At 57.4% G+C, this 60,948-nt stretch overlaps 1 protein-coding gene across 1 annotated transcript; it reads right to left on the bottom strand.

Annotated features, from left to right (window-relative positions):
• Positions 1–2,874: 2,874 nt before the first annotated feature.
• On the bottom strand, positions 2,875–40,526 carry LOC136793739 (collagen alpha-1(I) chain-like). Its single transcript, XM_067027592.1, has 9 exons — positions 40,446–40,526; positions 37,701–37,829; positions 37,014–37,298; positions 36,480–36,533; positions 35,775–35,987; positions 19,531–19,807; positions 17,332–17,427; positions 4,936–5,091; positions 2,875–4,199 (listed from the first exon to the last, which is right to left on the bottom strand). Exons 1-9 carry the CDS (start codon positions 40,524–40,526, stop codon positions 2,875–2,877), a joined length of 2,616 nt encoding a protein of 871 aa, XP_066883693.1.
• Between the last annotated feature and the right edge of the window lie 20,422 nt (positions 40,527–60,948).

The following is a 60,948-nucleotide window of genomic DNA, read 5'->3' as shown; positions in this document are numbered from 1 at the left end:
CAGGCCCCTGTTTATACATTTACTGCTGTGTGGATTTTCTCTTTTGCGAAGCGCCTGCTGGAGTCTTTCCACCGTTTTCAGACTTGCGCCGTCTCTCTTTCTCTTGCGGACGTTCCTCATGCATCCTCGGTAAGAGGCGCGAGCTTCTCTTCCCCCGTTGCGTGGGGTGTCTTCACTCTCATTACAGGGGCCTTCTCGAACCAAAGGTCTTAAGGTTAATGTGGTTGAATTTATTAATCTTTCTTGTTGGTTAAAGCTTTTCGTGTCTGATTTAAAAATCCTTTTCCTGCTCAGGGGTCATGATGCCATGATCCTGTATTATCTTCCCAGAGCTTGGTATTTTGTCCTTTCCGCTTGGGTCTGTAAATCTACTTGGAGTTGATTTTGTGCATAGTGTAAGGAGAGCTCCAAATTCTCTTTCCCCCTATCCTTGCAAAGACTGTCTGTTCTCCAAGCTCTGGGGTCCAACCTTAGTACAATCAAGCGACCATCAACTCCCGGGTCTGTATTTGGGGTCTCTGTCTGCTTCTCTGTCCCGGCATCAATATCCCACGTCTCGGTGGCTCTGGGGTGAGTCTGGGTGTCTGGTAGAGCAAGTCTGGATGGTAGAGCAAGTTCCTCGCCACTTTCCTTCTCCTCAAGGGGCTCTGGGCTGGTCCAGGCTCTTTATAATCCCATATGGACCTTTCAGAGTCAGCTTGTCAAGCTCCCCCAGAGACACAGAAACAGGCTCTGTTGGGATTTTGGCTGGAATCTTACGGAGTCAAAACTATTTGGGAAGAACCAGCATCTTCACTCATTGTGTCTTCCAGCACGTGAACATGGCTTATGTCTATTTATTTGGTGTTCCTTAATTTCTTGTCATAGAATTTTTTTTTTTTTTTTTTTCGGTATGCGGGCCTCTCACTGTTGTGGCCTCTCCCGTTGCGGAGCACAGGCTCTGGACGCACAGGCTCAGCGGCCACAGCTCACGGGCTTAGTTGCTCAGCGGCACGTGGGATCTTCCCAGACCGGGGCACGAACCCGCGTCCCCTGCATCGGCAGGCGGACCCTCAACCGCTGCGCCACCAGGGAAGCCCATTGTCATAGAATTTTTAGTCTTCTCTACTGAAGCCTTGTGTAACCTTGTTACGTATATCCCTAGACAGCCAGCCTCATCTCACGCTTTTACATCACATTCCTACTTGTTTGGTGATGTCACCGTGGTGCATTCCCAGCGGTATCTGCAGATACACATTCTCTCCTCCGCTGTGTAAAATCTGCTGTCAAACCTGTCCATCCGGTTCTCCTTTGTGATAATTTTTCAGATTTACACGTTTTTCTTTGGTTCTTTTTCAAATCTGCTCTGATGTGTTTTACAGTTTTCAGTCTCTGCAGAATTTGTTGTTTTTTTTTTTGTATCCTTTAAAGGATGATTATTCCATATTTGGTGCTTATAACTCCAGAACCTAGACTTTCTGTGTGTGTGTTTCTGTTGTCTGTGTCTCTGCTGGCTCCTGATCACGGAGTTTGGTTTACAGTGCGTGGGTTTGTCCTTGTTCGCTAGAGACCGCATTGGAAAAAGCCCTCACGGTAGTCATTGGTGCCCTAGCAAGGAAGGGCTTTAGAGATGGTGTGGGCGTGCTTTTTCCGGGCGCCGGGGGGGACACTCCACCTGGAACTCTTTTAGGCAAAATCAAGCCCCGACGTTCCCTGGGTCAGGACGTTTATCACAAAGTGTGAGCCCAGGCAGGGCTGACCTGCCTCTGGTCCCCCTTGCCCTGATCCGTGCCTTTGGGCTGAAAGGGCCAGGGCGTTGTCAGACCCTGTCTCTTACCAGCTCTGGGGTCCACTGTGCCAGTAAATCTTTAACAACCGGTTCTCCAGAAACACAAGCCCTGATTTATAGCCTCTGCTGATTCCTGTGGTGCAAATACTCCCGCTGTGGCTGATGTGAAGCCACAGGCAGAGCATCGCACGGAGTGCCAACGCCCACGGCCACAGCTCCCGCGAACCAGAGCAGCGACCCCAGCCGCCACTGGGCACATCCCTCGCCGGCTGCTTCCGGGGGTCAGTCAGTGGCCTTTTAAGCAAAAGCAGATTTGACTTCCGGGCTTACCTTGCTGGCCTCTTGCCTCCTCTGAGGCTGGGCCTGGCGATTCATTCCTCATTGTCTGATGTGTTCTTTTATGCGTTAAAGAAGATTAAAACCGTTTGCGTCCAGCTTTTCTACTTGTGTTCAGTGGAAGGGCTGGTCCCGATCGCCTTACCTGTTCTTCCCGGAAGTGGATCTCCCCTATTTCTGTTTTCAGGTTAATATCGGGTCATGGTGGGAGAAAGAGGAAAAAGAAGAAGGATATAAAGCGACCAGCAGTGAGGACACTATGGATATTTTGGGGGCTTTTCCTCTCAGCCCAGGGCCTGCGCTGTGCATGGAGAGGGGCAGCTTTGTACAGGGCAGGGCAAGGCCAGGACATAAACGGGGGTGACCACGGCTCCCGGCCTCGGCGGACCTCCAGGCTCTCTGAGCCTCTGTCCCCTCAGCTGTCAAAGGGACCATCTCCTGCTTTCCTCGGGCTGCGGAGATGAGCCCACCCTCGGTCTGGCCGCTTGCTGCTCAGGGGACGTCAGGGGCCGCAAGGATCCCCGCGGGCAAAGCAGATGCGAGCGTGCGGCTTGTGAACAGCCACAGGGACCAGGCCTTGCAGCCCGGATTCCAGGGATCAGGCCAGCTGTCAGGCTGTTTGCAGTCCTGTGTTTATGGGGAGCCCGAGCCTCGTAAGCGCCCAAGAATGCATTCTTGGCGGCCCGGGAATCGGAAAATGTGTCTCTGAGGGCAGCATTCCTTCCACGGAACACAGCTGCCCGGCTCGTATTTTCATCCCTGAGCCGTAATTAGTCCTTGCCCCCGACCCCAAACTCCTGCCCAGGCCCAGAACACGGCGACGCTGCTCCTCGTGGCACCGTGTCCCTCCTGCTCTCCTGTGGGCCGCGGCAGGTGGGAGAGGGGCCCGGCCGACACAAGGGAGGCCCTGGGTAGGGGTCCCGCAGGGGTAGACACCGTGGGGGCCGGGGGGCTGCCCGGCTGTGGGCGGCGGCCGGCGCCCTCGGTGCTGGGATGGAGCGGGTTACCCTCCCCGAGGGAGGGGGTGTGGCCAGCTCCTGCCCCCAGCCCTGAGTGGGAGGTGAGCAGACCACCCGCTGGGGCGGCTGGGCTCCCACGTCCTCGTCCCCCTGCTCAGGATGGCTGCTGGGGCCTGGGACGGAGGCGGCCGCTGGAAACGCCCACCCTGCCCCAGACACACCCATGGACACACCACCCGGCCGGCCGGTCGTCTTCCTCGTGACCTGGGGCAGCCGGGACGGAGCAGGGGCTGCGGCGGGCAGGTGAGGGCTCCCTCCTGGGGGTGTTTGCACGGTGCTTGGCAAGCGCCGGGCTCTGCTGGCTCCCCGCTGCCCGCACTGACCCGCCTCCCTCCCCTCGGTGGGCAGCGCCAGAAGGACGGAGAAATCGCCCCGTCCGCAGAGAGAATGTGGACACAGTGCAAGAGCAGCTGTGCACCCGCAGCCTCCGCCCTTCCCGGCCTGGCCGGGCTCTGTCCCCAGCACCTCCCGCCGCTGTCCCAGCGGCCCGTCGCAGAGTCCCCGTCGCCTCTGCTCTCCGAAGAGGCGGCCGGGCCCGCAGGGTTGAGCGCCTTGGCCCAGCCACGGGCCTCTAAGACAGTGGGCACACGGCGTTCGCCGAGTGGCTGGCTTGTGGTCCGAGCCAGCCTCGCCTTGGGCCAGAGCCCCTGCCCCGGGCCCGGCCCGCGGGCGTTCAGTGTCCAGTGGCGTGAGCGCCCGGGTTCCTGGCACCGGACCCGCCGCGTGGCGGGCACTGACCGCTGAAGGAGTGACCGGAGGAAAGGAAAAGCCCGTTTCCAGGGGGAGACCAAGTCTCTGGGAGTCGGTGAGCTGGGTCTTCGGGCTCCCGGCTGTGCCCTCGGCCCAGAGCCCCTGCGGCCACTCGTCACACGGAGCAGCAGGCCACCAGGAGAGGCCCAGCCGCGCCCCCTTTCCTCGTGTCAGCCTCACCGTCGAGGGTGGGGGGCCCTTGTCCTGCTGGGAGGCGCCGCTGACGAGAGCAGACCCGTCAACGCCGTGGCGGCCCCGACAGGCAGCCCGTGCAGGGTTGACACGCGGTTCACGCACATGGGGCCTTCGCGGGGGCCGCAGGGACCCTCGTGGAAAGCGAGAGAAGATTGTTTAATGCGTCGGCACGGAGTGTCAACACACCCAGCAGGACAGCTGCAGCCCATCCCAGGGCCCAGGGGGTGGAGACACAGAGGTGGGCGCTTTCCTGACTACGTGGCCGCCGGCCTGGGCTGCTGCTAGGACCTCAGCCGTGTCCTAATGCAGAGACAGCCCTGGTCACGGCCCCGTGTTGGCTCAGGGGCCGCAGGCGCCGGCACAGGAGACAGACAGAATGGCGAGGATGGGAGAATGCTGAATACTGTCCCCTCCGTCCAGGGGACCCCAGCCTCCTGCTTTCCTGGGTCTTCTCCTGATCGGGGCTCCAGGGACACCCAGACCGGTCCTACAGTGTGCGGGATGTCGTCGGGGCCTGGGGGCCTCAGAGGGCTGGCCTGGCGGGAACCAGGAGGCTGGCACCTTGCAGTGCTCCTGCTGTGTGTGGGTGTGTGTGTGTGTGGGTGTGTGTGTGTGTGTTGGGGGGGGGGGTGTGTGACCCGGGAGGGGACAGGCGTCGAGGGTTCGTTCTGCTCTGGGGCCGCGCCTAGCGTGAATTTCGAGTGTAGCCTCCTGGAGCTGTGGCCCCAAGAGCGAGCAGAGCCTCAGGGCCACCGGAGGGTCTCCCTGTCACGGGGCCCCTGGTGTGGCCACCGTCTCTTCTCTTCAGCAGAGCCAGGCCCGGGCCCGGGGCTGTGTGCTCAGAGAGCTCTCAGCTCCCACCCATACCGCCTGCCCGGCCGGACACCCAGTCCTGTGCTGGGCCCCCCGCGTGGACAGGGCGTGGCCCTGCACGGCCTCGGGGGAAGCTCTGTGCTCCAGGCTGTGGGCTGCTCAGGGCCCCGCAGTCACCGCGAAGAAGGACTGGGGCTCCGGGACCCCGAGCTGAGGGCGGAGAGCAGGAGGCCTTTGAGGTGCTGATCGGGGGGCGCCCGTCCTGGGACGCTTAGGTGAGAGGGGCCAGTGGTCCGCTGTGGCTGGGGATGGACCTGCCAACGGGTCCCTCTGCAGAGGCTGCTGGGCGGGGTGGCAGAATTTTCTGGGAGCTTCTGTGTCCTTCTCTGGGCTCCTCTCGGGGGCCTACGGCCACACTTCCCCAGGGGTCTTCCTGGCCGGGCAGCTGGGTGGGGCGGCGGACCAGGCCGGGCGGCAGGCTCTGCTCTGCGCCCTGCGGGGGCTGGTTTCTCCTGGGCTCTGGCTGCCGCACCAGGACGCTTTGGAGCCGCCACGCGGCCCTCCCAGCTCTCCTAACAAGGGTTTGAAGGGAGAATAAATCTCAGCAGCCTGATTTGCACGTAATTTGTTCCTTTGTGGAAGTGCTATAGCTCTTAAAAGCCTTGGTAAATGCCTTTAAGGGAATATGACAGCGTTAGACAGGGAAAATCAATAGCCCCGATTCTCTTCTCGGGTTTGCATTAGTGGAAGCTCCTCTCTGCGCCAGGCAATTTGGACGTCATCGAAATCTGCCCCTCAGACGGCGGCTGGACACGACTTCGCCCACGGGCTGGGGGGGTCGGGCCCACGGAGCGCACCCGAGGTCCAGAGCCGAGCGGGTACGGGGCTGGGGGTGGGCGTGAGGTGCCTCCCGCAGTCCCTCCCTCCGGCCCCACGATGCGGGAGACCGGGGGGCGCCCAGCCCTTTGCCCACTTAGGCTTCCTCTCCCTTACAATCCCCCACAGCCCTGGAGGTGGAGGTCGCTGGCCTGCCCCCCACCCCCGCCACCGGTGAGAAAACCGGCTCTACTGGGACAGAATCCTGCCCGCAGCGACCAGCCAGAGGGGAGCTCAGAACCCCAGGCTTGGCCCGAGGCTTCCGTGGGGACGCCAGCCATCGTCTCGAAGCTTGGGTGAGGCTGGACCCCTCGGCCCGCGCGGGGTGAGCGTGAGAGCGGAGCTGCTCTGGCCCCCCCGCCGGGCGCCCCGCCTGCCAGGGGACGTGTGCCTGGCTGGCCCACCCGCAGTCTCGCCGGCGGAGGAGCACCGAGGAGATGCAGTTAATGACTTAAACTGCCTTCTCGTCACCCTCCAAGGGATAATCAGACCAAATGGCGATCTGAAGTTTGTAGAAGCCAATGAAATATACATAAAAGAATACTTGGGTGATTTACAGTTGTTGAAGCAGAAACGAAGCAGTTACCTGCTCAGGGCTGTTTCACGGGATTTGTGCTGCGGGACCCTCCCCAAGCCGGGCGGAAGGAGCTGGGAGGGTGAGAGAGGAGAGGAGCACCTCCCGCTCGTCTCCTGAGCTCAGGGGTCCCGTGTCTGGGGCTGGGCATTGTGGGGGGCTGTTCTGTCTGCCCTCTGGACAGCTGCGCCTGCTGACAGCAGAGAATGTCCTGCCGTCTGGGGGCTCCTGTCCCCGACTTCAGGATGCTTCGGGAGTGATGGAGAGCTGCAGGGTAGCAGGGTGCCTGGGGGAGAGGTGAGTGTACTTTTTCCTGCAGTGCTGATGCTGCAGCCGCCAGGCAGAGGCCACGGGCCCCAAACATCTGGGAGAACCCTTGTGCCAACCCGCGGTGGTGGCGTTGTTGCCTGCACATTTCAGCGGGGAGACCGAGGCTCAGAGGTGGGAGGGGACCTGCCCCCCCGGGGACCAGCAGGATGGAAACAGGGCCAGGACTGGCCCCCCACCCCCTGCCAGCCTAAAAGCCCAGCCTCTGTCCTTGCACCTCTGGTGCAAGGGAGGGTGCTTGGGGGCCGTCAGGAGGGCCTCATGGGTTTAGGGGGCACTTGCCCGGGGGCCGGGTGAGCAAGGCATGGGGAGAGCGGGGTGTGGGGTGCCTGGAGCCTGTTGGTGGGGGGGAGGCCTGGGGGGAGAGGCCTGGGGGGGGAGGCCTGGGGGAGAGGCCTGGTGGGGGAGGCCTGGCGGGGGAGGCCTGGGGGGGGAGGCCTGTGGGGAGAGGCCTGTGGGGGGAGGCCTGGGGGGGGAGGCCTGGGGGGGGAGGCCTGGGGGAGAGGCCTGGGGGGAGAGGCCTTGGGGGAGAGGCCTGGGGGGGGAGGCCTGCGGGGGGAGGCCTGTGGGGAGAGGCCTGGGGGGGGAGGCCTGTGGGGAGAGGCCTGTGGGGAGAGGCCTGGGGGGGGGAGGCCTGGCAGGCGTCACGGGGTGCGGTCGGTGAGGGTGGGAGCATGAAGTGCTGGCCCTGGAGTGGGCATGGGTTCCCTACGTGGGCAGCGGGTCCTGTGTGGTCCTATGTGTAGTGGCCTGGCTGACCCAGGAGACCAGAGGACTGGGCCGACCCGAGGGCTTGTCTGGTAGGGGCGGCTGAGGGTAACTGGGGCCACGGCGCAGTTGAGAGGGGCCAGAGGGGAGCCTCGTGGGGCAGATGAGGAGGTGAGAGCACTGGGAAAGGTGGGGGGTGTGGGAACGGAGGAGGGGGGCAAGGGAGACGGACTGGAGGAGGAGGAGGGAGGCTATGCAGAAGTCCCCAGTGACAGGGCAGAGGGGACCCCGCTCTGGGTGAAGCATTAGACTGTGTGTCCCGAGGGCCCTGCTGGCTTTCACTCTCACTTGGTAAGGCAGCGCATCCATCCATCCATCCATCCATCCCTTCCTTCCTTCTCCATGTCCACTAGAGCCTCAGCGAAGGTGCCCCCAGTCTCTGATGAGGAAAGGGGGTCTGTAGCTGAGAAGCCCCCTCCTCGTGCCTCATCTCAGCCCCCAGAACAGTTGCCCTGGGGCCCTGCAGGCTCAGGCCTGCCGCCCCCTGTCCCCGAGGGCGCTGGGTGGAGGGCGGCAGGGGCTCCCTCAGCCCCCTTGAGGTTGCGCCTGAGCACAGCGGGGGCCCTTTGTTGGCAGACATTCCCAGCTGTTCCCCAGCTGCGGCCCAGCGCCTTTCCTCCCTAGCCGGTCTCTCCTTCCCCATTAACGCCCAGCCCTCCGCCCCAGACACCTTAAAGCGGGGCCCGATGATCCCAGCCCGCCGCAGGCCAGCTCAGTTTGCCCTGAATCTGCAGGCAGCCCTTTGTCCGGCACCCTGTCCGGCCCTGACGGCCCCCTGGGCTGCTGGGGCCGGCCTGGTGGCTAACGTCAGGGGGCTGAGATACAGCTAAGGCGCCGCGTGGGCTCTAGTGAAACCCCACTGACGAGCGCGGCCCTGCTTGGCGGCTCAGCTGGCGGGCGGGCGGGCGGGTGGGTGGCGGGACCGGCCTCCCCAGCACCCCCTCCACGACCCTGCGCGCCCTGGTCTCTGAGCTCAAGGGTGGCAGGGACACGAGCGCCGTGGACACTTCAGGATTCCAGTTCTCAGGAGCCCGCCTAGGCCCAGAAGTGCTTTTTAGGCCAGATCCCCGGCCCAGGCGGTCCTCAAGCCTCTGTCAGGCCCCACGGTTGGTAGCGCTGGCCCCCTGGCCGGACCCAGTGGTCCTGAGGAGGGCCCGCTGGAGACCGCAGGTCCCGCCAAGTGTTTCTCAGCAGAGAAGGGAGCCTGGCAGGGCTGAGCAAATCGATGTGAGCCCTGGGTGGGGACGGGCTCCCTCCCTGGCCCCCCACCCCTTCCCCCGACTCCAGGCTGCCAGGCCTGGAGGGGCTGGGGGGCGTCAACCCTCGGCGGTCGAAAGGAGGTGTTCAGGGGTCGCTCCACCAGCTGCTAGCTGGGAGAACTTGGCAAAATGGATCACTTCTTTGAGCCTCAGTTTCTCCACTCATAAAATGGGCACGATTAGGTTACTGGGAGGAGGAAGCCTGACTCTCTGGAACGGTCTGGCCTGGAGCCCCCGCGGGCCGTGTCCTCGCCTCCCGCACAGCCGGGGCCCTGAAGCTCACTGCCTCTGCGGACCCTGCCGCTCCGCTGCCTCGGCTGGCCCGTCGCCCGCTCAGACGGGCACTGTCGACCAGGCCAAGCCCTCAGCTGCTGGTGTGGCTGCCGGGCGCCCCCGCCTCTCACCGGACCTGGCTGCAGCGGGTGCCCTGGGGTCCCGGCTCTCTCTGATCAAGGGCAGCAGAGCAGGCTGCCCAGCCGGCCTCCACCCTGGTCTCCGTGCTGGGGCTGCAGACTCAGAGTCTGCGGGGCTGGGTGAGGCCGAGAGAGAGAGTGGTACCTCGCAGAGGGTGCCGCAGCCTTCGCTGGGTGCCGGCCCAGGGCTCCAGGATGGCCCGTGCGGCTGGAGCTTCTGGGCTTTGATCTGAAATCCGCTTATGAATGTCAGCAACGAGTGAATGTGTTTAAACACAGGGCAGTGGAGAGGGATACGCAAGGAAACAGGAGGGGTTAACAGTGTTCCCTGGGGGTGGGGGTGGGCTCCAGGATGGGGGGGGAGGGGAGGGGGAGGCAAGCAGACCTAAGGGGCTGAGTTGAGACAGAAGGGCGCCCGGCATCTTGCCCCTAGCGCAGAGCTGTGAGTGTGCGTCCCTGTGTGTGCGGCGTGTCTGAATCTTCATTAACACCCTGCCCTGCCCGTCTGACTCCACGTGGCTCAGGGGACCTGGAGGAATCAGCCCTGCCCCATCCGTGGAGCGGCCAGCGTGCAGGGGGGAAGTAGGGCGCCCTCAAGGACACCGGGACAGGCCGGGTGGCTCGGGGGCTCCCAGGAGAAGGTCCTCAGCATCGCTGGGCTCGCTGAGCCTGGGCAGGGGCTGCAGACGCCAGCTCCGCGCACGCAATTTCAGACTTAATCCCGGCAACCCCCTGGGGCCGGGGGAACGTGTCCGTCAGCTTCGGGGAGCGTGCGGCAGCCCCTGCTGTGTGTCTGCCCACCGCGCTGGGGGCTTATAGGGTCGGGACCCTGCGGGACTCCGAATAGCCCCCAAAGGAGGCTGCAGAGATGGAGGCACACATGCTGTTTCTTTCTGCAAGGTGCATTTGGATGCCCGGGTTTGCTGGTGGGTGTGTGTGTGTCTGCGTGTGTTTCTGAAAGTGTGTCCGTGTCTGTTTCTGTGTGGATGCTTGTGGGTGTGTGTCCGTGTGAGCTGATGCCTCCGCAGAGTGGTGGGCAGCGGGCCGGGTGCCTGGAGGCCGGCCCCAGGTCTCGGCAACTTCAGCAGGACACAGGGAAGAGGGGAGGTTGGCCTGGGAGGTGTGGGAGAGGGGCCGGGAGGGTCAGAACCGGGGGGCCCCCAAGGCACAAGTTGAGGCAGAGTCAGAGGCCGGGAGACAGGAGACGCGGGCGAGTGATGAGAGCCAGGCCGAGTGGAGGAAATGTCTGGGCCTGGCTTATCTTTTTGTAAAAAGCCCTAAAACCTGCCAAGGCCAATTGTAGAGGAGAGGGTGCTGGGCTGGGCCCTCTCCCGCTGCCACCACCCCCGCAGCCAGAGAGCCGCCCCTCCTCTAAAATATGAGCGCTCAGGACGCTATTAGCCCCAGGCAGCTGCCGTTTTCCAGTCAATCTGCTAAATCTATGCTTCTGAGAAGACGCACGTCCTTAGCCAGGGCTGAGTGGGTTCATATAAAGGTGGGAGAAACCCCGCTTCCCTCATGTCAAGATGTCAGAGGCTGAGAACATCAGCTTCACCCTCTCTGACAGCTCCGTCCCCGGACACCCAGTCTTGCTGTACCTGAGACTCCACACAGCCAGAGATCACCTGGCCTCGCCTAGAGGCACCTCCAGCCTTTAAAATATTGTGGTGAAATATACATAACCTCAGAGCCATCATCTTAAGTGTACGATTATTCAGTGGCCACCTAAGGCCACCCACAGTGCTGTGTACCCGTCACCACCATCTGCGTCCAAACCCCTTCATCATCTCTAACAACTCTGCCCCATTAAACACTACCCCCCTCCCCCTCCCCCAGCCCCTGGCACCCACCTTCTACTTTCCACCTCCGTGAAATGACTCCTCTAGGTACCTCATATGAGTGGAATCATACGGTATCTGTCCTTCTGTGACTGGCCTGTTTTACTTAGCATGATGTCCCCAAGTTTCGTCCATGTTGGAGCAGGTGTCAGAACTTCATTCCTTATTACGGCTGAATCCTCTTCCATTGTATAGATGGACCACATTTTGTTTATCCATTTATCCATCCACGGACACTTGGCTTGCTTCCACCTTTTGGCTGTTGTGAATAATGCTGCTGTGAACATGGGTGTGTAAATATTGGTGCGAGTCCCTGCTTTCAGTTCTTTTGAGTAGTTACCCGGGAGTGGAAATGCTGAGTCATATGATAATTCTATGTTTAACCTTTTGAGGAAATGCCAAAGTATTTTCCATAGTGGCTGCACCATTTCATATGCCCTCCAGCAGTGCACAAGGGTTCCAATTTCTCTGCAGTCTTTGCCAACACTTGTTATTGTCTGTTTTCCTGCTATTGGCCATCCTAGTGGGTGTGAAGCGGTGTCTCACTGTGGTTTCGATGCGCATCTCCCTGATGGCTAACAACGCTGAGCGTCTTTTCATGTGCTTGTTGGCCATTTGTAGATCATCACTGGAGAAACGTCCACTCAAGTCCTTTGCCCGTGTTTGAATTGGGACCTCCAGCCTTTTTGAGGCCTGTCTTCCTAAGTCACAGAGGACATGAACACTGCCAGGCTGGGTCTCGGCGCTCTGGGTTTAAACTGCAGGAGCCCGGGATCCCATCATGCTGAGGGATGCTGGGGTGGGGGCTCTGAGAAGCTGGGGGTCATTAGGACAGGAATGACCTCTCGGGGGGACAGTGACAGGAGATGGGGTGCTGAATGATGGCAGAGCCTCCCTGGCTGCAGGTGCTGGGGATGCCCAGGACCAGCAGGGGATTTCCCTGATGGATGAGGGTGAGCCATGAGGACCCCAGGGTGCCCGTGCTGAGTGGGGGTCTTTGGGGAAAGTCTTCCTGGTGGTCTCTGTCTTCCCTCCAGGCCTGGGGCTTATGCTCATCACATTTGTCCTGCCAACTGTTCACTCAGCAAACACTCCTGGGCACCCTGGCTGTGCCAGTGCCCGTGGTGCCCACAGGGAACCAGGCCAACTGGACTCCTGTCCCCACGTGGCCCACAGTTTTGAGCTGCGCTGCCCAATTTAGTTGGTACTGGCCACTCCTAACTATTACAATTTAATACAATGAAATAAAATGGGGCTTTTTCTAGCCAAGACGGAGTACCATGGACCCGATCACCGTCCCACCTGACATAAGCAAGAAGTGGACAAAAATATATAGAAAGTCCATTCTCAAGGTGCAGGACATTGGGTAGTGGAGTATGATGAGAGACTGGAAATCATACAACCACCTCAGCTTACTGCCCTGGAGCTGGAAGGAGGGATGCAGGGGGCTCCCTGGAATGGGAGATGGAGCTGAGGGGGGGACCAAGGAGGTGAGGATATGAGGCTAGCAAACTGGAGAGGAGAGAGCAGCACAAGAAAGCCCTGGGGTCACAGAGGGTCCCTTTCAGGGTTCAGTTGATTCCGTTGAGGAATGATCAGCTCAGGTGGGTCACGGAACTACCAGAGGTGGGGAAAGGATTAGGAGTGATAGGCTCAGTGCTCAGGGACAGTGCATGTTCCACAGTCAGCCTGGAAAAGGTCAGGACTCCTGGACCTTGGGCAGAGTCCTCCCAAAGGCCTTGCTTCACCAGTGGGGTGACCAGACTTAGAGCACTGCTCCACTTCTGCCTAGAAAGTCTTTAAAGCAGTGCCCCAAAGGATCAAATTATTTCCAAGTGACTTGGCTACTTCCGAGGAAAAGATCAAGAATCCAGAATCTGATAAGATAAAATTCATAGTGTCTGGAATCCAATAAAAAATTCACAAGCATCTAAAGAAGCTGGAAAATACAATGCATAATGAGGAGATAAATCACCAACACCAAACCAGTACTGACACAGATGTTAGGATTAGCACACAAAAGCATTAAAACAGTTATTACAATTGGATTGTTTTTGGATATGTTCAAAAAGTTAAGCAGAGACATGGAAGACCCCAGTTAGACTTCTAGAGATGAAAACTCCAATGCCTGAAATGAAAAACATAGCATATATAATTAGTGGTGGATTGGACCTTGTGGAAGAAATGATTAGCAAACTTGAGGATGTAGCGTTAGAAATGATCTGAATACAAACACAGAAAAACATTAATTTAAAAATAAACAGAGTATCAATGAGCTTTGGGAAAACTCCAAGTGGTCTAATATGTTTAATTGGAAACAGAAAAAATACTGGAAGAAATAATGACCAAATGTTTTCCACATATGATGAGAGGTATAAACTCACATCCAAGAAGCTCAAGGAATCCCCAGCATGAGAAATATGAGAAAGAAAAAAAAAAGACAGCAAAACTCATCTAAATCAAATTTCTCAAAACCAGTGATAAAGGCAAAATCCTAAAAGAAGCCAGAAAATAGAAGAGAAGAATCATGCTGTGGAGCCAAAGTAAAGATGACAGCAGGTTTGTTGAAAATGCAGGACAGATGGTAGAACAACATTGTCAAAGTCCTCAAAGAAAAAGAAAAACTAACAATGTAGACTTCTATACCCAGTAAAAATATCTTTCCAAAACAAATACAAAATAAAGAGTTCTGCAAACATACCAAAGCTGAAAGAACTTCTCACCAGAAGACCTGCACTACAAGAAATGTTAAAAGGAGTCCTTCAGGGAGAAGGAAGATGATACCAGCTGGGCATTTGGAGCTACATAAAGGAATGTGGAAAGTACAGCAACTAGCACTTTTATAGGTAAATACCTCAGATGTATTATTATTATTATTATTCAAACACATTTAACAGGTAATTGTTTAAACATAGATGATAATAATGCAGTGTGGAGTTTATGACATACATACAAGTAAAATGCATGCAAACAGCAGCATAAAGTTTTGGGGGGAAATAAGTGAAAATATTATATTTTTAAGTTATTATATTGTACATGAAGTGCTATAATATCACTTGAATAGGACTGTGATAAATTAAATGTTTCCTATAAACCTTAAAATAATAAATAAATTACAAATCAAAGAGCCATAGCTAATAAGCCAACAAAAAGATAAAATAAAATTGTAAAAACGCATTGAATTAATCCAAATGAAGGCAGAAATAGAGGAAAAGGAGAAAAACAGTTGGGACAAATAGGAAATAAATAACAAGAAAATGGACTTGAACCTACCAAAATACATTAAATGTAAATGGTCTAAATATCTAAAATGAGAGACAGGTGGACAAATCAGGTAGAAAAGCAAGATCCTAATATATGCTATCTATAAGAAACACATTTTAAATATAAAGATACAAATAAGTTAAAAGTAAAAGAACTGGAAAAGATATCCTATGATAACACTAATCAAAAGACCTCTGGAGCGGCTATATTAATACCAGACAAAACATATTTCAGAGCACAGAGTATTGCCAGGGAGAAAGAAAATTGCTTCATGATGATAAAAGTGTCAATTCATGAAGAGGACATAATAATCCTAAATGTTTATGCACCAAATAACAGAGCTTTAAAATATATGAACCAAAACCTAATAGAACTATGAGGAGAATTAGAGAAAATCCACAATTAAAGCCAGGATTTTAATACCTCTCTTTGAATAATTGTCACAACAAGTCGACAGAAAATCAGTAAGGCTAGTAAAGACTTCAGATTCAACTGACATTCATGAAACACTCACCCAACAACAGAACGGTCATTATTTTCAAGCACACATGGAGCATTTACTAAGATCGACCATATTCTGGGCCATAACACAAGTCCAAAAAATAAAAAAGTATCCAAGTCATAAAAAGTATGTTATCTGACTACAGTGGACTTAAATTAGAAATGGAAGAGTTCTGGAAAATCCCTCAGATTTGGAAACTAACACATTTCTTAATAACCCATGGGTCAAAGAAGAAATCAAAAGGGAAATTGGAAAGTGTATTTTGAACTGAATCCAAATGAAAATATAGCAAATCCCACAGATAATGTGTGGACTTAGCTCAGTCACTCCTTAGGGGGACATTTATAGCATCAAATGTCTATAATAGAAAGGAAAAAAGATTTCAAATCAATGACCTCAGTGTCCACCTTCAGAAACTAGAAAAGGGGAAGCAAATGAAACCCAAAGTAAGAAGAAGAAAGGCAGTAATAAAGATCAGAGTGAAAATCAATGAAATAGTAAACAGAAAAATGATAGAGAAAATCAATAAAACCCAAGCTGGCTCTTTGAGACGATCAATAACAACAATAAACCTTTAGGTAGGCTGATCAAGAGAAAACGGGAGAAAACAAATTACCAATATCAGGAATGAAAGAAGTGACATCAGAAGTGATTCCACTGACATTAAAAGGACAAGAAGTGTTAGGGACAACTTTATACCAATAAATTCAACTACTGAAAGGAAATGGATAACTTCCTTGGAAGACACAAATAACCAAAGCAGGATGAGATATATAGCCTGCTAGTCTTAGATCTATCTATTAAAGAAATAAAATGTGTACTTAAAAACCTTTCTACAAGACTTCCCTGGTGGTGCAGTGGTTAAGAATCCGCCTGTCCATGCAGGGGACACAGGTTCGAGCCCTGGTCCGGGAAGATCCCACATGCTGCAGAGCAACTAAGCCCATGCACCCCAACTACTGAGCCTGGGCTCTAGAGCCCTCAAGCCACAACTACTGATCCCGTGTGCCACAACTACTGAAGCCCTAGCGCCTAGAGCCTGTGTTCTGCAACAAAGAGAAGCCACCGCAATGAGATACCTGCACATTGCATTGAAGAGTAGCCCCTGCTCGCCTCAACTAGAGAAAGCCCGCGCAGCAACAAAGATCCAACACAGCCAAAAATTTAAAAAACCAAAACCAAAACCAAAACCTTTCTACAATGAATACTCCAGACTTGGGTTGCTGATGAATTTTACCGAATGCTAAAGGAAAAAACACCACCAACAACCAATAATGATGAACAGACAGTAAATCAGCACAGGAAAGGATGCTCAACCGTGTTAGTCCTTATGGAAATGCAAGTTCAAACCACAGTGAGGCGCTCCCACACGTATCAGAATATGGTAACACTAAAAACACTGGCCACACCCAGTGTTTGAGAGGCTGTGGAAGGGGCTGCGAGTCTCAGACCTGCTGTGCGGGGGGATGTAACGTTGTACAACCATCTCGGGGAACAATCTGGCAGCTTCTTAAACCATTAAACTTCCCTGGTGGTGCAGTGGTTAAGAATCTGCCTGCCAATGCAGGGGACGCGAGTTTGATCCCTGGTCCGGGAAGATCCCACATGCCGTGGAGCAACTAAGCCCGTGCGCCACAACTACTGAAGACCGTGCGCTTAGAGCCCGTGCTCCGCAACAATAGAAGCCACCGCAACGAAGAGCAGCCCCTGCTCACCGCAACTAGATAAAAGCCTGCGCGCAGCAATGAAGACCCGACGCAGCCAAAAAGAAAGAGAGAGAGAGAGAGAGAGAGAGAGAGAGAGAGAGAGAGAGAGAGAGAGAGAGGGAAAGAAAGAAAAATAATGTGAAACGCTTGTGTTTAAAAAAAAAAAAAGAAAACCCCCCAAAAAACAAACAAAAAAACGTATACCTGACGTGTGATCCAGCCGTTCCTCTGCATGAGAAAGAACCCACGCACACAGAGCTGTGCGTGGCAGTGCAGAGCAGCCTTATTTGTAACAGCGCCAAACCGGACACAGCCCGGATGTCCATCAACACCCGAATGGACAAGTAAATTGTGGTATGTCTAAGCGTGGACGCTTGTCAGCAAGAAACAGCACACCAGGGATGAATGTCCATATGCCGAGTGAAAGAAGCTGGACAAAAGATAAAATCTAAGTTACTAGCCTGTAAAGAATGTATAGAAAATTCTAGAAAATGCAAACTAGTCCAGAATGACAGACTATGGATCGGAGCTGCCCAGGCGCTGGGGCCGGGAGCAGAGGGTGAGAGGGCTGGTGACAAAGGGGCACCAAGGTGTCATTCGCACTGGGTCTGGATGGCTGTACCTCTCAAACTGTTTACTGTAAAGACATACAGTTTGCTCTGTATCAGCTGTACTGCAATAAAACGACTAACTCAAATAAAATTTTAAAAATCCAATCCTGCAGTTGGATTGGCCTCCTGTCCAGTGCTCAGTGGCCCCCACCCCCAGACGGGGCAGGTAAAGAGCATCTTTGCCTTGAGGAGAGTGTCCCTTAGAGGGAATGGTGCACACGGGTTGGACCGTGGCCAGTGGTGCCATCCGTACCGTGGGTGTGTACCACCTGGGGGACAGCAAGGAGGAGGGTGACCAGGTCTTGGGGGTACCCTCCGTGGGGGAGGGCCCTTTCCCCATCCCGGTGAGGACAGAGGTGTGGTGGCTTCCATGCAGGGTGACGCCAAAGTCCAGTGGTGGTGAGGGGCCTAAGGCCAGAGGGGAGGGCGGTACCCCTGGGGGTAGGGGCGCAGATGCTGCGGTCTTGGTCAGTTCAGGTCGGGGGTGGGGTCAGTGTTGAGCCTTTGGGGAAGAGAAGAGGACACAGCGGGGCGGGGGCGGGGCAGGTGGACCCACCCCTGCAAGTGTGATGCTTGGGGTTACAATCAGTGGGGGCAGGTCTCAGAACCTCCCTGTCCCTGGCCCGAGGGGAGCTTCCCTGGGACAGACGAGGGTCCCAGGCAGGTTAAGGCTTTGGGGAGCCCCCCGTTCTGAGCTCCTGCCTCTCCCTCTGTCTTGGGGACCCCGCCACTCCGGGGGAGAGTGACCCCCGGCCGGGACTCCGGGCGCCTGGCTTACTGCACCCTGCCACTGTCTCCCTGGGGGGCAGGTGCCAGCTCAGGGCAGCACAGCTTAGCCGCTCAGCCCTCACATGGGGGCAGTGAGGCTGAGGAACCAGCCTGAAGATGGAGGCACACCCCAGCCTGGCAGGGGAGCTGCGCTGGCCGTGGCTGGGGTGATGCTGTCCCCCAGGACGTGGCGCTGGGCGCAGGCGACAGACCCTTGTGCATGGCTGGGCGGGCCGGGGCTGGTGGCACCCACGCTGGGGCTGGCACTTGGCCTTCGCTCGTCCTGTGCTCGGTAGGCTGGGTGGCCCTCTCCTTGCTCTGTCCCATCTGTCCCTTGGTTGAAATTGAGCAAACCCATAAAAGCCAAATGACTCTGATTGCAGAGGACGGTCCACGGCCCAGGTACGCGTCGGGACTTGTGAGGCCGAGTTGATAAAAACGTAATAAGTTCCAACAGAAGATATATTTTATGACAGGTGTGGCGTGGCCGTGTGTAACTATGCTTACGATTAATTAACTTTTCGCGCCGTTCATTAAGCTTCGTTATTTATGAGGCGGGGCACCACACGGTCAGGCAAAGTCACGGGAGGGAAGACCCGATTAAAAGCAGAGCAGGTTGTCGGGGGGGGGGTCCCCCGGGCCGGTTCCCAGCTCTGGCGTCTGCAGGGGCCTCGCTCGCATCTGGGCCCGTGTAGGCTGAGGCCAGGGTCGGGCCATGGGGCAGCTGCAGTTACTCTCGGCTCATTCCTTGTGTGATTGGAAATAATTGTATTTGTGGTTTGCGCAGAAACTCTGCAACATATTGATTTTTCAATTACACCGGGAGGAAAACGAGAATGAGATGGAGGGAGAGGGCCCGGAGCGGGCGGCTGCGGGGTTACAGACGGAGACCCCAGGTGGCCGACTGGGCACGGCTTCGGTGGGGGGGCCTGACGGGCCAGGGACCTCAAGCTGGTCAGCACCTTGGGGCCTCTGAGCTACAAGTGCCTTCAGATGTCCGGCTTTTGTCCGACTGGGGAAACTGAGGCCTAGGTGGGGGGAGAACGACCTCACCTGCGGTCTGAGGCCGGGGTGGACCGGGTCCCCCACCCCAGGAGTCCTCGGGCCGAGGCCACCACCTGGGAGAGCAGCCCTGTGCCGCCCGGGCATGCTCGGCTCCAGTGAGGGGGTCAGGCTGTGCTCTGCCCTGGTGTGAACACGTCAGGTCAGGACAAGCCAGAACCTTCCAGGAGGGGCCCATGGAGCCCCGTGGCAACTGTGCAGCCGGGGTAAGGACGCTGGGGCTTGGCATCCTCTGCAAACTCTTCCCAGCATCACCTGCCCTCAGGTGACCGACATCACGGGCCTCTTCTCACTACTCCCTCTTTAAAATTTCAGTCCTGGCCAGAGTACCCCCTCCTCTGTGTCCTCCCAGGGCAGCCCCAGTCCTGTCTGCCCCTTCCCAGCTTTGGCTTCTTGTTTCCGGTCTGGCCGGCACCACAGGGCCCCTTTGGGGACGGCGGAGGTTTGTGGTGGGGGCGGAGCCAGCTCTCTCTGCGTCCTTGGCCCCAGGGGGGTGAGGACACTTGGGCAGTAGGGGAACATCAAAGTGAGGCTCGCGGCTTGAGCCCCTGGCAGCCCTGGCGAAGGGGCAAGGGGAGAGGGGCCCTGGCAGGCGGGTCGTGTGGGTACCTGGCCCGGGCAGGGGTGCTGAGGTCGGAGTCGGGGGTCACGGTCAGAGGGGTGGCTGCAGGTGTCAGTCACCCTCTCCGCTCTGCCTCCTTCTCTCGTCCCCGAGCTTGGCGCCCTGGGCCCTGGGCTTGGGCGGGGATGACGGTGCTGTGATGGAGGAACTGGGTGCTGGCAGCAAATCGAGGGCCCCAGGGCCCCCCAGCTCAGGGGAGGCTGGGCAAATGAGGGCTCTGAGCCACAGGAGCCGAGCTGGGGGCAGTGCAGCCCAGGGGGCTTCCTGGAGGGGGAGGCGCCGCAGCTGGACCCGGAAGCAGGGTGGGGCCGGCTCTCCCAGTGCTTCCGCTGCAGCCTGGAACGTGAGGAGGAGATTTCGCAGCACCAGACTGCGTGGCTGGGGTGGGAGTGGCGGGCGGCCATGGTGTCCACGAGCTGTTTGCAAACAAGGGCCCTGTCGGAGGCTGGGGCACAGTCTATCCTGGGTTTTAATTGAAAAATCAAATTCTTATTTTCTCCAAAAGCACCCCGCTCACTTCTAAGCCCCCATAAAGCTCTATGGGCAATTGCATTTCCCCGTGTTTTCCTTTTTTAAAGAAGTGGAAACCACACAAAACAGAACACATAGGACCCGGCTGGCAGCAGCCTCCGTTATCAGGAATCTCTTGGTGTCCCCTGAGGCGAAGGGGACACCTCCCTGGGATCAGAGCTGTCCTGGATCTGACAGGTGCATGTCCTGCGGAGGTGAGGTATCAGGTGGGGGGAGTGGACCCGGAGGCAGGACTTCGGGGACCCGATGGGCCCATCCCAGGTGTTGGACACCTGGCTTCCCAGTGGGGAAGCTTCCGCAGGGCCTGTCCGGGGACCTGCACCCACCCATCCCCCCAGGGGTCCACAGTTCCTCACCTCCTCCTGAGTGGGAGACAGGACGCAGGGGCCCGGGCCGGCCTGGCACGCAGGCGTGAACACCAGTGTGAATGCGTGTGTGCGTGCGCGGCGGGCGGGTGTGTGTGCACACGGGCCCGGCTGGGGGTGACCGCCCGGGGTGGGCCCCGCCCCGCCCGCCCCGCCCCTCGACGACCACCTGTAGCCTCTTCTGGACACTGTCTCGGGGACGGGAAGTGGCGGGTGTCTCTCGAGTCGAGGTCACACCGTTTCTCCAGCTCCTTCTCCGGCCACCATCCAGGGGACTGGATGGTGACTCCTTCCCGTGTGCCGGTGGTCCCGTGGGTGCCGGCGGCCTCAAGCCCCGGATGGGGGTCTGCCTGGCAGCACGGTGGGCTCGCCGCTGTTCAGCCCCCACGGGCACCGGCCGTTCTGGGCTCCCGACCCACGGTCCAAGCCTGGGGTCTGGGGGCTGTGACCCTCCTACAGCCCAGGATCCCTGGTGCCTGAAAGGAGGGTGCTGGGTGCCACGTGGCCTTGGGGAATTCTCTGGTAGCTCTGCTCGCTAAGTGTGTCTCTGTGCAGGTCTTTCGAGCCCAGGGTGGGCCGTCGGGAAGTGGAGCCGAGCGTGACTGTCCCTGTCCGTGGGGAGGACCCCTCTTTTGGGCCGAGGGAGCCCAAGGGGGAGCCGAGGGGGGTTCCTCTGGCTGCAGGGAGAGCCCACAGGCTTGGGATCCTGTTTCCTGGCAAGGCCACTGCTTCTGAGTGCCCAGCCCTGTTTCCTGTTTCCGTTTGGGGTTCAGTCTCAGCCCAGAGAGGCCCAGGGCAGTGAGTGTTGGGTGTCTGGACTCTAGCTGGGCGGGGGGGGGGGCGGGCAGCGGCGGGGCTGGGTGTAAGCACCCTGGCTTGTCCATTCCAGAGGGACAGGGGCCCTGAGAGACTCAGCCCACACAAGGAAGGGCAGGGGCCCAGGGAGACCTCACTTCAGGGCGCGACCCTCCCGCTTGGGCCTGAGCCCTGACCCTCGGGGGCTGCGACACCCACACACCTAGCCTGGCTGGGCGCACAGGAATAAGGGTGGAGCCACCTGCCGGCCCCCGAGCCCGCCCTGGCTGAGCTAGGCCTGGGGGAGGCCAGGGGGGCCTGGCTCCAGCTGTGGCAGCCCCTCGTAGACTCCAGCCAGGCCCCCTGTGCCTGAAGATGGCCCCAGGCTCCTGCCTGCCCCGGGGCTGGGCCCCTTCTCGGAGCAGTTTGGGTGGACAAGGCCCAGATGCTGGTCTTGTCTTTCAAGGAGGCGGGGGACGTCCCAGGCGGCTGTCCTGGGCCCCTCCTCATCCAGGGCACTTTTCACGCCGGGCCAAGGCCTCGGCCCACTGACACCCCCCCCTCCGCTCCGCCAGGGCTGTGGCCACCGTGGCTCGAGGGTTTCTCGTGGACTGGCGGCCTCCCCTGACCCAGGAGGAGCCTGGACTCCCGACCGCGCGCGGGTACTTCCTCTTGACCTCCTCCCTCTTCTGGGGCTTTCCAGCAAGGCCTGAGGAAGTCTGACCCAGCCCCTTCCTCTGCGTCTCAGGAGAGGCTGGTCAGCCACCTGGACTCCCACCCTCCAGCCCCCTCTATGGTGAACAGTGGGAGACAGAGGAGTGTCCCCCGTAAAGGGCAGGACGGGGCACTGGGCCATCCTCCGGCCCAGGATGCGGCGTCTGGCCCAGCCCAGCAGCAGAGGGCGTGGCCTGCACACAAGGGCCACGGGGCGGCCAGGCTGGGGCGTGGGGCTGGGGGAGCCCTGTCTTGCTGCATGACTAGCACGTTCCCTAGAGCCCATCTGTCCACTCCCCTCTTTGGTACAGAAGGGTAAACTGAGGCACAGAGAGGGCAGGGGTATGCCCAAGGTCACACAGCAGGCGGGAGGCAGCCCCCAAGTCTCATGGCAGGCTGGTCCCACCACAGCCCACAGCTGGCGGGGGTGGAGGAGGGCTGCCCCTGGCGGGAGGGCGGTGTCTGAGGGCCGAGGTCGGGGTCCACGTCCACCCGGGTGGTGGCGCGAGTCAGCCCAGCTCGTAAATAACCACGCAGGCAAAGGATTTAATTTCCCCTCGTTCGCTCCTGTGTTCTTGCTGCGTCGTAAATCTCTGCCGTTTATGACTCTCTCTTCGGTACTTTTGCGATGGCTGATAATAGCTGAGTAAGTGGCAGAGAGGATGAATTCGGCAGCAGATTTTAAACAAACACGCACGTCGGAGCCATAAATAACTCTAAGCAGAGGCGGCAGTGGGTGCCACCTCGCAGCTACCCTGGGGGCGGGGGACCCGCCACCGCCAGAGGGAAGGGCTCTGGGCTCCCCACCCCGAGGGGGGCAGGGGCCGGGGCGGGGGGAGGGGGCTCGTGGCCAGGAGTTCTCAGTCTCCCGGAGCAGGGACCCACCTGGGCGAGGGCACACACGTGTGCAGTGTGTCTCTTCAGGCTCCCGGCCCGTCTGAGATGCATGGTCGCATCCGGGGGCTCTGTGCGCCCTCCGTCGGATGAGTGGCTGCCAGAGCCCTTGTTCAGTGGCTGAGGGGGCGGGGCTGGAGCCCAGCCCGCTCCGCCCCCGGGCCCTGCACCCCGAGGGCTCCCTTCTGCTGCCCTTAGCCTGGAGACCCCAGGCCAGCCACCTGCTGCCAAAGGTGTCCCTGGCTCTGATGTCCATGCTCCTACCGGCCAGCTGGGGAGACCAGACCAGGCTGGAGGGGCAGATCCTACAGAGATCTGGGGCCAGAGGGGAGCCAGAGGGGGGGTGTCCACGCGAGAGGGGGGTGGAGGCTGGGCCGGAGGACTTTGGGAGCCCCTTGGTCAGGCTTGTGGCCGGGGGACAGGGTGGTGAGGCTGGATCCCAGAGCAGAGCTGCTCTCTGCCCTGGGTGCGGGGCGGGTAGGGGCTCCTCTCCCCTAAGGCCGTCCTCTCCTCAAACAATGAAGGATGAGGGGCACACGCACACCTTCATTTACACGCGTGCACGCGTGCACGCTCACCCACACGTAAAGTCCCCCGAACGGCAGCCGTCGGTTTGTCTGACGTCCGCTGAACCCTCAGACACAGTCCGGGACCTCGGCGCCCACTGGGCGCCCGTGACCCACGCCCACCATTGTTTATTTTCTGCTAAAATTTGCTTTGCCCTGCATGGTGCCGGAGCATCTCCTCATAAAAAAGCCATAAACGTAATTGATATTCTCAGCATTTCGAGAAAAAATACGAGCATTAAAGATATACAGTACACCCCATAAAATCCTCTCATATTTCTTCTTTATGGTGGGTTCTAAAAACAAATTCCCTAAGACGCATTACACTTAGCACAGAGTGTGTTTGGGAGGTGGGGGGTTGGGGGCTGGGGAGGCTCTTCGGATGGCTGTGAGCTTCTCTCCAGTCCCGTCTCGTCTCAGTCCCCGCCTGGCCATGGGCCGTTTTCCTAGAAACCCGGTTAAACTGGAAAAGGTGATTGCCTTGTTACAGGCTCTGACCACAGCCGAATGCTGGGCACGTCGTTTCATCTCAGTGCTGCGCGGGTTTCTGTCTTCCTCCAAGAAAATAAAATGCCTCACGGTGTACCCCCATGCTGATTCGCCCACATTTGTGATTCCATGGGGACCGGCTCTCCTTGGGTGGGAGGGTTGGTTTCAGAGTCAGCTGTCCCGAAGCTCTGTACTGCCTCCTTTGGGCCAAGTCAATGAACTGCCTGCCTCAGTTTCCCTGCTGGTCCCTATGGGTTTAACTCAGAGGGGCGGTCACAACCTGCGATGTAAATGCATGCTTTTCTGCTACACTATCTTCCTCCTTTTTTTTTGGTTTTTAACATCTTTATTGGAGTATAATTGCTTTACAATGTTGTGTTAGTTTCTGCTTCATAACAAAGTGAATCAGCTATACATATACATATGTCCCCATATCCCCTCCCTCTTGCGTCTCCCTCCCTCCCAGCCTCCCTATCCCACCCCTCTAGGTGGTCACAAAGCACCGAGCTGATCTCCCTGTGCTATGCAGCTGCTGTATCTTCCTCCTTCACAAGACTAAAGCTCCAAAGAGCAGGGACCACATTTTGCTTTAAACTTTTTTAAAAAGTTTTTATTGGAGTCTAGTTGATTTACAATGTTGCGTTAGTTTCAAGTGTACAACAAAGTGACTCAGTTATACATATCCACATATCCACTCTTTTTTAGATTCTTTTCCCACATAGGCCATTACAGAGTATTGAGTAGAGCTCCCTGTGCTATATAGGAGGTTCTTATTAGTTATCTATTTTATATATAGTAGTGTGATTATGTCCATCCCAATCTCCCAATTTATCCCCCATCCCCTCGTAACCATAAGTTTGTTTTCTACTTCTGTTTTGTAAATAAGTTCATTTGTACCCTTTTCTTTAGATTCCACATATAAGCAATATCATATGATATTTGTCTTTCTGTGTCTGACTTACTTCACTCAGTGTGACAATCTCTAGGTCCATCCCGTTTTAAACTTTTTTATTTTTAAAATAAATTTATTTATTTTTGGCTGCATCGGGTCTTCGTTGCTGCTTGCGGGCTTTCTCTAGTTACGGCTAGCAGGGGCTACTGCTCTTTGCGGTGGGCGGGCTTCTCACTGCGGCGGCTTCACTTGCTGCGGAGCACGGGCTCTAGGCGCACGGGCTTCAGTAATTGTAGCACACGGGCTCAGCAGTTGCGGCTCACGGTCCAGAGCACAGGCTCATCAGCTGTGGTGCACGGGCTTAATTGCTCCCCGGCATGTGGGATCTTCCCGGACCAGGGCTTGAACCCACGTCCCCTGCGCTGGCAGGCGGGCTCTCAACCACTGCGCCACCAGGGAAGCCCGTGTTTTAAACTTTAAAATCAAATTTACTGAGATGAAATTCACATGCAATGAAATGCATGCCCTTTTTAAAACAGTAAACTTTATTTTTTAGAACAGGATTAGATTTACAGAAAAATTGTGACGCTCGTACAGAGAGTTCTCATATACCCCAGCCCGGTTCCCCTCTTATTAACCTCTCATGTTGGGATGGTATATTTCACACAGTTCATGAACTAATAGTGATACATTATTACTAAGTAGAGTCTGTACATCATTCAGGTTTCCTCAGTTGTTTCTTAGTGTCCTTTTTCTATTCCAGGACACTGACTGACTCATCACCTCTCCTTAGGCTACTCTTCTTGGTCCTGACGGTTCCTCGGACTTTCCTTGTTTTTGATGACATTGACAGTTTTGAGGTGAACAGGTTGGGTGTCCTATAGGGTGTCTCAATCGGGATTTGTCGGACGTTTTTCTCCTGATTACACTGGGGCTCAGGAGGACGATGCAGAGGTAAGTCCTACTTCCCGCCCATCATTTCAGCGGCTCCTACTCGCGACAGGACGTATCACAGTTGATGCTGACTTTGACCTCTGGCTGAGGTAGTCTGAGATGGCTCCCCTGCTGGAATATGACTCCTCCCTCAGCCCCCACTTTCCACGCCGTCCTTTCTGGAAGGTCACCCTGCAGCCCACGCCTGAGGACTGGCGAGTCACCCTCCACCTCCTTGAGGGCGGAGCATCTACGTAAATGATTTGGAATTCTTCTGCAGGGGAGAGTTGCCTCTTCCGCATTAAGTTATCTACTGCACTTACTTATAGCAGTAGGGACGGACCCAGGGGTATTCATTTTATGCTTTGGGATGGTCCAGCGCTATCTATTTTATTGTTCAGCTTGTCCCCGTCTCGGCCATAGGGAGCCCTTCTTGTCTTTGACATGCTTATTGCTTGTTGACACTTTCGTACTTTCTGGCTCAACAAGAAGCTGCAGGTTCTCTGGATGTTTCTCTGCCCCAGCCCTAGAATCAGCCATTGCTCCGGGGAGCCCTGGTGCCTCTTATTGGAGCACCCTGTTAGAAGAAGCAAGGTGTGGGCCCTAGGTGTGCTGGTTGCTACTGGGGTGTTGCTGCTGCTTGGCCCTCTCGGCTGACAGAGCCAGGGAATACCCGTGGGTACCAACGTGTGTACATACACGCATGTCACGTACGTGACTCATGTCTCTCTCTCTATTTCTTTATGCAAAGCATCTGTATTAGCAGTCAGGGGTCTCCAGAGACACAGACCAGTAGGACGCACGCCGACAGGGAGGTTTGTTAGGAGGAGTCAGCTCGCCCCGTCGCGGAGGCTGAGAAATCCCACGAGCTGCCGTCCGCGGGCTGGGGACCCAGGGAGCAGGTGGTGCGATTCACCCCAAGTCCGAGGGCCTGAGAACCGGGGGAGCCGACGGCATCGCTCCCATCTGAGGACAGGAGATGAGGCGAGACCAGCTCAACGGTGAGGCAGGTGCAAAAGGGCACATCCATCCCTCCTTCTTCCACTTTCTGTTCTATTCAGACCCTCAGCGGGTGGATGAGGCCCACCTGCACTGGGGAGGGTCACCTGTGTTACTGGTCCACCTGCCCGGGTGCTGATCTCATCCAGTAACACCCTCACACACACCCAGAAACGGTGCTTAATCTGGGCGCCTGTGGCCGTGGGGTTGACACACGAACCTGCCCATCCCCCATCCATAACACTGTTAAGCTGAGTTCCTGCAGACGTCTTCACCTCGAATCCTTCACCGTGTGGCCGTCCCAGCCCCCTCCCCGTGCTGTCTGTGACCTCCCAGTCCAGCTGTGGAACCTGGCTCCCCCACCGTGGACCTCATCGTTCATTCCCAGTGCATACGTACAGCAGTATCAGAATCGTCCATGTGTCCTCCCTGTGGGGGGAGCAGCGGGGGACTTGGCCAGGGCGCAGGGTTACACGAAGCTCCTCTTGTCTGTAATCTCACAGGCTCCACTCCTTTCTGAAGTTACTGAGATCAGCACTTTCCCTCTCACCTCCTTCAGTGAAGATGTTTTCATACGTTTTTCTTCGAGTTAGGCTCTTCTGTCCCAGTCCACACATCTTCCCGGGAACCCTCAGCCTCCGAACTAAGTTTTCGACATTTGCATATATTAAGACCACTTATTTGCATAAAGCTGTTTGCTGTGACAAATGCATAGGGTCACGTATCCATCTTTCCGGCCTCATACAGAACACTTCGGCTGCCCTCAGAATCCTGTGTGCTTCACCTGGTCACCCTCTGCCCTCTGCCCTGGGACCCTGTCTCTTTGTTCTGTCTCTCTGGTTTTGCCTTTTCCGGAACATCATAGAGTTGGAATCCTACAGAGCATAGCCTTTTCAGATTGGCTTCTCTCCCCTAGTCATATACATTGAAGGTTCATCCATGTCTTTCTCTGGCTTGACAGCTCATTAATGTTTATCCCTGAATAATATTCCACTGTATGGATGTACCGGGATTTGTTTATCCGTCACCTACGGAAGGACATCTCGTTTGCTTCCAGGTTTGGACAATTCTGAATAAAGCTGTTATAAACATTTGCATACAGGCTTTGTGTGGACATACGTTTGCAAGTCAGTTGGGTAAATACCTAGCAATTCAACTCTGGATCATATGGTGAGATTATGTTTAGCATTGGAAGAAGATGCCAGACTGTCTTCCACAGTGGCTGTACCAATTTGCATTCCCACCAGCGAGGGATGAAAATTGTTGCACATTCTTGAGAGCAATTGGTATTGTCAGTTTTGGGGAATTTGGCCATTCTAGTAGGCATGCAGCGGTTTTTCCTTGCTTTAATTTGCATTTCCCTCATGATAAATGGCATTGAGTATTTTTCGTATACATTTGTTTATATTTTTTCGTGAGGTGTTTGTTCAGAACTTTTCCTTATTTTAAAATTGGCTTGTTTCCAAATTGTTAAGTTTTAAGAGATCTTTGTGTATTTTGGATTTAAGTCCTTTATCTGATATGTGCTTTGCAAAGATTTTTTCCTGGTATATGGCTTGTCTTTTCATCTCTTGACGGTGTCTTTTGTTTTTAATTTAAAAATGTCTAACATCAATTTTTCTTTCATAGATTGTGCTTTTGGTGTTGTAACAAAATACTCATCACCAAACTCAAGGTCACACAGGTCCTATGTTTTCTTCCAGAAGCTTTATAGTTTTGAGGTTTGCACTTAGGTCTACGATCCATTTGAATTAATTTTTGTGAAAAGTGTCCATAGTCTGTGTCTAGATTCACTTTTTAAAATTTTGAACATGATGTCCAATCATCCCATTGTTGAAAAGACCGTCTTTCTCCATCGGGTTGCCTTTGCCCGTTTGTCAGAGATTGATTAACAGTATTTGTGTGGGTCTATGATCCGGCTCTCTATTCTGTTCCATTGATTCTTTTTTTTTTTGGTCTATTCTTTTACCAATACCACACTCTCTGGATTTCTGCAGCCTTAAATAGGAAGCTTGGAAATCGGACAATGTGAGTCCTCCAACTCTGTGCTTCAGTGTGTGCTGTGCATCTTAGGCCTTTTCTTACTTTCTGTATAAACTTTTAAGAATCCTCTTGTCGACAGCTACAAAATAGCTTGCTGAGATTTGATTGGGAATGCATTGATTGCATAGATTACATTTGGAAGAGCTCATTTTAACAATAACTCGTCTTCCTATTCATGAACATGGAATAGTATCTCTCCATTTATTTCCATCTTTTTTGATCTCTTTCCTCAGAGTTTTGTAGTTTTCAGCATATAGATCCCATACATATTTTGTCAAATTTATAGCAAAGTATTTCAATTTGGTGGTGGGGGGGTATGTTGTAACTGGTATTGTTTTCTTAAGTTCAATTGTACATTGCTGATTTATAGAAAAGCAATTGACTTTCATATATTAACCTTGTGTCTTGAGACCCTGCTACACTTGCTCATCAGCTCCAGGAGACAGAGAGACAGACAGATGGGTAGATAGGTTTATTTATACGTACATACATAGATTAATTTTTGAACGTAGAAATATGCTTGGTCACGGTGTATAATTATTTTGATATATTGTTGGATTTAATTTGATAGTATTTTGTTGATGAATTTTGCATCTACATTCATAAGAGTTATTGGTTTGTAGTTTTCTTTTTTTTTTTGCGGTACACAGGCCTCTCACTGCTGTGGCCTCTCCCCTTGCGGAGCACAGGCTCCGGACGCGCAGGCTCCCAGCAGCCATGGCTCACGGGCCCAGCCGCTCCGCGGCACGTGGGATCTTCCCGGACTGGGACACGAACCCGCGTCCCCTGCATCGGCAGGCGGACTCTCAACCACTGCGCCACCAGGGAAGCCCTGTAGTTTTCTTTTAATGTCTTTGTTTTGGTATCAGGGTAATCCGGCCTTACAGGGAAATTAGGAAATGTTCCCCCTGCTTCTATTTTCCATGACAGAGTGTAGAGAATTGGTATCTTTTATTTCTTAAATGTTTGGTAGAATTCAGTGATGTCATCTGGGCCTAGTGCTTTCTTTTTTTGAAGGTTTTTAGTTATTAATTATTGTTCCAATTTCTTTAATAGACATAGTTCTATTCAGTTGACCAGTTTCTCCTTGTGTAAGTTTTGGTAGTTTGTGTCTTTTAAGGAATTGGGCCATTTCACCTTAGGTTTTGAAGTTTGTGGACATAGAGCTGTTCACGCTATTCTTTTATGACTCTTTTAACATCACGGACCAGACGTGATGCTGCCTCTTTCATTTCTGATATTGGCAATTCATGTCATCTTTTTTTTCTTGGTTAGCCTGGCTAGAGATTTATCCATTTTTTTGATCTTTGCAAAGAATCAGCTTTTGCTTTTGTTGATTTTCTCTATTGCTTTCCTGTTTTCAATGTCATTGATTTCTGCTCTAATTTTTATGATTTCTTTTTTTCTATTTGTTTTGGTCTTAAATTGCTCTTCTACTGCTAATTTCCTAAGATCAAAGCACAGATTTATTTTAGATCTTTCTTCTTTTCTGACACATACAGTTAACACTATAGATTTCTCTCGGAGCACTGCCTTCCTCGTACCTGCAAGTTTTGATGGTTTCATTTGGTCCAAAACATTTTAAAATTTCTCCCAAGACTCCGTCTTAGGCCCATATGTTAATTAGACACATGTTGTTTAACTTTCAAATATTTGGGGATTTTACAGCTTCTCTGTTCTGTTATTATTTCTAATTTAATTCCATTGTGGTCTGAGAGTATCTCTTATACGATTTCTAGTCTTTTTTTAAAATTGGAGTACAGTTGAGTTACAATGTTGTTTTAGTTTCAGGTGTACAGCACAGTGATATATATATATATATATATATATATATATATATATAATCTTTTTCAGACTCTTTACCCTCATAGGTTATTATAAAATGTTGAGTAAAGTTCCCCGTGCTATACAGTAGGTCCTTGCCGGTTATCTATTTTATATATAGTGGTGTGTATATGTTGATCCCACACTCCTAATTTCTATTCTTTTAAATCTGTTACGGTGTGTTTTCGGGCCCAGAAGTGCTCTGTCTGGGTGGATGTGAGGAGGGTGTGGCTTCTGCTGCTGTCGGGTGGAACGTTCCAGAAGTGTCCCTGGAGAAAGCGGATTGACGGCCGTCATGGTGGCTCTATTCTCCCCGGTTTCCTCACTGCTCGTCCATCGGTTACTGCAAGAGGGCTGTTCACATCTCAGCTATAAACTTGGACTTGTCCATTTCCCCTCGCCGTCCCGCCGGACTTTGCCTCGTGTCTTCTGATGCTCCGCGCTGTCGGAGGGCAGGTCAGGCTCTCCCAAGGCCGAGACTCCAGAAGTTATGAGGAGGTTCCCCTCAGTCCCTCGGCTGCTGCGGCCTCCCTGTCCCCAGCAGGTCCCTCTCTGAGTTGCAGGCCGCTCGCTGTTTGCCAAGGTTGCGCAAAGCAGCGGGCAGCAGCGAGTCTGCCGCGGGGTTGGGCTACTCTCCCCAGTGGCCCCTCTTCCACGCGCCCCCCCCCACCCCCGCTGCCCCATAGAGGGTTACAGTTTTCTCCTTCAGTGTGTCAGTACCAGCCCTCCGGCCCGAACCTCGACGTATGGAAAATGCAGCCAACAGGTAGCCAGGGTGAGAAATAACCTTCTCTGCGAACCGTGAGGGTCTGAGGTCGCTGCTATACCCCAGCATGGCCTGGCACGGGCTGGCTAACAGAGAGACTGGCGCCTCGATTCGGGGGCCGCCGTCCACAAACCGAAGTGCATGGCATTGGCCCTGGGGCTGGCAGGGTTGTGTGAGGGTCTGTGATTCGAGGCTGGAGGCTGCTCCTGTCCTGCGGCGGTGGAACCTTTGACCAGACTGTCGTCTATGATGTCTTGGAAAGCGACAGCTAGAGGAGGTTGTGGATTCAGGCAAAGAGGTTTGGAAATCTCAGGCTGCAGGAAGCAGGAGGCGCAGATGGAAACTGGTTTGCAAACAGCATTGAAAGCGTAGCTATAGGCAGACCTGGCTTTATGGAGCTTTGCAGATACTGCGTTTTCTACGACTGAAGTGTCGTGGTGACCCTGCGTCCATCAGATCCATAGGTGCCATTTTTCCAACAGCATTTGCTCACTTTGTGCTAATTCTCACAACAGTCCAAATGTTTTCTTCATGATTATTATATGTGTTACTGTGACCTGTGACTCACTGAAGGTTCAGGTGATGATTAGCACTTTTTAGCAATAAAGTTTTTTTTTTTTTTTTTTTTTTTTGTGGTACGTGGGCCTCTCACTGCCGTGGCCTCTCCCGTTGCGGAGCACAGGCTCGGGACGGGCAGGCTCAGCGGCCATGGCTCACGGGCCCAGCCGCTCCGCGGCACGTGGGATCTTCCCGGACCGGGGCACGAACCCACGTCCCCTGCATCGGCAGGCGGACTCTCAACCACTGCGCCACCAGGGAAGCCCAATAAAGTATTTTAAATTAAGGCATGTACACAGTTTTCTAGACATAACGCTTTTGCACACTTAATAGACTACAGTAGAGCATAAAAATAAACTGATAAGCACTGGTAAACCAAGAAATTCATGTGACTCACTTCATTGTGATATTTGCTTTGTTGGGGCGCCTGGGACTGAAGCTGCAGTATCTCCGAGGTCTGTCTGTGCTTCTCCTCTTTGACCGATGCAAGATAAAACTAGAAATGCTTCACTCAGTAAATGCCAGTTAGACTCAGCCTGGTGGCAAAGACCAGAAGGAGAGAGTGACCACCAGGCCTTCTGTTACAGTCTCGGGATAGACTAAGGGGACAGCCCAGTAGATCTTCTTTGCAGGTGAAACTTTGCAGGAAGAGAGATGGAGGGCCCTCCTCTCCTGAGGAAGCCCGGTAAGATTGAGGTGGCCATCAGCGAGTCTAGAGAGAGAGAGAGACACATCTCCAGAAATGCTGTGGGCCTGGGGACCAGCACAGGAAGTGGCCTGGAATCAAATAGCTACAGAGCCAGTGAAGCGCTGAGGGCTTGGATTAACAGCGCCTGTGGAGGTGCAAGTCTCAGGGCTTCCAACCTCCTGTGGGCAAGATGCAGGATGCATTTCCAGATGTGGTCCAGAGGGTGATGGAAAAGGAAAGGCTCCCTGGACTGGGAACCTGATGCTGCTTTGAATGGGACTTTGGGGTCATTTCCCAGGTGTCACGTGAGAGGAGAGGAAGGCAAACGATTGCAGCCAACGGGGTGGGTGGCTGTCCAGTATCACCAACGCCCACTCCTCTCCTCCTAAGAGGGTTGCATCTCCCACTTCATTCACACCAGGCTTGTCCAGATAGACATAGCAGAGGGGGCTTGCCACATCCAAGCAGAAACTTTAAGGGTGCTGGGTGGTTCTGCCACAGTGTCTCTCCCTCGGCCTGAGAATGACCCGGAGAAGGCCTGCATCTTTAGCCTGGGTCCCATGAGAAAGAATGCATGCAGAGCAGACCTGGCCTATCGCCTGCATGTGACATGAGCAGGAAATAGTTCTGCAGCACAAGGCTCTGGGATTCGGGGATGTTTGTTATTGCAACATCGTAGAGCATGAGCTGACGGATACGCACTGAGTCCTTGCCTTTCTCTTGGAAATCATCACTGACCTCCAGGTTGACAAGCACAGTACGCCTCCTGTGCTCACCACCCGGCTCCCCAGCCCTGCACGCACTGTCTGCAGCCCCACCTTGCTGCCCCATTTGACATATTTTAAACCAGGGGAGAAGGGAAAGGTGAGCAGGAGCCAGAGAAGACTCCTGAGGGTGGACGCACACCTGGGCAGCCTGGGGCTGGGCCCAGGCAGCATGGGTGACGTGGGCGGCCCTTCCAGGACCCCAGAGACCCCAGGCATTTTTGGTGTGCACATTCTTGTAGCTTTAATGAATTCCTCTAAAATCTGCAGTTAAGGGTTTTCTGTTCCAATTTGAATATGCATCTTTCAGAAGACTTTACGGCATTTGAGGGCTTCTTGCATATTATTCCAATCCTCCGGCTATGGAGCAATTGGAGAGTCATATAGATTAAGGACAGTTACTCTGGGAGGAGAAGGAAGCAGGAGATCAAACACTTATCTGTATAAATAAATTCAGCGCAATCCACAATTAAGCAGCATTTGACATTTAAAAAATATTTGATCCATGTTTTGGCTTCCAGAGCTGCTTAAGGGGGTTGCGATGTGTAAATTACATTCAAATCAGGGTTAAATATAGTTCTCAGAGAAAGATTGTATGATTTAAATTGCCTAATTATTTGGGGGAAAAAAATCTTTTCTCCAACAATTAGGAGAGTGAGGATGTGTGGCTTGTTGGAGAGAGACAGAGAGACAGACAGACAGACAGATGAGAAATGGATATTTCTGGCCTTGGAGACCTGGAGGTGCCTGGGGAGGGGTCGTGTCTACACAGGCCTGGGGGTGGGGGTGGGGGTCTACAGTGAAGCCGGACAGGCACCGGAGCAGCATTGGGGGCGGGGCGGGGGGCGGGCTGAGCCGGGGGCCCGGAGGCGGCCGGGCCAAGCAGGGATGGGGTGCCATCTCTGTCTGGCAGGGCCGGCCGGCATCCGAGAGCACCCAGGCTGTGGCCAGACGCCTCGGGAGGGAACTTGGCGCCGCTGGGAGCCAGCGATCGGTTAATTAGGTGATAGTTCTTAAAAGTCACGTGGGGGGAGGGGTGTGGATGGCAGGCTGCCTTCAGGAAAAAATCCAAACCGTAGCAGTCCCTCCTTCCAGGATGAAGAAGTGGTGGGGTGGGGGACTCCGGGGTAGGAGATAGGCAGGTTCAGATGAGGGGGCCTCCGAGCCCCCGCTGACACGAGGCACGCGACCTTGGGCCGATGCAGAGGGGCTCTGAGGCCCTGTTTCCTCACCTGTAAAATGGGAGCATTAACGACATCTCTCCGGGTCCGAACTGAGGATTAAACGTGGGTGTGGATGGCGTGCAGCGCAGGAGTCAGCGTCTGGACGCGGATGTCTGGCCTGGAGTCTCTGCTCTGTGACTTTGGACAAGTTACTTAACCTCTCTGAGCCTCACCCCTCCATCTGGAAAGCGGGGATAGTACCTGCAGCTACCTCGCAGGCTGTTGGGAGATTAGTCTAATCAGACACTCTTCCTCTACTGAGGCTATAGAGCTGCGGCTGCCAGGCGGCAGGCGCTCTGCTCCTGCATCTCAGTATTTCCCAAGCACCTGTGACGTGCCAGGCGGCAGCCCAGGTGCCAACCTTCCTCTAGGAGCAGGGTAGGAAAGACTCCTGCTCTCGTCCTAGTGTGGGAATCCGACCGTAAGGAGGAAACGGGGACATTGCAGAAAGCCCTGCGTGTTCTAACAAGGGGTCCGGGGAGGGCCCGCGGAAGTCTGGGGGTAGGAGGGGCGGCTGCAGGTTGTGGGGTCTGTGGAGGCCAGTTGGGGAGAGAAGGAGCCTTTCCAAGAGTGGAGGGGGGGGGCTCGGGGCTGGGAGGGACTGCGAGGGTGGCAGGGGGGCTCCGTGCAGCCTGCGCTGTGCGGGGGTCACTCCGTCCTCCCCGAACTGGACACAGCAGAGGTCTGAGGGTGCGGCGCTGACCGTGGTCTCAGGCCCGGGGGCCCCGGTCCCTTCTCCTCAGGAAGGGGTCCGGTGTGTAGGCGGCCAGCGTGAGGGCCAAGGGCTGGTGGGGTGAGGCCCGCAGGGGAGCAGAGGTCAGCATCTGGCAGGGTTCTCAGCCGCTGCCTTTGGTTCCTGGAGAAGCCCTCTCTCTCCGGAGCTGGCCCTTTGAGACACTTGCTCTCAGGTAGGACCCCCAGCTCCACCCAACACCACCTCCTGGGGGCTCTGCAAGGGTGGCAGTGCCTTGGGAACCACGCCTAGCCTTACCTCCCTGCTGGAGGCCGGGACTTAACTCTTCCCGCCGTCCCACGGGCTATGTGTCTGCTCCGGGACGGTCAGCTAGGGCCACAGGGCTGGACGCCAAGGCCCGTGGCCCCAGGACGGTGGGGCTGGCCTCGAGGTGGGAGCGGTAGGAGTGCGGGTGAGGTGGGGTGGCCACAAGCCGTTGCCCCCCACCCCTGGCACAGACTGTCCCCGTCACACACGAGGGACGGTGGGTGTGCATTCCCCACGCCAGGCCTGCCCCCAAGCTCACCGAGCGGGCCTTGTCCGGGCACCGAGCAGGTCCCAGGCCCCGGGCTGGGAATATGCTCATTTTGAATTCGCTGCACTTCGAGTGGACTTCTAGAAATTCCTGATCTGTCTTTGTGTCGCTTCTACAGCCGGGCAGTGGCCTTGTACCTGTGCTTCGGGTCCCTGGAAAGGCGCCGGAGGCAACCTTGGCGTCCGCCCCTCCCTGGCAGTGCTTCTGCGGGGAGGCGGGCGGGGGAGCCGCGCAGCCAGCTGGCGTGAGGTCACATTGTTATGTCGGAGCGCGCTGAGCGGCTGGGCTTGTAAACCCCCCGTGGTAATTGGATCTGGGCAGGAGTCCTTGACAGGGGTCGTTCAAGGAGTGGGCTTCGGTCTACGGCCGCCCGTCCCCACTCCTCTCCAGACAGGCCGGGGCCGAGCTTCTCTCGGGGCTGCGCAGGGGCTCGGGGCGGGACACGGTGACCACCCCGCGGTGGGGACAGGCCTGGAGCCGCGCCCTGTGCCTTTCCACCACCAGGGTTCAGGCTGCTCAGCCCCCACCCCCTTCCTGAGAGTCCGGAACCTGGCTGTCTCCGTGGGCGGGTGGTCGCTCTGGTGGCCGGGGCGTGTGCCCTGTGCTGGCACGGGGGTGCCGTGGTGACTTGGACCCTGAGCCTGGCCCGTGCCCCAGGTGAGCGAGGGGGGGGGAGGGGGGGGTCCAGGCACAGACCTTCCAGAAGGCCCAGGTGGTGCCCGGCAGAGCCGAGCCAGTAAGGGCAGGGTCCTGGGGCAGACGCCAGGCCTGAGCTGAGGCTGGAGGGTCAGGAGGTCTGCGGCCCGCCGAGAGGACGGTGACGAGGGGTAGCGCTAGTAGGAGCGCTCCCACGTGGCCCGGAGAGGTTGAGCGACGCGCCCCCAGGTAGCTCGGCGGGCCCGGGCCGGTCCCCAGGTAGGAACGCGGCAGAGACGGCAGGAGAGCCGGTGCGCTTGCCTCGAGGGCCGCTTACCTGGTGGCCCTCAGCTGGCCTCTGCTTCAGTGACCGGGGCTGTGGCCTGGCCTCCCGGCAGAGCCGGCGAGGGGCATGCCCTCGGCACACCTGGCTGGGGCGGGGGCTTGGGGGCTGGTGAATTATCTAGTGTTGCCCAAGGTGATGAGTTAGAAGCTAATTAAAAAAGCTATCTGCAGAGCAACGCCATAAAAGAAGCATAAAATTCCAATCCCATTTGTTCCACTTGGCTTCCCGGGTGCAGGACGCCCGCGCACACTCCCACTGTCTGCGGGCGGCTCGCCAGGCACCAGCCCAGCGGCGGTGTGCGGCCCTCCGTGGGCCTCGGCAGGGTTCGTGGCTCGCTGGGCCACCTCGCTGGCTGGGGGTGGGGAGGGTCCTAACGAGAGGGGCGGGGGCCGAGAGGCTGGGCTGGCGGCCGTGCCGGCTGTGGCGGTGCTGGGGCCCCGGGACTCCACCGTGGCCTCGTGGTGGGTGGGGGCGGGTGCCTCGTGCAGGGCGAGAACGAGACCCAATGTAGGTAAGCGGGTGGCTTTGCCAGACTGCGGGCAGGTGGCCCCTCCTCTGAGGCTGCAGTGGTCCTGCCTGCGGGGCTGGGATGGAGGCAGGATCCCCGTGTGGGGCGCGGTGGGGCTGGGCTTACCCAGCAAGGGGAGGGGCGTTCTCCACACTGGCTGGAGGCAAGGCCTTGTTGGCATTTGCTGTGCCCTCACTATGCACCTACTGTGCACCTAGTGTGTGCAGCTCTGTGCCAGGCGTCCTGTCCCAGGCTGGGGAGACCTCATGGAAAAGGGGGTCCGAGGTGGGAGAGCCTGCGTTTGCCCACGTTGGCCCCGGTCACCCTCTGGAGCTCTGCCAGTCCTGGGTGCCGGCCACCGAGGGGCTGAGAGTAGCCCCCTTTGCGTGGGTCCTGGCGGAACGTGGCTCAGGGTTCAGGTGGGTACCTTTGGGAAAACCGCTTTAGCATCAAGATCATAGGCCTCACCCTCCGGAACCAGACGCTGCCTTGGTCCTGGCTCTTCCCCCAGATGAAGACTGCAGGCCTTCATCTCTCTGTGCCTCAGTTTCTGCACCTGTGGAATGGGTCACAATGGCCACAGCTTTGGTGGGCCACTGGGAGGGTACGGTGAGCTGGGCACCTCACCTGCCTGGCTCTGAGCACGGGCTCCCCAAGTGCCAGCGAAGACCGGGGCCTGTCCCCAAGACTGCAGTTCCCAGAGCTTGTGTCCTGGGGCCCGTGAGCCCCCAATGCTCCAGCACCTCTCGCAGTTTAAGGACAGGACGTGGATGCTCAGAGAATTTGGTGCCGGGGCCATTCATCCTGTGGCCACGACTTGGAGCCCCCGGCCTGGCCACTACCCCCATGGAGGGTGGGCACGGGCTGCACAGAGCTCCCCAGGCCAGGACGGGAGAAAAGCCAGGGGCTGATTTGCCGTCTCCCTGGGGCCCCCGAGACGCCCGGGGCTGTAGCAGGGGAGGCGGCATCCTGTGGTCCTGGGGTCAGCCGACGCCTGGCTCTTAGCTTCACCCACACGCAGACTCAATTCACCTGCCGGCTGCCCACTGTGTGAGGGCACCCGGTCACGTCAGGAGGAGGGAGAACCCAGCCACTCCCCCAAGGCAGGAACCCCGGGCGCCCAGGCCACTCTGCGGCCCCGGAGGCCTTGGCGGGTCTGTGAGCCACGGCTGGCATCCGAGGCTTATCTGGGTTGCACAGCACAGCCGACAGCATCCTCAATAGAGCCAGGAGAGTGGGCTCCGTCTGGGATAATAGGAGATGGGCACTCGCCAGCCGAGCCTGCAAGCTGTAATTTGATACCATCTCAGCACAGAGGCCTGATTTCTCCAGGCCGGTGGCCTGTGCTGGGTGCGCTGGGGACAGCGTTAGTCTCCAGGCTGGGAGGCTTGGATGTTCCTCATTCGACCAAACTGTCCAAGCACGATGAGGGTGGGAACAGAAAAGGGAGATGTTTGGAAAAGCCTCCCTGTAGGCGGTCCTGGAGGGGAGGGCTGGCCCCGTCTGTCCCCAGACCACTTGGGGACCAGTTCCGGGGGCAGGTCTACAGGGTGGGCCCTGGAGGAAGGCTGCCGTAGCCTCAGGGTTTGTGGCAAGCGTATGAGTGAGAGTCAAGGGCAGACGGCAGGCAGGAGGCCAGAGAGGGAGGTCTCCCTAGATGGGAGGCCTGTGTGCGTTAAGGCATCACTGCTTCAACAGCAGGCCCGGTCTCGGGACTTGACCTTGCCGGTGGGATGGTTCCTGGTAAGAGCGGCTGCTGTCTTTCGTGTGGTGACTCGGGGCCCTGGGTCCCCCCAGCCTGGGCTCTGCCACCCCGTGGGCCTCACTTCTGCCAATGGAGGGAAGGGAGAGCACTGGGGGCCCCTGGAAGTGGCACCCCAGCGGCGGTGGGGCAGGGGATGAGGGCAGGCCGTGCAGCCAGAAGGGAAGGCAGCCGGCGCTTGGGCGGCCAGTCCCCTCCCCAGGGATCCCCGAGGCGGGGTGAGTGGGACGGGAGGGGAGGCACCAGCACAGGCTGTACAGCGCGAGGCCGTGTGCGGAGAAGGTCACACACAGCCAGGCTGCACGTGCCTGTACACGCACGCACCCATGCCAGCGCATAGCGGAGGTTCCGGAACCACAGGCTCCCAGCGGAGAACGGCGGTCACCCTGCAGAGGCCCCTTGGACTGAGGAAGGGGGGACAAGGGGATTGCTCTGTCTGTGCCGTTTGAATTACCATGATACATATTTATTCACAAATCATTTGCATAATTTAAAAAACTAAACTGGAGCAGATTATATGGAAGGTTGGGGATAAAGAAACCGTGACGCAGCCTCGGGGCCGTGCTGGCGGCCAGCTGGCTGCCTGGGGCCACCTCTCGGGCCCCCAGACTGGGAAAGGCGTCCATCCTCCAAGGCTCCAGCTGTAATTTTTGGCTCCCCTGTTGGTCCCGGGCTGGGACGTGTCGGGAGTCCTCTGCCTCCTGCCCCGCCAGGCCCGGCTCTCGGCAGGAGATGGGGCGGGGCCCGCTGGGACGCAAGGATCGGGGAGGCCGCCACCCTGGGGCGTGTGTGTGATGCATGCCAGCGGAGCTTTGGCGTGGCCCAACCCCCCTGCGCGGCCCTGCCCACGTGCGCCTGGGGCCCCGGGCAAGGGGCGACAACAGGGGCTTAGGGGCTGGAGGTGAGTTCTGGATGTGAAGTCTGGGAGCAGGCGGCCCGGGGCAGCCAGGAGACTCAGCCCTGCCGTCCTTCCTTAGCCCATGGGTGGTCCAGGCTCGCTGCCTTTTGGCCCAAGATGCCCTCGGCCCACGGTGGCCCCCCGCGCAGGAAGGAGGGGAGGCCTTTCCCACATGCCCAGAAGACCCCTCTCACATCTCACTGGCCAGAGCATCCTGCACCCTGGGATCACGCCAAGGCCAGTCGCAAGCAAGCAAGACAGGACCGGCCAGAGCAACCTGGCTCCGCCTCAAGCAGGGCAGGGGCTGCCCTCTTTACCTGCGGTCAATTCACTTTTATTTTATTTTGTCAACGGGAAGAAAAGGCAGTGGAGTGCGGCGGGCAGAGGACCATCTGTCTCTGCCTTCCGGGAGGGCCGGGCAGTTCCTGTCATGGGTCTTGTCCGTGAGGCGGAAAGAATGGCATCCGACCAGATGCGCGCGTAACGGCGTTGGCCTCAGACCAGATGCGCACCTGCCAGGCCTCGTCACGGGACTTCTCACGCGTGAATTCTTCTGCTCTCGACAACAGCGCACTGCACTTTTGTTCATTCATCCCTCCCGTGTGAAGGTGAGGGAGCAGAGGCCCTGGGCCCCAGGTCGGGAGTGGAGGCGAGGCCCAGAGTCCCAGCCCAGAGCTGCTTCCGGGCGCCTGGGGGCCACCAGCCACTCCCGGCACCTGGGAGCGCCCCGAGTGCACTGCAGCAGGGTTCTTGCATGTGGCCAGACGTGCCTGACGCAGCGCTTCTGAGAACTGGGGGATCCTCCCAGATGCACTGTGATACAACATGAATTTCATAAAATTGGAAAAGTCCAGGCAAGCGCAAGGAAAAGAGTCACCCTTTATCGTCGTGTCCCAGAGACGCCCACCATGAACACTTGGTGGCAAAGGTGTTGGGGTGCTTTCTGTGCACGTGTTCACATCATTTAGATCATGTTCCACACACTGCTTTTCAAATCTTGAAGATCGGGCCTTCCCTGGTGGCGCAGTGGTTGGGGGTCCTCCTGCCGATGCAGGGGACGTGGGTTCGTGCCCCGGTCCGGGGGGATCCCACGTGCCGTGGAGAGGCTGTGCCCGTGAGCCGTGGCCGCTGAGCCTGCACGTCCGGAGCCTGTGCTCCACAACGGGAGAGGCCACGGCAGTGAGAGGCCCGCGTACAGCAAAAAAAAAACCAAAAAAACCTTGAAGATGTTTCATTGTGAGCAAATATCTGCCCCGAACAACGTCTAACGCTTGTTTGGGGTTCTGTTATTTGGCTGCACCACTCATGTGACCGCCCCATCCACGCGTGGCTGTTCAAGGTCCCTCCAGCTCTGTCCAGCTGTGATGGCCGTCCTCTGCCACCTCCCCAAGCACATGTCCCAGCCTCTCCCCTCCTTAGCCCTCAGCCACCTCCTCCTTGCATTGTTTTCCTAGACACCCCAAGCCCATTCATTCCTCAGGACCTTTGCACGTCCCAGGAATTCTGACTGGAGTGCCCCGCCCCCCGGCAATGTTGTCATAATTGATCCATCACTTTGCTGGGGTCTCTGGTCAGCTATCACTGGATCAGAGCATCTTCCTGACCCCTGGCCTGTGCAGACACACCCCTTGTCCTGCCCCATTCTGGTCAAGTCCTATTCCTCCAGCCCTGATTTCTTCTTCATAGCATTTCTCACCACCTGGAATTGCTCCTTTGCTTCCACGCTCCGCCCTGGAAAGCAGGTCCCAGAGGGTCTGACCCCTGCATGCTATTCACGCCGCGCCCAGCACGCGGACGGCAGTTTTCCTGAAATGTTGGCTGAGTGGATGAATGAGGCCTCCTGGAACCCCTGTCTCAGAACTGCCCCCACACTCATCCTCTGGAATAGCGCCGGGAGGCCCAATGGCACGCACGTGCCACGCAGAGCGGCCGCCGCCTGCCCTCTCGCCCGCATTCCCCCCTCGCCCTGGGCAGCAGCCAGCGTAGGGTCCCCGCCTTTTCCATCTTTGTTGCCAGCTCGGTGAGTGATGCTTCTCTTCGGGAGTCGTCAGCCTACACGCGACTGTGAGTTTTCCACGCCCTGTGGTCAGCTGTCTTTCTTTTGTGAACTGCCGCTCTCATTTTTCTGCCCAGATACCTGTTTCTTTCTCATTGAGTCCTGGTTTCTAGCACAGTGTGTGGGCTCTGCTCTGTCTGGCAGTTTGTGGGTGTGTGTGACAGGTACAGGGCGCCCAGGAGCAGGTGGTCCTGGGACCACTGTGGGACCTGGTATCCCCCAGGTTGAGTCTGGCGTTCTGGGGGGCATCTGGGTGACCGTCTGCACGAGGTGGAGGCTGGGGCTGTGAAGGGTCACGGGAGGGGCTGCCAGGCCTCCCTGAGGGGCGGACCTGCGGCATCGGAAGCGGCCAGAGGGCAGGGGGCCAGCAGGGGCCTCAGCGGTGAGGGCCCTGCAGACGGCACCCCGGAGTCCGCAGAGCCTGCAGAGGCCTGGGCCTTGGCCCTCCCTCTCCGGGGGCAGCTGTGTGGCCACACTGCGTGGCTCCTGCCAGCCCGCCCCTCTTTTCATCACCGGAAAATTAAGGGGTGTGCCGGGGGGCCCTGGGAGCCCAGCCCCCCACCCCTTTGAAGCGGTCCCGGTGGCGGCCCTGCGGCGCCTTCTGCCTGCACAGACGTCACTTCTTTCCTGAACGGCGCCCGGCCTCCTGCGGCGCCCTAATAGCCGAGCTGTTTTACTTACTGATAAGTGGCGTTTGCCCGCAGCCTTTACACGCAGCTCCCGCCGAGCTCGGCTTCGTACACAGGCGGCCGCGCGGTGGGGCAGCCTCCAGCCGCCTCCTCAGCCCGTGGTCCCCCCGCCCTCCAGGCTTCCCCGCAGGGCCCCCTGGGCGACTGGAGCAGGCCGGGCGGTGACAGAGGCCCCGCGGCCCCCGTCCGTGCAGCATCCTCTTGTCGGCGCCCCCGTTCTTGTCTGCAGAGCCCGGCGGGCGGGGGACGAAGCTGGATGGAGTCAGGCTCAGGGCCTCCCTGGCCCGTCGCGAGCCTGCCCCGTCCCAGGCCCCGCCCTGGCCACCCCGGTGCGGGTCACGGGCTAGACAGTGTTACAGTGCAAGTCGCACAGCGGTTCCCTCTCCTCCGCGGGGGCGGGCGGGCCCCTGGTGCTGGGCTTGGGCTCTTCGGGAATCCTTTGCACGGTGGGTCCTGGGGCGGGAGAGGGCGGGAAGGGACAGGAGGACAAAGGGTGTGAGGGAGGGGAGGGGTCTGGGGGTGCCCGAGCCGGAGGGGAGCACCCAGCCGCCCTCTGCAGCCTCGCCCCTCCCAGAGGTCCCAGGGTGGGGAGCTCCTAGCAGGGGACCTCCATGGCCTGGGTGCCACGTTGCCGTTCTGCGGCTCGACGCCCCGGGCCAGCTCGGGGCCCTCAAGGGGCGAGCCCGGCTCTCTGCGTCTCTGGGGAGGGTGGCCTGAGCGGCTGACGCCCCCGACGCCCTGCTGGAGTCGGGCCACGCACAGCGCACGTGCAGTGTCCACAGACGTTGACTGAACTTGAGGAGTCCCTTCTCTGGCTTCCTCAGATCCGCTCCGGGAGGGGTCTGTGCTTGGGGCTGGGAGGGGGCGGCAGGCAGAGAGGTGACGGGGGTGCTCTGGGAACGGGGGTGTCAGATGTTTGGGGCCCAGGAGCAACGTCTGGCATTCTCACAGCCTCTCGCTATGATCTGCCATCTCTCCCTGAAAACGGGGTTTTGTTCTACCCAGCATCTGTGGGTTTTGACGGATTCTGAAACATTTAATAAATATTTGGCTTCCTGTTTCAAAATGTTCCGCGTCCTCTTTCGTTTGCCTTATGGGAAGAGACTGGGGTAGTTATTACCTCGACTCCTGGGATCCCACGAGCCAGGGTGGGCAGGATGGGTGCCTTGGACCTCTCGCCCCCAAACTGCCCAGGCCCGCCACACGTGGAGACGGCCTCGGTGTCCCAGCTGGATATTATGAGTGAGAGACACGGGTCAGCAGAACACACGCCCCGATGGGGCCGGGGTGGGGCGACAGGCGGAATTGCACTTTGCACTTTGCACTTTGGAGGTCATCCGAGCAAAGTTCCTGGAGAGGCTCTCCCTAGAACCGGAGGGCCGTGAGGAGGAGGAGGAGGGCTGGTCTGAGATGGCCCTGGGAGGGGCCGACTCCCCCCCTGAGCTGTGGAGGGCTTCTGGCTCCCAGGCTGCTCTGGGCCCCGCCTTGGGAGGGGGGTGAGCCGAGAGCCTGCTGCTGGTGGGCACGTGGTGAGGGGCACACAGAGGGGTCCTCCTCAAGCTCCTGTGATCATTTCTGGAGCCCCAGGACCGGGCAGAGCCGGGCTCAGGGGGGGATGGTGCAGGGCCGACGTGGCAGAGTCACGAGCAGACCAAGCCCCCGGCGGGCCCAGCCCCGAGGGCCGGTGCCTCCCCGTGCCCGGCACATCGGTGACTGCCGCCCGGCGGGACGCTGTCCTGGCTTGTCTCATAAGTCCCAGCATCCACGGCTATCGACGGCGCGAGCTCAGGGCCAGGCCGCCGCCGCCGCAGCCCTGCGGGACGAACTGGCAGATCACCGAGCTCGCTGTCCGACAAGCGACTGTTTCGGCGAAAATGAGAAATAACGATCGGGGCCAGAAGCGGATTATTAAGAAAGACTTCCTGCGACTTCGCGGATTGTCTGGGCTGCTCTAATAATCAGGGCCTTGCCAGGAGACGTGTGCTTCCGGTGGCACCCTTCTTCCCCTGTGAGCCAGGCCAGCCATGCGGTTTCCACCGGCATCCCGGTGGAAGGTCGGGAGGCGGGCAGGGGCCCCGGCTGGGCACCGGTGGGGTGCTGCCTGACCGCGCTCGTGGCCCGCGTGCACGGCCAGGGTGTGCCAGGCCGGGGCTCGCTGAATCTGGCTCCTGATGGAGCTCCTGACCTCCTGGTGGGCTCGGAGAAGTGGGGGCCTCTGTGTGGCCCACCCCCGGGAGAGGTGGTCGTTCCTAGAGCTGGTGTCCACTTGCCTGCGGCCTCCCTGGGACCCCGGGGCCAGCACTGGTCGCCTTCTCTTCTTTTCTAAGGTGGAGAGCGGGCATCAGTGGGGATGAATTCCCCAGACCCCAGGCTGCAGACAGATGGCGGGATGGGGTCGGGGCCTGCTGGTCTAACGGAGAAGAGTCTGGACTAAATGAATGAATGAATACAGGAAGGAGCCAGGGAGAGACCCCCAGACACCTGGGCAACTCCCTTCCTTCCTCCCGTCCTGCCCGGGTTCCTTCCTAGTTCCTGTGACCCCGTGGCCACAGGTTCTGCCAAGGAACCTTGAGGCCCGAGGATCCACCTGCTATTTAAAGGCTCAACGGCCCGGGCGGGTGTCTGCGGGGATGCCCTAAGCGGTCGCCCCTCGGTGGTCCCCGGGCTGGAGCACAGAGGGGTCGTGGCGGCCTGGCTCCTGGGAGGTTGACGTTTGGGGGTTGAAACATGGCCAGTGGAGGGTTAAAGCAGGAAGCGGCTCGTCGAGCCCTGTTAAGAAAATGATGATCTGCTGTTTGACGTCATTTTAATTCCATTTCAAGGGCATTTAATCTCGTTTGCCGATGACTGATCCCTGGCTGTGGGTGGATTAGCTCACGGCCCCTCCTCCGAGGGGAAGCAGACCCTTGCAGCGGGGACGTGGCGCCACCGCGTCCTGCTGTGCCTCGAGTGGGTGGGGGCAGCGGGGAGGACCTCACCCCCGGGGCTTGGCATTTGCTCGGCCCTTGGAACTTTCCAGAATGGTGCTGGCCGGCTTTCTGGTTTCTGGTTTCTCCTCGGCCTCACCCTGGTGGGTGGAAGGCGCCCATTTCTCAGGCCTGGGATGAAGGTCCGGGGTCCGGTGATGGCAGGTGCCAGTGTCCAGGGGCGGCCCTTGAAGGCAAGGGCAGGGACAACCCTTTCAGCCCTTTGTTTTGGGGAAACTGTAAGTCACAGGGTCTGGGATTGTTCCCTCTATCCAGGCTTCCCCAGAGCCAGCGGCAGGCAGGTCGCAGCCCCGGAGGCCACAGGCACCAGGCCCAGGGAGGAGAGAAGGGGCCGTAGGGGACGTGACCTCCAGTAACCTTCTCTCGCCTCCCCCGGCCACAACTGGTTTTCCTCCTGCTCGTAACTCCACGCTTTCCAGAAACTTCTATAGGTCACTCTAAGTGCACACCCCGGCCTGGACTTTGCTGAGCTTTGGGCACTTAATCTGGGGCCGTGTCCAAGCTTAGGGCTGGTGGGATTGCGCGAGGACCACAGTCCCTGGGGCGCAGCAGCCCGCGGCTTCCCACATGGTCTCAGAAGCCAGTGAGCCCAGCGCCCAGCCCCAGGCCCTGTTCTCCACCTGGATGAGCGTCCCAACACCTGGACCCCGGGGGCGGGGCTGTGGGGCGCGATGTCTGACCTGCGACAGAAGGACAGTGTGTTCCACAGGCCGGAGAGGTTGGGACATTGGGTTACACACAGAGTGATGGGTCATAGCACTTCAGACCCCAAAGCGCGGCCGATGTGGACGGCATGGGGGTGACCTCCAGCATCTGCGCCCCCTGCCGATGCCCTCGGCCCGTCACGGTGGCCCCTCCCTTGCCGTCGGCTCAGGGATGCGAGGCCTGAACCAGCTAGCTCTGGTGCCTGGGAGAGGGGCGCCAGTGGGGCCTGCCCACAGCCTATGGGCCATATGGGGGCAAGGGGGTTCATGCCTCATGGCTGCTGTAGCCAAGGTCCGCTCAGGCACAGTGGCCCCTGACTGAGGATGACGCCGGCACTGAGGATATTTGTCCATCTGTCTACCCACCCACCCACCCACTCTTCCTTCATCCGTCCATCCATGCATCCATCCATCTGTCCATCCATCCATCCAACATTTCTTTGGATCCCCCATTTCCTGACCAGCGTCTGCAGCATCCTGCGCTGGGACAGAGGGTAGTCTGGGGGCGGGCGTGGGGTGGGCTGTGGCAGCTCAGAGGCAGCCCCTGGCCCCAGAGAGCTAATAATCATATTCCTTTCAAATAAAGCTACCCATGAAATGTGTCATTTACCTGACATGCCAATCTTTTATAACACTTTTCAGGAGTCAGATTTACAATGTAAAAAATAATCCTCTGCCAGAATCTTAATTTGCGTCTGGAAAGTAGAGTTGTGCAGCTCTAGGGATTTCTTAGAAGGTCCCTTGGAAGTTCTGACGACCAGAACTGGGTCCGCAGAGGTGGGTAGAAACAGGATAGATGGGAACTCCGTGCTCACAATCATTTTTTAAAAAACGTTGTGAGTTAGCACTGGTGCTGTGGTCACGGAGGTTCTTTATGCCAAATAACAAAGTATAGAGCTCAGAGAGTGCTGGGTGCCTTCCTAGCAGCTGTGTGACCTTGGGCAAGCAGTTTGACCTCTCTGAGTCTCAGCTTTCTCTCTGGCAAAATGGGGGATGGGAATTCTAGCTTTCGGGTGGCTGGGCCTAACGGGTGCTTGTACGTGGTGGCTGTGAGAGGCTCTCACCCACCTGCTCCTGACTCTGGGGCCGCTGCTCTGGCAGGTGTCCCAGGAGTGAGCGGGATTGAGGCCCATGACCCCTCACGTGGCGGGATCCTCCCCAGCTCCTCCTGGCTGGACTGGACCTCCATGGCCGGGAGGAGGGCAGGGCGGGGAGGGCTTGGGCGGGAGCTGGCTCTCTCGTTATTGGATTATCTCATTTGCAAACAATAAATGTCAACAGCAGGAGACCTTGTCAGACTTCCCTTCCAGGATGCAAATGTAGCCTTTATCTGCCTGCGCCCTTTATTAAAACAACCACAGAGCCACGGCGGATAAACAAGACAATTAAATGTAAATGAGGTCATCTCCCTCCCCCCGTTCGCATTAATGAGGCGCCCAGGCCCTGGCCGGGCGATGGCTGGAAGCTGGAAGAGGCTGAATCCGATTACAACGCGACCAAGAGGCGACAGTGACCTTTCGCTTTTAACAACTGACCCAGCGCCCCAGCGCCCCAGCGCTGTGACAGCTGGCTCTGGCCGGCTCTGATTTTTACAGCGACTGCATTTAAATGGCGAATATTTACTGTCTCCCCTTAATGGGCCGCCCTCCAGTGCTGATTGCAACATGAAGAGCCCTGCGTGCTTGGTGGACCGAGGTCCGCCCCTGCTCAGCGCCTGCAGGCCTGGAGGGGGTGCCTCCCTGGGTGGGGACCCTGCGGTGGCCGCACAGGTGCCACGCAAGCGGGAAGAGACGCTGAAGGCCGTTGGCAGGACCGAGAGATCGTGGGGCTCCTGGGAGGAAGGGCTGGGGGTGGGAGACACGCTACGGAAGGAGCGGGGAGCAGAGGTGCGTCCTGAGACCCTGCCAGGCCGCGAGGAGCTGTGGAGGCAGACCCACGACAGCCGCATCTCCAGGGCGACAGGACCACCGCCACTGACGTCACTACGGGGGGGGCGGGGGTAGAGTACCACCGCCGCGGATGTTACTACCGGGGGTAATGGACCACCACCACTGAGTTACTACCGGGTGGGGGAGAGACCACCGCCGCCGATGCCACCACTGCTGTCACTACTACACTACTATTCCTACTTCGAGTACCACGGGAGGGGCCCAGGGCCCGTGCTCTCTCCGGGGCGGCCTGACGCCCAGACCGAACACTCAGGCTTCCCTGTGGGTGTCGCCGTACAGTTCAAAGCGTCACTCCTCCCCCGCCCGGGGGACATGGCGTGAGGTTCCGCTGGTGCGGGTGCGCTCACGTGTGCGTGCGTGTGGACGTGCCCGGAGCACGTACCCGGAGCACGTGTGCACACGTGGTACCCACGCGGGGTGCCTGCACGTGCCCGGCCGCGGAGCCTGCCCGCCTGGGGGCGAGCGTCGAGTGCTCACGCCTAGCCCCCGGGGGAGCTTCAGCAACTGGGACGGGCCACTCTTTTTTGGAGACTTGTCTCCTTCTGTGAAGCTGCTTCTGGTTTCTGTGTGGCAAACGGGAGCCCTGTGCGGGCAGACGGTGGCAGGCCCCTGGGTCTGGGGGGCTGGCGACCCACAGGCATCCTATAGCCTCCCTCCCCGCCTCCCTGTCCCGAGACTGTCCCAGCTGAGAGCTGGCGCCCTGCCCAGCGGGCTGGCCCAGGGTCCGGCCGAGGATAAGCACTGCTTAACCGCACAGGCTCAGCCACCCAGGCTCAAACCCCGCCTCTACCTCATGCCAACTGTGTGACATCAGGCACGTCCCTTAACTTCTCTGGGCTTCCGTTTATGCGTCTGTAAAATGAGGGAAGTAGCACCGCCCTCACGAGTTTGCTGTGACGGTATGTGCGCTAAAACGCTAGGACAGGGCCGGCCAGCACGCGGCATGTGTTCATATTATTACATTACAGCAGACAAATGGGCCAGAATTTCAATAACTCTGACATTAAAGATGCAGCCAATTAAGCCTTCCCAGCTCTCCAGAAACACTCCAGCAGCACCAGGGAGAAGCAATTTCGTGTACTGTCAGGTGCCGCTAACGAGGAAGCCAAAGCTGGGGTTTCCGGAACCTTCTGCGCCCCCAGGAGCCCCATCTACCGGCCTTCCCTTTGCTGCGGCCCAGCGGTCAGTTTGCTGGCCAGACGGTGAGCCCTGCAGGCGGGCAGGGCCCTGAGAGCCAATGGCCAGCTCCAGCTCGGCCCAAGGGGCCAGGAAGGCGGGTGGGTGGAGGCTAGGCTGTCCGGGGGCCGAGGCTACAGGACGTACAGGGGCCACCCCTGCAAGACTTGGGCCAGTCAGCACTCGGGCTGGGAGAGCCACGTGGGGCAGGGGAGCTGCTGGCAGGGTCCTGCAGACCCCGGACCAGGAGCAGAACCTCTGGACGCCCAGCTCCTCGGGCTCTCTGCCTCCCAGGCCCTGGAACAGATGCCCTCCTGCCCGTGCCCTGCACGAAGACTGACACTAACCGGCAAAGGCGACTTCACATCAGGCTTCCGGCTGCAGCCGCAGGCGGCAGACCCTGGTCTCCCTGCACGGACAGCCGCGCTCTGAGCTGGGAGGGCAGGGAGCACCGCTGTCCAAGTGACTCTCAGAGACTGAAGCGGGGCAGGGGGACCTTCTCAGAGGCGCTTCCCTGGCGGATCAGTGCCTTAGAGCGGCCCCAACGAAGGATCACAGGCCGGCAGGCTTCCACACAGAAGCTATTCTCTCACGGTTCTGGAGGCTGGAGGCCCAGAGTCAAGGTGTCGCGGGGCTGGTCCTTCTGGAGGCCCTGAGGGAGAGTCTCTTCCGTGCCCCTCTCCCAGCTCCTAGTGTCGGCAGCATCTTTGGGGTCCCTGGGCTTGTGGACGCATCAATCCAGTCTCTGCTTCCGTCTTCACTTGGCCTCTCCCTGTGTCTGTCTCCAGATTCACCCTTATTACAAGGACACGGTCATACTGGATTCGGGCCCACCCTAATGACCTCATTTTAACTTAATCACCTCTCCAAATACAGAGGTCACCCAAGTGTGGCTTTGCCAACGCCTGATGCCACCGGCCTAGAGGCCCGTCCAGGGCTCTGGGAGCCTGTGCTGTGGGGTCTTGTGGAGCCGAGGTCACTGTGGCACGCCGAGCCTCACCGGGACCGGATCCCTCGCACCTGCCTGCCCGGGGAAGCCGGTCCCCGCCCCCACCCCCTGCTCTGCAGTTCAGTTCCTCCCGCCGGCTTCAGCTGGAAACTCCGCTCAGGCCTCATTGTCCCCGACGGCGCAGGTTAGAGCCCCTCGGGGTCTCACTCACTCGGGCTGGCCCTGAGCGTCGCAGGCGTGTGCCGGGGTTGGTGTGTCAGCCCGGTGCTCTGCTCTGTCTTTCGTGCTTTCTCACCCAGTCGCCAGTTCCTGATCTCGTGGCCAGGCACCCAGTCCCTGCTCCGTGGCTCCGTGGGTCCCAGCTCACTTATCCCCTCCCCAGAGAGGCCTCCCCTGCCCCACACCCCGTCCCCCGGCGCAACTCCTCGGGGCCCCAGGTTTGGCTGGGGACCAGAGGGGGGGCCCGGGGTCTGGACAGGAGGAGGGGTCTCCGAGTGCCAAGGGGAGGCCGGGGCTCAGGGCCGGGGCATCAGCAGGGTTGGGGACCACGCCACGTGCGGGCAGAGCTGCCAGCGGTCTGCCAGCCTCACGCCTGGTTTTTGCATCTGGAGATGGGCCTTAATTACTCATTGGTGTGCAGCTCCCAGAAGCAGAACGGGGGCTTCTGACCTGCCCCGCCGGCTCGGGGCGGGGGCTGGCGGGTGGGCGGCTGGGAGGAGGCCGGGCCATCCCTTCACACCAGCTTCAGGGCATTGGTAGAGACCACCTTGGGGGTTTCGACATGGCGGTGCCGTGGGCAGGGCTCGGCCCTCAGCTCTGAGCCACCTGGGGCGCTCCTGACGAGGCGAGGCTGTGTGCCCGGCCCACGGAGATGAGGGGGTGAGAGGTACTTAGTGGGGAGGTGCCAGAAGCACCAGTGGGGAGACAGAGGCGGGATGGGTCGGGGGAGGCCAAGCCGAGGGGCGGCGCCCAGGAGGCCCAGGGGTGCAGACTGGCCAGAGGCCGAGTCTCTGGAAAGTCGAGACCCGTGTCCCCCAGGGGCCCTGGCAGCCTGGCACAGCCCCCAGCAAGGGTTCTGGCTGTTGCCAGCGTGCGCGAAAATGTGTCCGGGAGGAGGAGGGCGAGGCAGGGAGGAGGGTGGGGCGCGTAATGACACCAACAGTCAAACGGGGGTAGCGGGCAGGGCGGGGCTGTGTGGGCTGGGACGGGGCGGGCCTGGGGGCTCGTCCTGGCACCTGGAGGATGGCAGTGCCCCGCGGCCCTCGGTCTGTTCATCTCCAAAACGAGGCCGTGGCCAGGGCTGCCCATGGCGTTTGCGCAGGGCCAGGGCCGGGGTGAGGCGGGGGTTACAGCGCCGTGTGACAGGAGCAGCGCACGGGCACTGCCACCCGCCGAGGGCGCGGGGCCGGGGCAGTGGGCTGGTCAGGCCGGAGCCCCAGCCCGGGTGCCGGCAGCCTGAGCGGGGAGGGGGCTGCGGGCTGCCGTCTCCACCCTGGGGAGCCTCCCGCTGGGGGTCCCGGACACGGGCCCTGGCGGAGCCCCGGCCCAGCACCCCGTGTTTCCAGTTTGGCCTCTCCCTGGCTTCCCGGCTGCACCGCCGCTTCCGCCGGCCTATCAGGGCCGGTCCTGTTTATCCAGCTGGGCCGGAGGAAACGGCTCCTCTGAGACGAGACAGGAGCGGCCATCAGTCAGGGTGGAAACTGGAAATTACCAGAACATGGGGATGGCCTGGGGGAAACACAGGCGTGGGGGGTGGAGCGGACGGACCCCGGGAGCTTCTGGCAGCTGCTGGCGCTGCCCGGGGGCGCGGGGCCAGCAAGTGTGGTCACCCATGAGCTGCACCTCCCAGCCCAGGCCAGGCTGACCTTTCTGGAGCAGCTCCCCCTGCAGCCCCGGGAGCCACGTGTACTCTCGAGGGACCCGGGCCGGGCGGGCCATGGGACGGGGGGCGGGGCCGGGGGCAGCCCCAGAGGGCGAGTGGTGGGCGGGGCCTGAGCGCCTCGGGCACCGTGAGGGTGGACACCTGCCAGGGTCTTGATGGCCAAGTGGGAGTTTGCCAGTTGGGGCGGGAAAAGCACTTTGGGGTGGCACTGCCCTGAGCAGAGATCCCTAAAGTAGAGGTCCAGGGCCGACAGGGACACGGTCTGGGGCTGGGGGCGATTCTTCAGATAAGCAGCCGGTCCTGAGAAGAGCAGCTGCAGATAGACATCCTTTCCAGCCACGGGCCACCAGCCGAGTTTCGCCGAGCCCAGGCCATACCAGCCACTGCCCTCAGCAGGGTCCTGCCGTCCTGTGACCCTGCCCTCTAGCTGGCTCTTCCCGCCACCTGGCATGGATGGGGGCACACAGTCACACAGTGGATGGGACCCGCCATCGTTCAGGCCACATGCCGACCACAGGCGGCTCCCGTGCCTCCAGGGACAGCCCTCTGCTCCCGGACAGAGAGGAGAAGGAGAGGCCTCGGGCCAGGACCCCGATGTCCCCACAGCAGCCAGCCCCGGGCTCCCCCTGGGCCACCTGCGCAAACGGGAGCAGAGAGCTGATGGGCTGGCCCTGCCACTTCCTGGGGACGGACACCAGCCCTGGAGCCCCGCTGGCCGGGGGCTGGCCCACCATGGAGCTGCCGGCGTCGCCATGAGGATCTGTGCCATGGCCGCCAATCAGAGCCCCTACCCTGTGGGGCCCTTCACAAAGGCAGAGGCTGTCATCACTAATTGGCTGTTCCGTAAGTTAGACGCAAGGACAGATGTGAGTGTTGGAAAAACACCGTCAATAATTGGGTTATTCTCCTAAGAGGAGAGCCGATTTGCTACCTGTCACATGGCATTCCACCTCCTGCCTTTCTCCTGCCTGGATGGCTAGAGGCTGGCTTGGGGGCCTGGGGAGGGCCCCAGAACTCTCTGGGTCCCCAACATCCGGGGGCACATCCGGTCGGTGTGGGGACGCCCACTGCTGGCCAGGAAAGCCTGGGCTCCCCCGAACCCCACACGTCCCTCACTGCCCCCCACCAGGCGGGTCTCTCCTGGGCCATGGTCGTCCAGCCCCCAGGCCCACTGCTACAGCCCTCCCGCCTGGGAGCTCTCAGGCCCCCTGTGTACCCTCTAGGGACCCCCGCTGACACCCCAACTCCCCAGGAAGCCTTCTCATCCTTGGCCGCAACCTGCGGGGACCGGTGAGTCAGCGCGGGCCCTGCCGGTGGCCTTCCTGGAGGTGAGGAATCATGTCTGCCCATCTCCACGGCCTCATCCTGCTTTGCACAGGCCACCCTGACCTGACTGGGAAAGGCAGTCCTGCGTGAGAAGGTGCCTCACTCATAGGCTTCTGTGCACATGCTAGGGACACCCACAGTCCAGCAGCCCCCTCCATGCTGCAGGCACTCACAGTCTAGCAGTAGCCCCTCCCACCCATGCCTGGGGCACCCAAAGTCCGGCAGCAGTCCCCCACCCCAAGGCTGTAGCTGCAGCACGCTTGCAGAACCTCGACACAGGGAGATCACAGAGTCGGGACGGTACTGGCCATCGGCTCGGCTGCTGTGCCCCTCTGCCCGGCCTCCCCGGGCCTCCCCGATGGAGAACTATCCCCAAGCACAAGAGGGACAAAAGCCCTTGCAGGGCACAGACAGAAGGATGGGGTGCATAGGGACCAGGCAGGCAGGCACCTCCCCTGCTTGGAGGGGGGCTGGTTCTCCATCCTTGGCACCAGGCCCAGGGAGCTGTATCCTGGCCACTTGGTAGCTTTAGGGCAGCCTCAGGGCCCCGGCTGTGGGGCAGGTGAGGGTAGCTCTTGGGTTCAGCAGTGGCTGAGCTTTACTCTCTGTCCCTTTCTCCAAGTGACACAGCCCAGCAGGAAGCTGGTACTTCTGGGCCCAACAGTCCTGAGTGGGAAGAGAGAGTGTGGAGAGAGAGGCAGGAAGAGACCTACGTGACCCCAGGCGGGGCTGCCGGGGCTGTCTGGGAGGTGGCAGAGTCCAGAGACTGTCCTTACTGGAGCCAGTGGCCCCACCCCCTCCTCTTTGACCCACTTTCCTGCTCTGGCCCTCCTCAGGGTAACGAATGGCCCTGAAGCCCTTCTCCCTCAGCAATGCTAGGATGTGGGTAGGACAGGGACGCCTCTACAGAAGCCCAGAGAAACAGACTGGGGAGAGCCCCAATGGAGGTGACTTTAGAACTGAGATGGGGGAGAGAAGAGCTCTCTAGGCAGGGGAACAGCAAGTGCAAAGTCCCTGAGGTGGGAGGGAGTGGGATAAGCATCAAGGGTGGAAGAAGCTGGTGGGAGTGTAGGGCAGGGGGACAGTGGGGGGGGGGGAACTCCAGGGGTGAAGGGGGCAGTTCATTTGTAACCAGCACCCTTCTAAATAGTACATGTTCATAAAGGGGGTTTAGGGAAATAAAAAATTACAGTGAACTAAGTGAAAACAACATATCAAAAATTGTGGGTCACAGTGAAAGCAGAGCTAAGAAGGAAATCTATAGCACTAAATACACACATTAGAAAAGAGGAAAAGTTTCAAATCAATGACCTAAGCTTCTGCCTCAAAAATCTATTAAAAAGAAGAGTAAAATAAACCCAAAACAAGCAGAAGAAAGGGAAATAACAAAGAGCAGAGGTAAATCAACTTGAAAACAGAAAAACAATAGAGAAAACCAATGGAACAAAGAGCTTGTTTTTTTAAAAAGATCAATGGGCATACCTCTAGTAAGAGTGACAAAGGACAAAAGAAAGAAGACACAGCTTAGCAATATCAGGAACAAAGAGGAGCATCACTACAGACCCTGCAGACATTGAAAGGATAATAAAGGAATGCTGTGAGCAACTCTATACACAGAAATTTGAGAACTTCGGTGAGAAGGACCTCTGCCTCAAAAAACACAAACTACCACAACTCACCCAAAATAAAGTAGATAATTTGAATAACCCTATAACGATTAAGGAAATTGAGTTCATAACTTAAAAACTCACAAAAAAATCTCCAAATCCAGGTAGTTTCAATGGAGAATTCTAACTAATATTTCTAATATCGATTCTGTTTCATATCTTCCAGAAAGTGGAGGAGAAAAGGACATTTCCCAATTCATTTAATGAAGCTATTATTCCCCTGATAGTAAAACCAAAGACAGTAAGAAGAAAGAAAGCTACAGACCAGCGTCCCTCATGCATATAGGCACAAAATCCATAACAAATCCAAATAGAATTCATCAAATATAAAAATAATTATATACCATAACCAAATGGTGTTTATTCTAGGGATGCAAGGCTGGTTTAATATTTAAAAGTCAACCAGTGTGATTCACTATATTAGAGGCTACAGAAGAGAAATCACATGATGATACTAATCTATGAAAAAAATCATTTGACAAAATTCAATATCCATTCACACTAAACTCTAAGCAAACTGGGAACATAGCGGACCTTCCTCAACTTGATAAACAGCATTTACAGGAAAACTACAGTGAACATAATACTTAATGTTATAACTAAATATGTAATTAATAACTGAATCATTTCCCTCAAGATAGGAACAAGTCAAGGATGTCCACTCTCACCACTTTATTTAACATAGTGGTGGAAGTGCTGGCCAGTGCAACAAGGCAAGAAAAGGAAACAAAACACATACAGATCTGAAAGGAAGAAATAAGACTGTTTGCAGGTGGCATTATTTTCTACATAGACAACCCCAGTGAATCTTCAAAAAACTCATCAGACTAATACAGGGATTCAGTAAGTTTGCCGAATACAAGACAAACATACAGAAATCAATTGTATTTCTATATCCTAGCAATGAACATGTGAACACTGAAGTTAAATATACAGTGCCATTTATAACCTTTCAAAAAATGAAATACTTAGGTGTAAATCTAATAAAACAGAAACAAGACTTGTGTGCTGACTGCTATAAAACACTGATTGAAGAAATCAAGGAAGATCTGGGAGTGGGGGGGGGGTGGCGGTCGGATCAATTGGGAGACTGGGATTGACACGTATACACTAATATGTATAAAGTAGATAACTAATAAGAACCTGCTGTATAAAAAAATAAACTAATTAAAAAAAAGAAATCAAGGAAGATCTAAATAAATGGAGAGAATAACTGTGTTCATGGATTGGAAAATTCAACATAGCAAAGATGTCAGTTCTCCCCAAATTGATAATGGAGATTTAATGCTATTCCTATCAAAATCCTAGCAGTATTTTTTGTAGATTTAGACAAGAAAATTATAAAATTTACATGAAAAGACAAAGGAACTAGAATAGCTGAAATAATTTTGAAAAAGAAGAATAAAAGAATCAGTCTACCTGATTTTAAGACTTATTAGGTAGCCACATTAACAGAGACCGTGAGATACTTAGGGAGGGATGGATGCACAGATCAGTGGAACAGAACAGAGAACCCAGAAACAGACACACACCAATGTGCCCAGCTGGCTTTTGACAGATGTGCAAAAGCACTTCAGTGGAGGAAAAATAGTGTTCAAACCAATGTTGCTAGGCCAACTGGATATTCGTGAGCAAAAAAAACCACCCCAAACAAACAAACAAAACAAAACAAAAAAACCCCCCAACCCTGACCTAAGTTTACACCTTATGCAAAAATTAACTCGAAGTGGACCGTTGACCTTAAATGTAGATTGTAAAACTGAAGCTTTTAGAAAAAGACATAGGAGAAAACCTGTGGGATCTAGGGTTAGGCAACGAGTTCAAAGACTTGACACCAAAAACATGGTCCTTCAAAGGAAGCATTTATATTTGAGCTTCATCAAAATTAAGAACTTTTGCTCTGTGAAAGGCATTGTTAAGAGGATAAATTACAAGCTACAGAGGAGGGGAAGATATTTGAAACCATTTATCTGACAAAGAACAAGGATCTAATCTATACATAAAACTCTCAAAGCTCAACAGTGAGAAAGGAATCCAATTAGAAAATGAGCAAAGGACACGAAGAGACATTTCATTGAGAAGGATTTACAGATGGCAATAAGCAGATGAAAAGGTATCTAACCTCATTAACTGTTCAGGAAATGCAAATTAAAATCATAATGAGATGTCACTACACACCCATTAGAATGATTATAATAAAAAATAGTGGGACTTCCCTGGTGGTCAAGTGGCTAAGCCTCCACGCTCCCAATGCAGGGGGCCGGGGTTCGATCCCTGGTCGGGGAACTAGATCCCACATGCCACAACTAAAGATCCCACATGCTGCAACTAAAGATCCCGTGTGCTGCAACTAAGACCTGGCGCAGCCAAATAAATAAATATATTTTTTTAAAGTGTTTAAAAAAATAAAAAATAGTGACAACACCGAATGCTGGTGAAGGTGTAGAGAAACAGGAGATTGCTCACACGTTGCTGGAAGGAATGTAAAACGGTACAGCCACTCTGGAAAACAGTTTGGCAGTTTCTTAAAAAACAAAGACATGCAATCACCATTATCTGCAGTAATTGCACACCGGGTCAGGTGTCCCAGAGAAATGAAGATGTATGCTCACACAAAAACTAGTACGTGAGTGACTATAGCAGCTTTCTTTATAATAGCCCCAAACTGGAGACAGCCGAGACGTCCTTCCGTGGGCGGATGGTCAGAAACTGCACCCACATCAGGGGACACAAGCAGGAGAAAGCTGGCTCCATCCTCTGCCCTCCTGCAGTGAGCGGCTGCCCTGCCTCCATCATGGCCAGGATGTGGGGGGGTGGGCTGGGGGGTCTCCCATGCTCCTGATCAAGATGCATAAACGCTTCTCAAGGTCACCCTTGTTGCCTGTCTAAGCACCACCCTGAGGTGGACCTCCGCTAGGGGCAGGAAAGAGGAGGTGCGGTGAGCGGGGGACTGCAGCCCTCCCCCACCAGTGCCCGGGGCCATTTAGACCCTGGGATCTCCCTAGACAGACAGGCATGGCGACACTCCTCTGAGCACCCCTCAGTGCCCAAGAAGAAGCTGCAGCCGCAAACACAGCTTCTCTGCAGCACGGGGAGGCTGCCGGGCACTGACGCCAGGCGTTCAGCGTCCAGGCAGGCCCTCGGGTCTCTGAGGACTTGTCTGCTGGCCCTGCCCTCTTCTGGGGCATTCTGTGCCTGCCCAGACCCAGCTGAGAGTGGAACCCCACCCCGGGACCGGAGCCAAGCATCCCATGGGGCCGTTGGGGTGAACACACCAGAGCAGCGGGTGGTTTGGTCCGAACTGCCCACCAGAAGCCCACCTCGCCCGGGGGCCACCCGCTTACCCAGCCCCAGCCGCTGGGGTCTCCACCTGCTGTGGAATGGTCTGGCCACGCTACAGCGCCCACCCCGTTTTCATCGGAATTGCCCTATCGAGGGCTTAAATGAAAAACCAAACAGTCAAAGCACCACTGCCTTTTAGGTGACTAAAATGAAAAACCAATTGAATTTTCCTAGGGAAAAATATCTTGTGGAAGTTTAATTAAGGAAGTAAAGGGCCGGGTTTTTAAAAATAGACATCTATGGTTTTTAATTCAGGGTTATTTGCAAAGCAAATTAACAAATAAAAAGGACGCGCTCCATGAAGAGGTTGGATGCGGACAGAGGAGCGCGGCGAGGTCCCCGAGCGCGCGGCGGGGTCCCTGAGCGCGCGGTGGGGCTGCGCGGGTGCCCTGCGAGCAGCCGCCTGCACAGGGACTCTCTGGCCCCTCCGGCCCCGGACCGAGCGCTGGCGCCCGACGCGGGGGACAAGCTCTGCCCGCTTGGTCTGGTTTTCAAGCTCTGGGCGCTAAGGGGAGTCCTTCGAGGACTGTGGGAACCCCGCAGCGCAATGCCGTGGCCCGCGCAGCCTCTTCCCCGGGGCTGGGCCCCCCACCACATTTCCTGCCCCCGCCCCAGGCCTGGGTGCCGTGTCTTTGTCGTTCTTCCTTCTATTCGGGGAAGCGTTTTTGAAAAACTAGAACCTATACCGAGAACCAGCTGGCGCCACGCTCACTCCAGCATCCGGCCTCGGCTGCGGCACGTCTCCCCGCAGGCCGATCAGGCCCTGGCAGTGGTGGCCGACACCCCGGCCTTGGTCACCGCAGCCCCTGTACCCTGGAAGATACAGGATGGCCTCCCCGCCCCAAACTTAGTCCTGATGTTGAGACTGATGGTGCCACATGCACCAAAGGCCACGAAAGGGCTTGTTACTCACATAACGAGGCTTTGGGGGGAGAGCGGGGGACCCCACGCTGCTCTGGAAGTGGCTGGGGAGCAGGAGGGACACCGACCGGGGGTGGGGCTGGGCTGACGGGCCCCGTGCAGGCCAGGCTCCTACGGTTTGTATTTTCCACAGTGCCGAAGGAAGGGGCACCGGGGGCCCCCAAAAGGGCTCGGCCTCTTCCTTAAGCCTCGTTCACCTCCCCCTCGCCTTCCGCCTGCCTGGACCCTGACCCCAACTCCAGGGCCACCTTCCTTAACCCTGTCTGCTGGCCCCCAGCAGTGGCGCTGGGTCCCTTGGCCCTCCCGGGGCAGCCGGCCCATCTTTCAGATCTCAGACTTTCCCACGCCCGGCCTTCCCCTCCGTCTCCCACGTGGCTGTTGGCCGAGCCTGGTCTTTCCCGAGGGGTGGTGGGTGGGCACGTCCTGCTCCCAAGGGGGTCAGCAGAGGGTTCTTGCAGGACCCTGCCAGCCGGGGACTCACCAGGGGTGTCTCGCCTCCGCAGAGCCGCAGGCTGACGACGGCCCCCACCTTTGTTCTGGGCGCTCCTGTTTGCGCCTGCACGGAAGCCGCCGCCTCTGCATCCTCGGCTGTGACGAAGGCCGGCTTGCAGGTCGAAGGAGGGGGTTAGGTGAGAGCCCAGGTAACAAGAGTGGGACCGGACCGTCTGGAGGTGGGACCCGTGCCTCTCCCTGCCCCCTTCCCCCCAGGCACCTGCCTCTTGGGCAGTGGTCTTCGGTGGCTTCCCCGAGGCACAGGGCGGGGTGCTGGGGGGGGAAGGGGCTCCCAGCCTCCCCCTCCCGCCCAGAACGCACGGTCCAGGAGGACGGGACCAACAGAGAGCCGTCCGCGGGGCCCGCTGCGGCCTGACCCCTGCACCCCTGTGCTGGGCTCCTGTCCTGTGGGTGGCCGGTCCGCGTCTCTGTCCTGCCCTCACCGCCACGCGGGGAAGCCTGCAGCCAGAGCCTTTGTTGGCCTGAAAGTGGCAGAAGTTGGAAAGATTACACGTTGTAAATGGATAATTAACGTACCAGAGCGGCTGGAGGCTCCCACAGAGCGAGCTTCCACACCCCGTGTCTGCCCCTGCCTGTCGGGGGCCCGCACCCGGGCCAGCAGCTTCTCCCCCATCTCCGGTGGTCTCCGCCTGCTACCCGTGAGGCCCGTTACCTCCAGCTTCGGGGGCACATGGGTGAGCCTCTGTGTGGACGGCACCCCCACTGAGTCAGAGAGGTGGGGAAGCCGAGGCCTGAGGAGGTACAGGGCGGTGCCCCCATCCCAGGGCACTTTCTGAAGACCCCGGGCTCCATGGCTTCAGATCTCCTAATGAACCGAGGGGGGCTGCGGGCCGTGCGGGGCAGGGGGGCCTGGT

Source organism: Kogia breviceps, chromosome 3, assembly GCF_026419965.1.
Source record: "Kogia breviceps isolate mKogBre1 chromosome 3, mKogBre1 haplotype 1, whole genome shotgun sequence".
NCBI lineage: Eukaryota > Metazoa > Chordata > Mammalia > Artiodactyla > Physeteridae > Kogia > Kogia breviceps.
This window is presented reverse-complemented; position numbering and strand designations above follow the sequence as displayed.

What these genes read in the sequence shown, in the direction of transcription:
- LOC136793739 (XM_067027592.1), bottom strand. Translation starts at nt 40,526, where the DNA reads ATGAATGAACAAAAGTGCAGTGCGCTGTTGTCGAGAGCAGAAGAATTC. An exon ending in GCCCGGACAAGGCCCGCTCG is followed by an intron (nt 19,808 to 35,774) that starts GTGAGCTTGGGG and finishes CTCACGTTCCAG; the next exon opens with GCTGCAGCGGAAGCACTGGG. An exon ending in AAGGAGGCAGAGCGGAGAGG is followed by an intron (nt 17,428 to 19,530) that starts GTGACTGACACC and finishes CTCTGGCCTTAG; the next exon opens with GCCCCTCACCACCACTGGAC.